The 71,038-nt window shown below is 47.1% G+C and overlaps 1 protein-coding gene and 2 long non-coding RNA genes across 9 annotated transcripts in view; all 3 read left to right on the forward strand.

Moving 5' to 3' along the window:
• Window positions 1-2,355: 2,355 nt before the first annotated feature.
• Window positions 2,356-8,521, forward strand: LOC143434407 (uncharacterized). The gene is made up of 3 exons (XR_013103879.1): window positions 2,356-2,568; window positions 6,670-6,774; window positions 8,327-8,521. It is a non-coding gene; the product is annotated as an uncharacterized LOC143434407 (long non-coding RNA).
• A 22,941-nt stretch (window positions 8,522-31,462) lies between these two features.
• Window positions 31,463-46,333, forward strand: Spry4 (sprouty RTK signaling antagonist 4). Of its 2 annotated transcripts, none has more exons than XM_034518663.2 (2): window positions 31,463-31,664; window positions 41,908-46,333. In XM_034518663.2, exon 2 carries the CDS (start codon window positions 41,955-41,957, stop codon window positions 42,855-42,857), a length of 903 nt encoding a protein of 300 aa, XP_034374554.1. In that variant the 5' UTR covers window positions 31,463-31,664; window positions 41,908-41,954; the 3' UTR covers window positions 42,858-46,333. The 2 variants fall into 2 exon arrangements, with proteins under 2 accessions (XP_034374554.1, XP_076768855.1); XM_076912740.1 differs by lacking the exon at window positions 31,463-31,664 and adding an exon at window positions 31,728-32,602.
• Window positions 46,334-65,043: 18,710 nt separating this feature from the next.
• Window positions 65,044-71,038, forward strand: part of LOC143434336 (uncharacterized) — a 16,585-nt gene continuing 10,590 nt past the window's right edge. For 3 of the 6 annotated variants that reach the window (XR_013103768.1, XR_013103770.1, XR_013103773.1), the window contains exons 1-3: window positions 65,044-65,214; window positions 68,325-68,499; window positions 69,305-71,038. The exon at window positions 69,305-71,038 is cut by the window's right edge. This is a non-coding gene — a long non-coding RNA (uncharacterized LOC143434336). The remainder of the gene's footprint in view (window positions 65,215-68,324; window positions 68,500-69,304) is intronic. The other 3 variants (XR_013103771.1, XR_013103769.1, XR_013103772.1) reach the window with 3 other exon arrangements.

Consider the following 71,038-nt stretch of genomic DNA (forward strand, 5'->3'; position numbering starts at 1 on the left):
TAAACCTCAGTCCACTAATCTGAGTGTTTTAATTACCGCTGTATAATACTGCATGCTGTGGTGAGCCTATCTTAGGGAAATTAAAATGAAGGGGGGTGGCTGAGGGATTCAGGCAACCCCAATACTCCCATTTCTTTTATTTATGGCAATCTAAAGGTATTCTCCCCTTCTGCCATAACACAACACGGGGCTTTCCTGAATCAAAGCTACCACTTCCATCCCATTCACAAAAAGGAAGTGAGTCTTAAGCTGGTATCAAACAGCTTAACTTTGCTCTGGTTTGGGCCTATCTACCCAGTACCCTGAGAGTACCGGTGGCACAGAACCCTCTCAGGCTACGTCTGGAAATGCCACACTCTGATGACTGTCCGTGAGCACTCAGAACTCCCTCCATGACTGGCATTCTATAAAAGGACAGGTGCAAACACTGAGATCCACTCTGGAGGTCCAGCAACAAATGTGCTCGAAGCTGAAGAATGACAGACAGCTGCAGCACACAGAAGCCAAGGTAGCTGCAAAAGTTTCTGCAACTCTACCAGCACCCACGTGTCAGCAGGACCCGCGAGTCTTTCTGCAATGATTGAAGGCAAACAACTGCAGTCTGAGATCCAGAAAGTCTGGGTGACCTCCTTATGCACAGACCCAGGGGATCTCGGGAGTACAAGTCTCACCCCAGCTTCAGCACTGTTACACAGATAACCTCACCCAGTATCGAGCCAACTGTTCATCTCTTAGGATCAAATGAGAAAAATTAAACAGTGTTCCGCACAAAGCAAGACACGTGGCAAATACCTAACAATAATTCATTTATGTGATGCCAGTGCTACCCAAAGTCACATCCCCACCCACCTCAGCAACTCTGGTCGTTGCCCCTAGAGCTGGGAATCTGAACAGTCTGCTGAGTTCAAGGCCTATTTAACCGTAGAAGTCTAGCACCAGGTAACTTCATTTTTCCATTCAAGTAGAGGGGAAGGCTAGGTGCAGAGTTTCAGAACGAACACACACACACACACACACACACACACAGGGTGGGGCGTGCTGGGGGGGAGAGAATTGCCCAGGTTCCACACCATGTCCCAAGCCACTCAAAACGGCTCTATGGCCTTTCAGGAAACCATGAAACTAGTAGTTCCAGCCTGAGGACTTCAACCAGTCACATCAACTCTGAGAAAGAGAGAGAGGCACAAGGACTTGCCCGGATCCCCCTGGAAGTTGAGGAGACAAAAGACCCAACAAAGACTTCCCCTGTAAAGAGTTCAGCAGCGATCTTAACAAATTCAAATGTATTAAAGAGAGGACCCACCAGTTATCAGAATGTAATGCCAAAAATGACTAGGCTGGAAGGGCTGCTTCAACTTTGAACCTTCCTCACCAGCTCATATAAATAGCATCATCTACCTCTTGGTTTTAATGCAAAGATTAAGAGCAACGATTCGGCTTAGCACAGTGCACTTAACTTGATCAGGGAATTCCACATAAACTCAAGGCAACAAGGGCCATGGGACTAGCGGAGGTGAAGTGGCAGAGAGGAACAACTACACTGAAACCCAAGTGTATCCTAAAGAGGTTACCAACTGCAGGGACAGGTGTGATCCCCACGAAATAACTCGGATTATGTATCCCTACTTTGGTTTGACAACTGAGATTGCTATCATGGCTTGGAGCCATATTCTAAAATGTTCCCCCACCCCTGCGTACATAAGGTCTGGGTGACCTAAACCAGTTGAGGGGAGAAAGGAACTGGTGACTGAAGTCGTCTACGCGTGCCTCAGTTTCCCTAGATAATAAAGCCCCTGGTTAGGCTTCGGCGGGGTGGTGCTTCCTGGGCAGGGAACCCAGCAACAGAAGTAACGATGCATGATCGACCAGATCAACCAGCCGCGAACACCCACGCGGGCTGCAGACCATCCTTGGCTGCAGCTGCTGCGGTGAGGGGGAAAAATGCTTCTCAACAAGCAGCTGGACCCAGGGCTGGGATGCTCCCACAAGCACAACAGGGTTGCTCCCTCCTGGGCTCGCCGGAGCCTGAGCCCGGAGCCCCGGACAGAGAGTCGAAGCGGCCGCAGGAGCGCAGAGGCCCCGCTGTGCTGGGCCCGGCGGGGGCGGCGGAGGCGGAAGCGGGGGCGGCCGGAGCGCGGTGGGGATGTTTAAAGGAAATTTACAATCATTTCCTCTCTGTGGTTTGGTGACAAATCAACTACATCCTGTTCTTTTGTGAGACTCCGGGCGCCTGCAAGGCGGGGGCAGCACTCGGCTCTTAAAGAGACAGGCACAGGCCCCTCCCTCTCCAGCCCTTCCCCGTGGGTTCCCCCAGTTCACCCCAAATCTCTACATCCAGCCTCCCCTAGGCGCTGCCTCAGAACAAGAATGGCCAAGCGCTTGCTCCTGGAGCTCCTGACCACGACCTGGATTGTACCTCTTTTTGGAGCGTGACCCCCCTCCAAGGTCCGAGGCAGGGGGCTGGGGGGGCAGTGGCCAACCCCACTAATGGTTGTTGCATCCGGGGACATCTTCCACAGAGGAGCGTCCGGGGTCGCCCCTCCCCAATCGGACAGCTGTGCCTGACAGGTCTGAACCTCTGCGTACTTCTTTTATACCCTTCTACCAATCCCCTTTACTCAAAATTTCCAGCCCCCAACCTGTAGATTTATGTTTAAAATGTTGATGTGCACACACAAGGTTTATAAAACGCCAAGACAGAGAAACTAACCGAGCTGAAGAAGTAATGAGAATCAGATGCTTAGGACTAGGGGGAAAATATACAAAAACACAAAACACTCAACTGCCCTCCTGGGATTTCGTTCATTCAGTCACTTAATGATTATTATTATTATTATTTTTTTTTTTACTAAAGTGCTGGTCATCACTCTGCTCCACTGTACCACAGTAATGTTTCTGACAGGGTCCTTGACCCCAGAATGCCTACATCTTTATGGCTTTTAAGGATGGATGATGGGTGGGTGGGTAGACTTTTACACCTATAGACTAAGATCAAAACAGCTGTTCTGTGTAAGAACTCCGAGGGGTGGACAGCTCACCGAAGACTCAGGCCCTAGCCCTAAAGGACTGTGTTGAAGGTTCCAAACAGTACCAGCAGGAAAGAGCCAGAAGCAGAGACAGTTTGTCAGCCCATCACCACCTGAAGGACATTCCCAGGGGCTCCTGGGCCTCTTGGTATCCTCTCTGGATGCAAATTAAACTCTCAAAAGAATAATGCCCAAAACCTTGGTCTCCTTGACTGAGGCTGTACCCAGGACTTAAGAGAACTTGCTTCAACAGCACTGATGTGATTCTTGGGATGTGAACATGGGGGTCACTGGATCCTTTTGCCTCTTCCACAATGTGGCCACAATGAATAAGTCTTTTTTTTTTTTTAATTAATTTGACAGTTTAAAGGACAACTAGCCTAACTTAACTTCTTGAGGGTATAGACTTGTGACCGCAAGTTAGTTCAACAGTATCTCAAAAAACAAAACCACTAACCCACCTGAGATTTAAGGAATCAGAGTTCCTGGTAAGGAAGCCTAGGCACTACCGGAAGGCTCGGGGCATGTGACTAGGCAAGATCCAGAACAGTGATGTCATATGTCTTCAATCCAGCACCCAGGAGGCAGAGGCAGGTGGATCTCAGAGTTCAAGGCTAGTTTGCCCTACATAGCAAATTCCTGCTTTACTAGGGCTATGCAAAGACACTATATCTCAAAAAGGGCTAGGGAGGCAGAGGGGGGTGGGTGGCGAGCTCAGAACCAGGGACCTAGAAAATCTGATGTTTGGGTTTCAAGGCAGCCAGGCCATATACAGTTCATCTAATTTAACTTACAAGAAAATTTGCCCCAAAAGATACGTAAAACGATTATTCCTACTTTTCAGATAAGGAAACAGGTACAAGGAGAAAGTAGAACTTGGTCAGGGACAGGTAGCCAGTAAGACCTAGAAGAGGAGGGTTTCAGATGAAGGGTGGGCTCAAAGGACTGAGGTACATATTTTACATATCAAAGCAGATCTGGCCTCTAGGTTCTCCCAGGATCCCTTAGTCTCTACTTGGCCTACTCTGACCCCAACCCTGAACTATCCTCCACACACACTCTCTCCCTCCTTCTCTCCCTTCCTTCCTTCCTCTCTCCCTCCCTCCGTCTCCATCTCTCTGTCTCTTTCCCCTTCTCTCTCTACAAGCCGGCCCTTTCTCTTTTTCTCTTCCTCTTTAACCCCCTATTCCCATGATGACTTCCCTGGCCTTAGACCTTGGGGCCAGTAAATAGCTTCCCAATAAACCTTCCTTTAATATAATCTAACCTGTCTGGAATTGGTTTATTTCACTAGCAGAGAAATAACCTATCAGGGTTGAGTCTTGGCCCTTCCTACATAATGGAGTCCAGGGTCTGTGGCCTGGATGTCCAGAGTGGTAGTCCAAAGTGACAGAGTATAGCCCTAAGCTAACAGTCTTTTTTGTCCCCTGCTGATTCTCTGGGTTCTTCAGAGATGATTCCCACAGACCCTGAGGTTCTGCCTGAGTCAGAGAAACCATTTGGCAGAACACAGAAAAGAAACTGCCTGGACACTCCTACAATAGAACACTTCCTGGCCCTTCACATTCCCCCAGGCCACTGAAGCCCTGGTCACCCGGTCACCACCTTCCCATTTGTTCAGTTGCCTGAGGCAGGATCCACAGGAGGGTGTGGTGTAAGCGTGAGCTACGGGAAGTTCCCTAGGGAAGGAAATATCCCATTAAGGCAGAGATTGGAAGAAAAGGAAGCCATCTGAATTTACGGTAGAATAGGGTGATGATGGTAAAAGCTGAGGAGAGGCTGGGGTGGTGCTGTACACTTTTCATCCCAGCACTTTGAAGTCTGGGTCCAGCCTGGTCACTTAGGTGAGCTCCAGACAAACCAGATTTAAGATGCGAGATCCTGTCTAAAACCAAAAATATCCTGAAAGAGTCCTACTAACCAGAAGGAACCTAGGAAGGCTGAGACAGGAGGATCACAAGTTTGCAACCAGCCTGAGCTACCTATGGGAGGAGAGGAACGAAACCCAAGATGTACAAGTATGGAACAGGCTCTTCTTCCAGTGTTTAGGAAACACTGCGGTGCACACGGCAGGAGAGCATAAACCTTGAACATCACAATCTCCTGGAAGAACAAACTCCAAGCAGGGTTGGCTTCAAACACAGAGTGCCACGCCCGGACCACTGCATATATTTATTCTGCTTTAATATCCGTATTATTTAAACTATAGTAATAGTTGTATAGTAGTTATTTAAGGACAATGCTTGGCCGGAATGATGTTTTTTTGACAAAAGGGCTTGCTTGCCAGCTTGATTACCTGAGTTCCATTCCAGGAACCCATAACAAACTGGATGTGGTGGTGTTCCTCTGTAAACCCAGCACTCCTTTAGGGCAACGGGAACCAGGAGGCCGAGGCCTGAGAAGCTGGAAGGCCTGCAGACCTGGAGTAGGCAGAGCAGCAGAAGCAGGAGACCCTGCCTCACCCAGGCAAGAGGAGAGAATGAATGGCCTTCTGAATGTTGTCCTTTGACCTCCACACAAGGCACACAGTATGCATGCAGGCACACACATAAATAAATACACAGTAATTTTTTTAAATGCTTGTTCTTGTTTAGTTTTGTTTGAAACTCATCTCACGTAGCTGTTTGAACACCTGTGTAAGAGTCCTCCTGCCTCTACAGAGTGCTGAGATTAAGGTGCACCACCACACATGGGTGCATGTGGAAACAGTGCCACTTCTATCCCTACCTCTAAGACATCCTCAGGACCTCTCCAGGCCTCAGTGCCCTAGCTAGAAAATGTGAACAAAATCTACTTATTCTCAAATCTGGATGCAAATTACACTCGCAAGGAATAGTATTCAAAAAAACACTGGGGATCAAACCCAGCGCTTTCTGTGTGCTAAACAAGCACTCTACTGTGATGAAATAAATCTTAAAAATCTTTTTAAAATTTTAATTTTATGTGTAAGAGTTTTGCCTGCTCAACATCTGGTGCTTTTGGAAACCAGAAGAGGGCATCAGATCTGGTGATCTGAAGTTACAGAGAGACTACTGTGCCATATGGGCTGGGAATTGAACCCAGGTCCTGTGGGAAAGCTGCCAGTCCTTTTAACCACTAAGGCATCTCTCCATGCCTTTCAACTATGATGAAATAAATCTTAAAAGGGGAAGTATCAAAACTAAGGCTGGGCCCTGGAACAATCATGTGGAGTTGACCCTTTGAGACCATTTCTCAAAATCTCTAGCTCAGCATAATGGCTCCACCAACCAACCATGTCTGCCACAGGTCATCGTTCCTATAGACAATATCTTACCATAGGCTAACCTTCATGTCCCAAGAAGAATTCTGGATTCCAGAAGGCAGATTTAAGAGCTGTAGGCTCCAACAGATGAAAGATGGCAATGTTCATGGGAGAGGAAAAAAAAAATGGCCCAGATGGTCAAAACCTAAGTCTAGAGAGAGAGAGAGACAGAAAGAAAGAAATATTGGTGGGGTGTTGGGTGGGAACTGCTTATAACATCACATGGAGAACAGTCCCCTTCAATACGGAGCAAGTGCATGATCTGGGCCAACAGCAAAAGCTGCCATGTTGGGTTCTAAGAGGACTGTCAGGCAACTCTATGATTTCTCCCGTTTATGTTTTCTTATCTCTTTGATTTAGAAACAGCAAATACCCTGCTTCCAAGCAGAAGCCAAGGAGACAGAAAACTCAGTGCTTTCGAAGGCTAGTTCTCCCACCATCTCCGAGCCTTCCTTCCTGCTTCTGGTGAGAATTAAATGCACAAATAAAGCCAAGTCCTCAGCCATGTACCTGGCACACACAGGATTCGGTAATTGCCAGCTTCAGAACTGCTAGTACAAGACCCCAGGCAGTTATTAACCTCAGTCTTAGCTGAGGAAGGAAAGTGAACTGAGCTAACCAGCTCATCAGGGCTCACACACTGACTTGGTCATCCAGGGGTTTGTGCTTCCTCAAATCCAATAGTGACTGGGCTATTAGTTATTCAAAAATTATCACCTTTGGCCTGGGAGTAGAGTTCATTGTTAGAGCACTTGCCAGCCTCCAGGAGGCTTGCTAATACTACAGACACACACACACACACACACACACACACACACACACCACAGAGGGCTTGATGTTGGTGCACACCTTTAATCCAGTACCTAGAGACAGAGGCAGATGGATCTCTGAGTTTGAGGCCAGTCTCGTCTATGTAGTAGACAGCCAGGGCTACAAAGTTTATTCCTACTACATGGTAGCGTATATGCTAACGGCTAGCTGGTACAGACTAACATAGACAGATAAAATCCCTTCCTTGCTCCCACAGAGGCCTGACCAGCTTTGAATCCTCTCACCCCAAATCCATCAAATAGTAATTGCTTTGCTCTCTTTTCTCTTCTTTCTCCCATCCTCTTCCTCTCTTTCTTTCTTAAAAGCAAATGAACAAACAAACAAACAGAAAACCCTGTTACCTCCTTTTCAATTTAGTTTGGAGAAAGTTTCTGAGGATGGAAGGTTTAAACCGATGGGCCATTCACAGCATAACAAAACAAAAGCAACTTTCCAGGTCACCAGCCAACTCTAGAGCACCACTATTTAAAACTCTGCTTTGGGGGAAGGACTAGAAGAGTTTGCTCCTGGCTGGTGGGGAATTGGAGAGAACGCCCATTTTTTTATGGCCAGCAAAACCAGTAAACATCATCACACCACAGCCTGGCTTGTGTACAGACATTTTAAATAGTTTTGTGTGAAATACAGGAAGAAAGTTCCTGTTGGCCAAGATCATAGCTGAATGGTTCCCTTTGGCTTCAGATTTAGGGAACCTGAGTCCCTGCTCAGGCTTCCTTGGAAGATCTACTGAAATATAACTCTTAAATAGTGTCTAAAGCCATTGAGCATGCACACACACATACATGGAGGCAGAGAGACAGAGGCACATGTAAATATAGGAGGTGGGGTTGGGTGGGGGAGATGGAGGGATGAAGAGTGCTCCTTTTCTCAGCCCTGGTGTACAGCTTTACTGATTGCCATCCTTCCTGGTGATCAGAGTGCAGAGTGCCTGGACAAAGGCACCTTGAAGGAGGCCTTTCTAGTATAAATGCTCTCTGGGATCACCTTCGCTGTGGGGGAGTGGGGGACAAGGAAGTGTTGCTGAACTCTTATAGGTAGAGAGGTTTTCTCATCTCTCTACCTTGCTGCTACCCTATCATCATCATCAACCAACAACATCATCATCAATCATTGTTATTATTATTGTTGTTATTATTATTATTATTATTATTATTATTATTATTATTATTATTGTTATTATTGACAGGGTGTCTCTACATAGCCCTGGATGTCCTGGATCACTATCAGACCACTGGTATCAGAGATCTGCCTGTCTATTACTGGTATACTGGTATACCAGCAGGCCAGGCTCCACCTCATTCTCCAGTACACTGCTCCCGGGCTCCCACATCCCACTGTAATTGGGCACAGCCTCAGAATCCCAATAAAGCCTTTGCTTTTATTTGGGCTTTCTTCCTTTCTTTCTGTTTTGTTTTATAAACAGAGTCTTACCAATGAAGCTCTGACACTCACTCACTCTGTAGCTGGCGGGTGGGTCCTGCCTCTGCTTCTCCAGTGCTGGGATTCAGACACAGCGGCAGGGCCAGCATATTCCTGGTTTGCTTATTTGATTTATTTGCTACTATGCCCAGACTGATCTTGAGATCTGAATAATCTTCCTGCCTCTGCTTCTTAAATACTGAGATTTCAGGCACGAGCTACCCCAAGTCCAGTAAATTTCCTTTAACCTCCTGACTCGGCATCTCCCAGGGCCCTGCCAAACTACACAAACCTGCTCAAGAACACAGATGGCTTGGCTTATGATAGTTCTACTGTTACTCTAAACTGCAAGATGGTCTGAAGCAATATAATATTTCTACCAAACAAAGCAGACAACATATTCCCTCTTTTCCGATTTAAATCTTCCCTGGGCTATCTATCAATATGCAGACAGATCCTCTCGTGATACTGGGAAGCTGCCGGCAAGCCAGGAAGATGGTGCTGCTTCGATGTTCAATGAGGTGTATTAATGTGCTTTCACTATCCAATAGGTTTATGGGATGGAAACCTCACCATAAACTGAGAGTCTACATATGTTTCAGTTTTTCCAAGTAACACTGATTTCCAGAATTAAAAAAAAAAAAAAAAAGCAATAAAATGTTTTTCAAAATAATAATACATAAAAAAAAAATTAAAACTATAGTTTCTGGGTTTTTTTTTTTTTTCCCAAGACAGGGTTTCTCTGTGTGGTCCTAGCTGTCCTGGAATTCCCTCTGTAGACCAGGCTGGCCTTGAACTCGGAGATCTGCCTGCCTGTGTCTCTATAGTGCTGGGATCAAACAGGTGCACCACCACCTCCAGGCAAAAGAAATTAAAAACATAAATTAGCCAGGTGGTGGTGGCTCATACCTTTAATCCCAGCATGATGGAAACTGAGGCATGATCTCTGTGAGTTCAAGCCTATCCTGGTCTACACAGTGAGTTCCAAGACAGCTAAAACTACACAGAAAACCCGTCTTACCTCAGAAAAATAAACGAGAGAGAGAGAGAGAGAGAGAGAGAGAGAGAATGCAAAAGGCTCATGAATTCAATATTGAGGAAAAAAATTCTAGTTTAGAACACCAATATATTATTTTTGTAAGAAATAATTCTGACTTGCCAGGTGGGAATATAGCTCAATAGAACCTGCCTTGTATGTCAAGGCCCTGGTCTGATCCTCAGCATCCTAAGAACTGAGAGAAGACACCCCAGTGAAGTCCCAACCAGACCCCTTACCATGCTGGTTTCTGCTAGGTCCTGCCTGGTTCTTGCTGTGAGTCCCTTGGTATCCAATTATTTCCTAATTTCCTTGAAGGTTTCCTTGGGCTAAATCTTCCAGTAGGCTCCTACAAAGAAATGCAGGTGGAAAATTTCTCGGGCCTTCACATTTTTGCTTTCATTTAACTTTCTTTCTTTCTTTCTTTATTTATTTATTTATTTATTTATTTATTTATTTATTTATTTTGAGGCAGACTCAAACAATCTGCCCACCTCTGCCCACAGTAGAAAGGACACTAAGCTCGCACTCCTTATATTTTTGGTTGTGAGCCTAGCCTTTTAACGGCTGAGCCATCTCTCCAGCCCTAGGCTTGCACTCCTACATCTGTAATTCTTCATATTTTGATTGATTCACAAGGTACAGAATTCTAAATCTTATTTTCCTGTCTTGACCACCTCTGTTCCCGAGAAGTATGAGGGGCTCCAGTGTCCAAGTCTTTGAATCACAGGTTTCTTTTGTGAGCCACCATGTGAGGGACGGGAATGGAACTAGAGTTCTCTGCAAGAGCAACAAGCACTCTTAGCCGCTGAGCTATCTCTTGAATCCCTCTTTTTGTACAAAACAAATACTCCCCCCCCCCCCACCATTTATGCTATGCCTTAAATATCTGTAAAAACAACTGGGTTGTTATTCTAGGTCATCAGGGAGACTTCCCTGCCAGCCACACTGAGGGTGAGTGGCTTTGTCTCTTAGGAGCTCCCACAACACCTGGTGGGTAGCACATGCATTTACCCTGTATTATCACTATTTGTTTATACTGTTGGGCTCTTCCGATAGATTCTGAAGCAATTCATAGCCATAGTGAGTTCCACTCCACAAATATGTGTAGAAAAACAAGGGTGAATGAATGAATGGTCATTGAGAATTTTTTTAATTTATTTTTTTTAATGTATATATACCTTAATTAGGGTAACTACTGCTGTGATGCAACACCATGACCAGAAGCACCTTGGGGAGGAAAGGGTTTACTTCACTCACGTTTCCATTTAACAGCTTAACATTGAAAGTAGTCAGGGCAGGAACTCAAGCAGGGCAGGAACCTGGAGACAGGAGCCGATGCAGAGGTCATGGAGGGGTGCTGCTTACTAGCTTGCTCTTCATGGCTTGCTCAGCCTGCTTCCTTAGAGAACCTAGAACCACCAGCCCAGGGATGGTACTGCCCACACTGGACTAGACTCTCTCCCATCAATCACTAATTAAGAAATTTTCTACAGACTTGCCTACAGCCTACAGTCTTATGGAGACATTTATCTCAGTTGAGGCTCTCTCTCAGATGACTATGGCTTGTGCCAAGTTGACATACAGTATGTAATGTGCATCCATGTGTGCATGAGTGTTTGCATGTGTGGCTACGTGTATGTGTAAGCCTGAGACGATCATCTGGATTCTTGCTAATAGTGATCCATCTTATTGAGGAAGGTATCTGAGGTGACCCCAGAGCTCTCTGATACAGCTTGTCTGGCTAGCCAGTTTGCTCTGGGGGATCCTGTTTTCACTTTTCAGGAGCTGGAATTACAGGCAGGCCACCGTGCCCACCCAGTATCGATGTAGGTTCTGCAGAGGAGATCCCTGGTCCTCACCCATGGCACCTCAAATGCTGTAACCAAAGGGTTACTTCTCTAGCATGCACATGTGAGCATGAATTTTGTGCATATGAATGTTTTGCCTGCATGTATGTCTATGCCCCAAACATGTACCTAGTACCCTCAGAGCCCAGAGATGGTGTTGAAGTCCCCTGGAACTGGAGTTACAATCAGTTGTGAGCTGCCATGTGGCTGCTGGACGCAGACCCACGTCCTTAATAAAACAACCAGTGCTGTAAACCTCTGAGTCACCGCCCCACCCTGGTTATTTTTTATTGGCATATATTCATCATATATTGATGGTTTCATAAAAATGTTTTCATAAAGTATATCATATACTATGAAGTGGTTTTTTTTTTTCCAATTAGGTGATATAATTGAGTGCCAGGCATGACAGCCATGCTGGAAAATTGATGCAAAAACACCGAGTTTAAAGACAGCCTGGGCTACACCTCTCATCGAAAAAACCATCTGAAGATATTAATCTATGGTAAAGTGTTTGATAAATGCCCTTACCAGCTGCAACATGGTCATTCCAAATTCAGTGTGAGGAAAAAGAACTGCTCTGGGAGACAGAAATGCCACCTCAAGAGCCAAAGTGCACAAGAACCCTTTGCTGTTTCTTCTTCAGTATGTCTTCTGTAAGGACAGGGACCGACTCTGCTCTCCTCACTGCTGTCCCCACCAGACAGTAAAAGAGGTAAAGGAAGGCCTGCCTGGTCTATGTAGAGGATTCCAGACCAGTGCTACATAGTGAGACCCAGTATCAGGAAAGGAAAAGAGGGAGGGAAGGAGGGAAGGAGGGAGGGCAGGAGAGAGGGAGGCAGGCAGGTAGATAGGTTGGTTAATAAGTTAGTGAAGAAGCATTTATCTCAATGGTGGAGCACTGCATAGCTTGCCTTCCAGGTACTGGATTAGAGTCATAGAGCCACCCTCTTGCCCCCAACCAAGAAAGCTGAACAAATACCTAATGCAAACAAATCTTATGCATCACAGCACCAGGAAAACTTACAGCAGGGTTGAGGAGATAGCTTAATATGAAAGCATAGGACCTAAGTTATGTTCTCCAGCCACCATGGAAGAGTCAGGTGTGGCAATGCACCTTTAATCCCAGCCTTGGGGACGCAGAAAGGGCCAAGATCTGGAGACAACCAGCCCACCTGAGTCAAGAAGCTTAGGTTCAGAGAGACCCTGTCTCAAAAAACACAGTGAGGAGTGATCAAGGAAGATACCTCATGTCAAACTCTAGCCTCCACACATGAGCACAAACGCATGTACATGCACTGGCATGTGCAGCAAACTGTGCCCTCAGTGGCAGCCTGCCCAGTGTTTCTCCACCACACACACACACACACACACACACACACACAGAGAGAGAGAGAGAGAGAGAGAGAGAGAGAGAGAGAGAGAGAGGGAGAAAATCTAGAAGACAAAAACATCTCTACAATGTTTGGCCATCCTGAGGAGAGGGGTTCAAAATGAAAACTCAGCTCACCATCTCTTCCCTCCCCACCCCTACCTCCAACAATGCCTACCTCAATGCCCCTGCCCAACTCCAGGCTCAGGCAGTGTCCTTTGGATCCCTGCACCTCTCATCTCCTTCAGGGTCTCTCTGTTTTTGGAGGTGACTGCTAAGGATGAAACCAGGGTCTACCGCATGTTGAGCTAGTGCTTGGCTACCCCACTGAGTTGACAGCCCCCAGTCTGAGCCTCTGCTCCAGTCTGTCTCTCAGTCACTTGGTCCTCCTGCCTCTGCAGATGTCACACTGGCTGACCTTCTACCTCCTGCTGGTCCTCCACTGGACCTTTGTGACCCCCTACTTTGCTTTATGCAATGCTCTCTCCTTTGCTCCAAGTCACCTTGCTGTCTGATTGGTCTTTGAAGTATCACTTTTATAACTCCCTTCGTTACCCCAAAAAAACACCTTCTAAGGCTCCTAATTTTTATTCACCTTAAATTATAGCTCCTCTGTCTGCTTTTAATTCTAGAATTATTGTTATAAACCATTTTGCAGTGCCGTGGATTGAACCCATGGCCTTTTGCTATTTCCCGGGATTGTTTTGAGACAGGATATTGCTACATAAGCCTAGGCTGACCTAAAAGTTGCCATGTAGTCCAGGCTGCTGCCACCTTTCAAATGCTGAGATTCTAGGTACAGCCTACTACTCCCCATAAAAATTACCAACAGTGCTTTCTAGGTTCTCTTTCGGACAGATCAGCTCACTTAGAGCTCTAGTTTTGCTGAGGCAAGCTAATTTAGTGTCTCAATACATGATTTTTGTTTGTTTGTTTGTTTGTTTGTTTTTTTGTTGTTGTTTTTTGGTTTTTGGTTTTTTGTTTTTCGAGACAGGGTTTCTCTGTGTAGCCCTGGCTGTCCTGGAACTCACTCTGTAGACCAGGCTGGCCTCGAACTCAGAAATCCGCCTGCCTCTGCCTCCCAAGTGCTGGGATTAAAGGCGTGCGCCACCACTGCCTGGCTAGTGTCTCAATACAATGGAGCTAGTTAGCTAGCTAGTTAGTATACCAAATGCCAAATAATCCTGCTTAACCAGTCCACCACTTCAGAACTAGTTTATCTACATTTACTTATTTACTTACTTTGGTTTGTTTTATGAGATGAGGTCTTCTTGCCTCTGACTCCCTAGTGCTAGAATTACAGGGGTGTACCACCATGCTGGGCCCAGATGTTGTTTAAATCTCTCCTCCTCTGGACTGCCTTCATTAGCAACATCAGGATTTGCTGATCTTCTGAGCTTTAAAGTCTAAGTAGTACCTGTTTCAGCCAATTCAACCGTGATGGGTGCCTTATTCAGGTCCCCAAGCTGACTTATCTGGACGTGATCTTCCTCCAAATGACCTTACTATTTGTCAATGTGAAGGGGCCCGAGAGGTCCTCTTATTGTATGCATTTGTTTATTGATGGGATAAGGTCTTGATAGGTGGACCCTGATAACTCATATCCTTAACTCACATTTGGCCCTGGCTATCCTTAAACACATGATCTTTCTAACTAGGCCGAAAGTTAAGTTCTTGGACAACAAGTATGTGTTACTACCAGGCCTGACTGTAATTTACTGATTGACTGACACTTACTGCATAGCTCGGGTTAGCCTTGAACTAGTAGCCATTCTCCTGCCTCAGTTTTCTAAGTACTGGAATTATAGGCATGAAGAGTAAAGATGTCCTATTCTGGGCATGATAAATTCAAACATGATAGCTTGAGGAGCGCTGCCTCGAGGAACAGACAGTTGAGAGAGACGCTCCAATCCCTGGTCTTTGATCTGAACTCTGGCCTTGACCCTGTTTTACTCTCTCAGTTACCGAGTCAATTTTATGAATGGAGACTTCCCACCAGGCCCTGCCCCTGTATCCACTCTTGGCTACTCAGAGCACACTTCTGCAGGCAAGAGCTGGAGACCAGCTCTACCATTCTGGTGCATCTCAAGTCCCACTGTGTGGAGCTCCTTCCTCAGCACTTTTGGATTCAATCCCCTGAGGTCTGATGTGTTTGTTCTGCGAGCCTCCCCAGCCTTTATTGATTGTCGCTACGATAGTGCAGATGCAGCACACGGTCACTGTTCTGCAGAGGCACTGAAGTACAGGAAGGAGTGTGGAACACAGAATGAACATCTTACTACCTGCTTGAACAAATATCACTGCTCCTATGCTTTAGAAGCAGCTAGTTAGCAGTTTCTCCTGGACATTTCCAGATCATGGAAATGGCTTTATCTATGGTTTTAGAAGCACACACACGCACATGCACACACATACACACACACACATACATGCACAAAAATATTCCCAACCCTCTTTATGTACCAATCAATGCCTTCTTCTAAATTTCCTAAACAATTAGTCCCCTGCTCCACCCCAACCCCGTGTATGTGTGTGTGTGTGTGTGAGAGAGAGAGAGAGAGAGAGAGTGTGTGTGTGTGTGATGTAGTCCATGCTGGCTTTGAACTCCCAATGCTCCTAGATTACAAATGTGTACCATCAAAGCCTTGCCCTACACAGTTACCCTTGAGCACTTTCCAATGCCAGAATCTCACAGGTCCTCCACTGCTTAACGGCCACAGACTTCATCAGCCCCCTCCACATGGGGATCTATTAGTAGGTTGCTAATACTAGAACATTCTAATGAACATCCTTATATACATAGCTCTGTGGATTCTTTAAGTCTTCGTTGTTCCTGAATGCTACATCAGACCAGACAGAAAGAGGATCTTCTCTTTTGGTTCTATTTCAGGTTCTGCCACCTGGATACGGAGTTCCATAATGCATCCTCACCTCAAAATAGAAGAAGAGGGTCCCTGGGCTGCCTCTTCCTGAACCTGTTCTGTATGCTGTCCCAGAGGCAGGCATCTCCCTTTCTCTGGAAGCACAGAGGAAATCCTGGACATGTGGGAAGAATACTCCAGAAACCAGCTGTGTTCTCAGGTGACCCTGAGAAGGCCCTGAGAAGGAAGGAAACACGTTTTTGGTTCATGAGACACAATCCCAGCTGCTTTGTTTTCAATGGGGCTAGAGGGATAAAAATGTGACAAGGGGACGGGAGCTGTGACAAGCTTCAGACAGGGACTGATGTCAACACACAGTCAGTGGTGATGTGGCACTATTGTCCCAGCCACATTTGTCCACTACAACGTGTCCTTTCACAGGCCAAGGACAGGATGGACTACAGGAAGCAGGACTATGATACTCAGCTCGGGCTGACTCCCCATGCCCACCACAATCCGGCCCAGCAGTTCTGACCATATCCAGAGAAGCTACGTATGATCCTGGGCGCAGCTATAGTAGGAACAAGGGCTGGGTCTTAGGAGCTCACTGCCCACCCTGGGACTGTCAGCGAGTCATCAAACGATCCTGTCAATAAAGAGCCACGGCAGCAGTCCTTGAGAGCAGGATGTACACTAAGTGCCCAGCACAGGACATGGCATTGCACAAGCAGTCAATAAATCCTTGATATTTGCTTCGGTGCCGCTTCCTTCTGACCTCTCACTGTACTCACTCAGAGGAAGGGCTCCGCAAGACACTCGTCTTGTCGTTCATTTACTCATTCACTGTTAGTCCTAGAGCTTGAACCAGGGCTTTGTGCATGCTACCCATGTGCTATGGACCTACGTCCCCAGCCCTTTTCTTCCTTTCATTTTGAGTCAGGGTCTTGCTAACTTTCTTCAGCTGGACTTAAACGCCTGCTCTCAAGGGATCCTCTCTCCTCAGCTTCCTGTGGTTGTTACAACTTCAGGGTCCTACTACCATGGTTGGCTTAGCCTTTGTTTTGTTTATTTGTTTGAGACAGGGTCTCACTGTGTATCCCTTGCTAGACTGGAAAACTATGTAAACCAGGCTGGTTTCAAACCCACTGAAATCCTCCTCCTCTGCCTCCCAAGTGCTGGGATTAAAGACGTGTACTATAATACCCAGAAGCCTGAAAGTTTCTTTTCGGAGTAGGGGTGCACATATGTGAGAAACAGTCACACACAGACAAAATGGACCTTGAACTTGGTACATAGTTGAGGATGGCCTCGAACTTCCTGCTTCCATTTACCAAGTGCTAGGATTACAGGTGCCACCATATCTAGTTTATACAGTGCTGGAGATCAAACCCGAAGCTTCATCTATGACAAACACACTACCGAGTGAGCTACATCCCTAGCTCAGCTCATATTCCTTGTCCCTTCTCCTGTTTCCTTCTTCCTCTCCCCTTTCCCCCAGAAGAATATCTAGAAGAGAGAGAGAGAGAGAGAGAGAGAGAGAGAGAGAGAGAGAGAGAGAGAGATTCTACATATTCTTTTCCTGGCTTATTCCCAGCACTGAATCACATAGATAAGTTTAGAGTCAAGGTTCTAGAATACAGACCTTTCCTCAGAATTTCTAAAAAGAAACCCAAGGCCTTGGAATATCAGAGGGATGGGTAAAAAGAAATCTATTCTCTCAATGACTATACAGAAAGAATCCACTGTGTCAAGGGGAAAAAGCAGAAGCTGGGTCACATTGTTCCCTCAGCTCCTCACTCCCTGGCTTATGCTCAATCCCCCAGCATGCCTGGCAGCTCTGCCGAAGCGGCCTCCACATCCAGTGTTCAGGATGCCATTGAACAGCCAGTGTCCACCTGCACTCAACACTCTGCACTGAACACTTCCGTCCACTCTCTAGGTACCTGTCTCCTTTGGCTGTCCTGGATTTTGGTACTCTTCTGTTACTGTCTTCTCTCCCATTGTCCTTACAACTTTAATTTCATCTTCAAAACCCACATGCTGGAGGGCTGGAGAGGTAGGTGTCTCAGGGGTTAAGAGTACTGCTCTTCCAGAGAACCCAGGTTCAATTTTCAGTGCCCTCACGGCAGCTCACAACCATCTATAACTCTAGTTCTAGGGCATCTGACACTCTCTTCTGGCCTCTATGGGCACCAGGCACACATACATGACACAGAGACATCTGTGTAAAGACTCATGCACACAACATAAAATAAGAATATAATTTTAACAATCCTTACATTTCATAGGTAGAAGTCCTAGTCATTTGTAACTCAGACTGTGGCCCTATATATAGGGACTTTCAAGATCTAACTATGTTAAAATGAGGACACCAGGGTGGAGCCCTCAACCAATATGATTAGTGCCTTTACGTCAAGGATTAATCAGGACACAGAGAAGGCCATGTGAAAATATAAGAGAAGATATCCTCTAAAACTCAAGAAGAGTCTCAGAAGAAAGCAATCTGGCCAATACCCTGACCTTGGACTTGCAGTCTCCAGAAATGTGAGTTGGTAAGTTTCTGGGTTTTGGCCTCTCAGTCTACAATGTTTTGTTACGGCAATCCTGGCAAAGTCACTCATGCCTAGAATACATCCAGTGTTCCCAAAAGTCACCCATGTCCACCAACCCCCAAAGCTTTAGCTACACTCCTCTCTCCAACACCTGCCTCAGGTCAACATGCCCACACAGAGACCTGGGCACACCATTTCAACTCCAGTTCCAGATGAACTGGCAATCAGATAATGTCTCCTCCCATTCTCCAATGCAGATTGCTTTGCTAATTCTTAAACCCGAAGAGGTCAAGAACCACAGAGCCACGGAAAGTTGGCCCAGTCCCCTTGTTTTGCACACACAGCACCGTCACCAAAAAGCAAACCAAGGAAAAACTCAGCTTCCTCCTGAATTCTTGCCCCTTAGCAGTCCATGTGTGGTGGCCACTGTCAAGACTGCAGCCATTGTCTGTGGCTGCTTTGAGACAGGGGTCTCCCTGTGCAGCCTAGGCTGGCCTCAAACTTGCAAGCCTTCTGCCTCAGTTTACCAAGTGCTACAGATTATACATTAGCACACACGATATGACCTCCATCTTCAGCCCTCTTTCCTCCCTCAGAATCAATACAGGGATGTCAGCACCTTCCAAAATCACACTCTCTGTTGCCCAGTGATTTACTTATATTTTATTTTTTTCTTTTTCTTTTTTCCCACTTTGACAGATATTGACAAATATTTTGACACATTTAACTTCTTTTTCTTTCTTTCTTCCTTCCTTTCTTTTTTCTTTGAGATAGGTTCTCAATATTTTATCTCTGGCTGTGCTGGAGCTCACTTCTTTCTCTTTTTTTTCTTTCTTCCTTCCTTTCTTTCTTTTTCTTTGAGATAGGTTCTCACTGTTTTACTTCTGGCTGTCCTGGAGCTCACTATGTAGATCAGGCTGGCCTCAAACTCACAGAGACCCACCTGCCTCTGCCTCCTGAGTGCTGGGATTGTGAAGAAGAAATAAATAAGCCTTGAATGAATCTAAGTAGGGTGATGCAGCTGTAGCTCTATTAGATCACCTGCCCATCATTTATGAAGCCCTGGGTTTGATCCCAGAGACCACATAAACCTGGCATGGTGGTACATGCCTGTCATCCCACCACTGGGGAAACAGAGGCAGAAACAGAAGCTCAAGGCTATCCTCAACTACATACATGGAGTTCAAGGCCAGCCTGGGTCACATGAGATCCTGTGTAATAAAAAGAAGTAAAATAAGCGAGAACTCTAACTATAAGCCTGTCTTACTTACCATAAGCTTAACCCTGAGTCATATCAGCTGCTGTAACACACATAGGTAAAAAATCCTCAGCAGAAATAAATGGTTTTTTTGTTTTGTTTTGTTCTGTGTTTGAGAAGTTTTTACTATGTATTCTAGACTGGCTTTAGGCTCAAGACTTGTCTGCCTCAGCTGTCAGAATGCTGGGCTTACAGATGTAGACAACACCATGCCAGAAATTGAAATTGTAATGAGGCCCTCCAAGGGGAAAACTTCACTAACTTGTAAAAGTTAATATACACCTCTGAAGGCTACAATTCCAATCCAAGCACCAGAGAACACCCAGAAACATGCTACACATTACAAACCATTGATCTGGGCTTGGTGGTACAGGTTTGTAATCTCAGCTATATAGGAGTGGGCAGAAGCGGGAAGATTGAAAGTTCAAGACCTGCCTAGGCTACAAAACAAGCTCAAAGCCAGCTGGAAAAATAAACTGAGTCTGTCTCATGACTGAAAAAGTAAAAAGGACTTGGGGCTGGAGAGACGGCTCAGAGGTTAAGAGCACTTGTTGCTTTTCCAGAGAACAGGAGTTCAATTTCCAGCAGCCAGGTCAGGCAGCTAACTACCTTCTGTGACTTCAGCTCCAGGGGATCCAACCTCCGCGGGCACCTCTGCTCACAGTATTTATAATAATATAAGCAAACTGAAGTGTACTGCTGTGAACTGAAATAATAAGGTTTAGCAGACTTTCAGGAGGCAAATCCAGTATCATACAAGTGTAATAAAGAGATTGAACTTCCCTCTCACTATGTCCACCCTGTGGTCTCTGCTATTTACAGAGAAGTGGGCAGAAGATATAGAAAGGACAGTGGCTGGGCTGGCACAGTGCTTGCCTAGAGAGCAACTGGAAGCAGAAGTGCTTGCCTATAATCCCAGAGGTGAAGAAGGCAGGAAGATCAGATGGTCAACATCTTTGGCCACACAGTGGGTTTGGAGCTAGCCTGGGCTACATGAGATCCTATTTAGAAACAGAAAAAAGGAAGGATGGAAGAAGCAGAGAAGACAATGAAAGGAGAGGGGATGGGAGGACAGAGAAGAGGTGAACACAGCCAGCCTGAACTAGGAAATCAGATCCCTTATTACTTCAGGAACCCAAGGGGAGGGGGAGGGGTGTCCCCAAGTTACCAGACCCTCTTGGCCCCTTCCACTCTATGCCTTACACTGGTCCAGGTAAACTTTTATTTTCCAAGATAGGGTTTCACCACGTAACCTTGGCTGTTCTAGAACTCACTATGTAGACCAAGTTGGTCTAGAACTCACAGTGAGCAAAGGTGTGCGCCAACACAATGGTTCTAATTGGAGATAGTATGGCTCTTAGCCTCTCCTCCTCTTCCTCCTCCTCCTCCTCTTCCTCCTCCTCCAGAAGAGTGAAAATCTTTAGGCTCTTCAAGTACATCAGGAGTAATAATCCTCATGATATTTAGGATGCTTTATGCTCCCCCCCCCCAAAAAAAAAAAACCTTTTCCACAGATCTTAAAAGGAACTGCAAACTATCACAGCCTGCAAGGCCCTGTGTGACCAGGCCTCTGCCTTTCCTTTGCTTTCTCTAAGAAGTCAGCTTCCAAAGTCCCTTGTCACTTCTTACACAGGCTAAACTCAGCCTCCCTCTGCCTCAAGTGCTCCTCCTTCAGCACCACCCACTGCTATCATTTGGGTGTCAGCTGAATCATCACCCTCCACCCCCTACCCCTGCTCAGTCTCCGTGCCTTGTTTTACTGCCTGAACAGCATGTGTCATGCTGAACAAACCTTGTTTGCGGCCAACAATTGCATCCCTGGTCTGGAGTGTACACTGCACCAGAACAAAGCTGAGGCTGTCCCACTGTTGACCCTTCCACCTCCACCTCCCAACTGCTAGGATGACAGGCATCTGTCCCCTCACTGAGTCTTCTCATATTTGTTCTTTGTTCGGGACCTCACTCAGAATTCTCAGTCCTAGAAGGGAGTCCATAGGCTTCAGGACCCTGCTCTAACTACCTGTGTGGGTAGCAGAAGCCTCGAGGTAAGAGCTGTTACACCCAGCTGTGGCACTATTGGCTAACTTGTCAACACGGAGTAGGGTATGAAGGGCAGTCAAGTCCAAACCCTGCCCTAGCCAGCTCCCAGAAGTCAGCTTTCCCTCTTTTTGTTTATTTTCTATGCTGGGGATTAAATCGAGCCTCACACATGCAAAGCTAGCCCTGTGTGGGAGCTACACCACCATGTCTCAGTTTTTGAGGCAGGGTCTCATGATAGGTTGCACAGGCTAGGCCTCCCCATTCTGCCTGTCAGCCTAGATTCAGGTTCCTAATACCAATGCACACCACTCCCTAACTGTCAGGGACTTCCTCATACTCCCTCCACATTCCTTGTTTATTTGCTGATTTGTTTATCTTTTTACTAGGTAGGCAAGTTGTCCTCCCCATCCCACCCAAGGGAAAAGAGAGGGGGGAGGGGGAGGGAGAGGAAGAGAAGGAAGCAGGGGGGGGGGGCAGAGAGGGCACACACTCTGGAGTTACCCATTGGAGCAACACTTAGCTTTTTTTATATTGATGTCAGGATTCAAACTCAGGTTTTCATGATTTCTTAGCAAATGTTCTTAACCTGAGCTAGCTCTCCAGATCCTTGGTTTTAATTGTTGTTTGAGATGCATTCTCATGTAGCCCAAGCTGGCCCAAACTTGGTATCTAGATAAGGCTGGCTTTGAACACCTGGTCTTCCTACTTCCACCTCCCAATTGCTAGGACGCCAAACTGAATCTTCTCATAGCCTTTCTTCGAATGGGACCTCACTAAAGCATCAGACAGTGACACAACACTGAAAGCACAGTGCAACTGCTTTGGAAGGCTGACACTGCCTTCGGCATACACAAGCCGATAGGCAAACATGTTCACGGTAGATTTTTGTGGGTGCTGAGGGTCAAACCCAGGGCTTTATATGTGACAGACAAGTGCTTTGCCACTGAGCCATTTCCTGGTCCAGATGCAGTGGGTTTTTTGTTTTGTTGTTGTTGTTGTTTTTGGGTTTTTTTGTTTGTTTGTTTGTTTTTAGAGATTTATTTATCATATGTGTATGAGTGATTTGCCTGCATGCATGCATGGCTGGTACCCACAAGGTCAGAAGATGGCACTGGATCCCCTGAACTGGAGTTGCAGATGGTTGTGAGTCTCCATGTGGGTGTCGAGAATTGAACCTAGGTCTTCTGGATACTCTTAGCCACTGAGCCATCTCTCCAGTCCTTCTCTTTCTTTTTTTAACCAATGGCTGGATGCCTTGAGAATTGAAGGGGTTTTGCTCATTTTTTGGTCTGAAAACAGGAAATCATGTTACCCAGGCTGGCCTCGAACTGGCTGTGTAGCTGCACATACCACCGTATCTGTTTTTCTGTGATTCTGGATGGAACCCAGGGTTTGCTGCATGCTGGCCAAGCACTGTACTCACTGAGCCGCGCCCCCAGCCAGGGGAAAGCTGTTTCTTAATTGGAACTGGTTATGCAGCTTGCTCATTTAGTGAACATTCTCAGGGCTGTACACTTCCTAGCGTGCCCCATTCTGAATGTGCTTATGTTAAATCACACGAAATTGGCATTTTTATACATGAAAAGTGGGTGGATACTGGCAGTCACATATGGTCCAACTTACACTTTATACGTCAATAAAAAGATTACTTATGAAAAGAAAAAATCCTGCCCAGTTGAACTGCCTTCAATAAGGTTCTGTAAAAACTGATTTTGAGTACATCAGGTTTGGTCTCCCTGGGTCTCCTTGGCAGGTGGCCAACAGGGTGAGGGTCAGTGTAAAATCTTCCCTGGGGCCCAAGGTTTCTGACATTATTAAAGCCCCACAACAAGGTCCGAGTCCACTGTCTCCTAAATGTATAACCAGCATCTCAAATCGGGGTGTTCAGGGGTCCAAAACATGACCCTTGGGGGTCATTAGACTTAACAAACGCCTTGTTTGGCATTGGGAGGCTCCTGGTCTCCAGAATAATGTCCCTGGGCCTTAAGAAAAGATCATCTCCTTCCTGTGACTTCTTTTTTTTTCCTCCAGGGTTTTATCCCTTCTGGCAGTCATCACCAGGATGGTCACAAAGCTTTTCTCACTAGACTAAGCCAGGTGAAAGTGGGATATTCCTCTATGGCACTGACTGCAGCATTCTCAGGACCCGGCATGGTGGCTGGCTAACTGATATGGCATGGGTGGGATCCAGGTAGAAAAGGGGGTCCCAAAGTACCACTGACCTGTCAAACCGAAGCTGGTCCCCTTTCTCCCATGGAAAGAGAACGTCTAGTCTACACCTGCTGAGAGTTGCTGAATCTTGTGTTCAAACAGACAAGTCCTTTCCTGAAACTTGGGCTTCACCTAAGAGTTCCATTCCACTATGAGAGGAGCTGTTAGGAAGGGAGATACTGACACTAGCCTGTGGGGTAGGGATCATCAAGTATCCACATGCATTACAATGGAGTCATTGTAAACAATTTTCTTAAGACCTTGGAACAATCCTGGGAGGCAGGTGCAGTTTACAATTTTAACCCCAAAACTCAGGAGGCAGAGGCAGGCCAATCTCTGAGTTCAAGGTTAGCCTGGTCTACAGAGTGAGTTCCAGGACTACCAGGGCTACACAGAGAAACCATGTTTTGAAAAAAACAAACAAACATACCCACTCAAACTACCAAGTATACCCCAAGCTAGCTCACTCAGCCATTACATTATCTTAGAGTCTGAAGTTACTGAACCTGTGATTTGCAAGCAAGGACCAAGGCATTATTCTTAGCTGGGTTTTGTTTCTTAATTTTATTTATTATTGTTGTGCATGTGTTTATAGTGTATGTTGAGGGACAGGGTGCATGTTCTACAACACACATGTAGTGGACAATTTGAGGGAGCTCTTTCTCTTCTTCTACCCAATAGAACCCTAGCACCCAGGAAGTTGAGGTGAGACAATTGAAAGCTAGGTAGTCTAGATTTGCTTGAATTTACTCTGTAGCCCAGGCAAGCCTTGGACTGGGAAATCCTCCTGCCTCAGCCACCCTCCCCCTCCCCCCACCACCACTTCCCATAGGTATGAGTCCAGGTCTGTATCACAAGCAGCAGCTAAAAAGAATGCTTCTTTTACACAGTAGGCTATCGTCCAGTTTGGCAGAGTAAAAATAAAAGTTCTTATCAGATTCTGGGGGAAAAAAACTAAAATGAAAACTGTACTTTAAAAAAAAAAGAGTTCAGGGCTGGAGAGATGACTCAGCAGTTAAGAGCATTGACTGCTCTTCCAGAGGTCTGGAGTTCAATTCCCAGCAACCATATGGTGGCTCACAATCATCTGTAATGAGATCTGATGCCTTCTTTTGTCATGCAGGCACACATGCAAATAAATAAATCTTTTTTAAAAAAAGTTTTTGGGACTGCTCAGCATTTAAGAGTGGATATTGCAAGCAGCTCACAACCACCTGTAACTCCAATTAGAGGGTATTCAATGTCATCTGGCCTCCCCAGGTACACACACACACACACACAAAGAAAAATAAAAACAATCTTTTGTTTGTTTGTTTAAGTTCTTAGAGAAAGGGCAAGAAAAGGGAATAAACTATGCTGTCATAACCAGGTTCAACACCTCCAACCTTTCCCTGTTACACAGAACAATTAGAATAACACACAGAAGCCGGGCAGCTGGCACCAAGCATCAGGCCATTAGCCATTAGCACTCCCATAGCACCAAACAGATGGTGAGAGCCACAGAACAACTTGGGGGCATGGGGACATACAGTAGAACACCCATGCTGAGGAGACTGAGGCAGGAAAGTCTCTAGTTTGAGACTAGCCACGGCTACATAACAAGATCTTTTTCAAGCATACCGCCCCTGCACCAAACAAAGAACAAAAAAAGAATGCATGGTAAGACTGCAAAGAACTGGCCTACTGTGTGCAGCACTAGGTTCCATTGGGGAGTGGGTATTTAAAGTCACTCACACTGGTCTTGAACTCCAATCTGTTCTACCACTATCCAACCAGGCTATTTACTCTCAATCCACCTGTCTTGGCATCAAGATTTGGGAATACGGAAAATGTGCCAACAAGCCTAATATCATACTACTATAGTAGGCCTGCAATGCATCCCAGCCTAGCATACAGCACTGTGGAGTCTGGGCAACAGAGACACTTTCCCAGAGCTCCAGGCTGTGCCCCTTCATCTGCATTCTGTCCTGAAATGTCTCCCTCCACTACTTAACTACTCTGGAACTTCTATGTAGATGTAGCCACAGTTGCCAGGCTGGAGAAGTGTTCATCTAACACACACATGTGAATCATGGAGATTACTCTGTATTACTTCCCCTTGGTCCTCTCTGTAGTTTCACCACTAGTGTCTGTCTCTTCTATTCTGTGACCTTAGTACCTGGTAATGTGTTTGACCTAAGAAAAACATCTGATAATTTTAATGGAATTAATACATTCGTAAGATAATATCTTGGCTTTTTTTTTTTTTTTTTTTTTTTTTTTTTTGACAAGGTTTCTCTCTGTAGCCCTAGAACTTGCTCCATAGACCAGGCTGGTCTCTAACTCAAAGATCCTCCCCACCCTCTCTGCCTCCCCAGTGATGGAATTAAAGGTGTGTGCCACCACCCAGCTAATACCTTGGGCTTCTTAGCTATAAAAAAGAAAATTAAAAAAAAAAAATAGAGACTGTAAGACTAAGTGTGGTTTATATATGTTTGGCCCAGGGAGTGGCACTATTAGAAGGTGTGGCCCTGTTGGAGTAGGTGTGTCACTGTTGGTGTGGGCTATAAGACCCTCATCCTAGCTGCCTGGAAGTCTGTATTCTGCTAGCAGCCTCCAGATGAAGATGTAGAACTCTCAGTTCCTCCTGTACCATGCCTGCCTGGATGCTGCCATGTTCCTGTCTTGATGATAATGGACTGAACCTCTGAACCTGTAAGGTAGCCCCAATTAAATGTTGTCCTTAAAAGAGTTACCTTGGTCATGGTGTCTGTTGACAGCAATAAAACCCTAACTAAGACACCAAGATAAGACTTTTCCTTCATTCTTTCTCCTTTTTGAGATAAGGCTCTTATTGTAGCTCAGGGTACCTTCTACCTCACAACATAGCTATTTTGCTCAGCCTAGCTTTGAATTTACAGTCATTCTCTTGCCTCATCCTACTCAGGGCTACGATTTACAGATGACCTGTAAACCACAAGATTCTCTCTGTGTGTGTCTCTGTCTTCTCTCAGAAGAATCTCACTGTAGTTGGCCTGGAAATTGTTATGTAGACCAGGCAGGCTTTGAACTCAGAGCTCTGCGGGTCTCTGCTTCCTGAGTGCCAGAACAAAAGGGCTGAGTCACAATGGCAGGCATTTCTCATCCCACCCCCTTTTCTTTTCCAGCACTAGGAATTGAGCCCAGGGCTGTATGCTTGCTAAGCAATTTTCTACCTTTAAACTCTATCTCAGTCCTGTTTCAATTTTTATCTGGAGACAATATTCTCTAAGTTGCCCAAGGTGGCTTTGAATTCATCCCATAGCTCAAGCAGGACTTGACTTTGCAATCTTTCTACTTTTAGTCTCCTTCCTAGTTGTAACTGTGGCCAGGATAGTTTTCCAAAGAAACACTACAGCACTGGGGATGTAGATCAGTGGTAGAGATCTTGCTGATTATATATACCAACCCAGAATTGGATCCTCAGCAACACACACACACACACACACACACACACACACACACACACACACATCTTAAAGAAATATAGCTGAAGCCAGGCAGTGATGGAACATGTTTTTCATCCCAGCACTTGGGAGGCTGAGGCAGGTAGATCTCTATTTCGTTCAAGTCCGGCCTGGTCTACAGAAGTATTTTCCAGGACAGCTAGTGTAGAGAAACCAAGTCTCAAAAATGAATAAATGAATGGATGAATGAATGAATGAACAAATGAATATAGCTGAGCATGGTAATGCATGGAGATCACGTGGGTTGAGGCAGGAGGGTCCAGAGTAGGAGACTAACATAGGCTACATAATAAAAGACTCCCTGAACAAAAGCCAAACTAACAAAAAAATAAATTAATTAATAAAAATAAAGCTCAGGGGTGAAAAAATACACTAAGCACGGGATCAGCAAACAGAAGGTGCTCCATAAATGTCTGACATTGAATTGGAACTTCAGCCTCTCTTCTGTCTTCAAACATGTCTCCTGGATCCTTGGTAAAAGGGCAAAAGCCTAGAACTGAAGCCATTCCACCTAGAGGGGATGAACTATATTTATATTGGTGCTTAGTAAAAAAAAACTGACATCAGCACAGGCGGGCTGAATGATTGTTAGAATCTGCTGCTAGAAAAACAAAACAAAACGAAACTCAAAAAAAAAAAAAAAAAAAAAGTTATTCCAGGGGCAACCACTGGGCAGTTTGGCATGCATGCACATAGTCTAGCAGCTGCCCAGATTACAATAGTTAATGTGAGGTCCTCCACCTGCTGAGAAACAAATGTTTTGATCCCCCACTATCTTCTATTCTGTTTTTCTTACTCCCTGGAACCCCAACCTCGGGGTTAATTTTGAGTTGAATTTGGGTGTTACACCTGCTTACAACTCCTCCTCCTTGCTCATCAAGTTGTGGACAAAGACTTTCTGTTCAAGTTGCCCACATGCCAGGCTTTTGCCCATTTGTGATGGCACTTCCACCCTGACACCTCTGCTTAACACATGCCTTAATGGTCCTTGGACTCACATCTCAGCCCTCAATTGCAAATTCAAAACCACAGGCTCCTTTCTGAGATGATTCCTGGCACCTACATTGAAATCTGTCACCGGGTGGCTAGGAAGATGGCTCAGTTGGGAGAGCTCTTGCTTTGCGTGCTAGCGAGTTTTATGTCAGCTTGACATGGGCTAGAGTCCTTTGATAGGCAGGAACCTCAATTGGGAAAAAGCCTCCAGAAGATCAGGCCTGGAGGTTATTTTCTTAACTAGTTAAAAAAAACTTGATAGGGGAGGGCCCAGCTCTCGTTGTGAGTGGTGCCACACCTGGGCTGGTGGTTTTGGGCTCTACAAGAAAGTAGGATGAGCAAGTCATGAAGAGCAAGCCAGTAAGCAGTACCCCTCCACGGCCTCTGCATCAGCTCCAACCTCCAGGTTCCTGCTCTATTTGAGTTCCTGACTTGGCTTCTCTCAATAGACTGTGACTCACAACTTGAAAGCCAAACAAACTCTTTCCTCCCCAAGTTGCTTCTGTCATGATGTTTCATCACGATATTAACCCTAACTAAGACTCTGCAGGCATGAGGACCTAGTCTAGATACCCAGAATCCACATAAAAAAGACAAACACACACCCACACACCTGTAATACAGGTGCCAAGGAAGCAGAAACAGGAGGATCCCTGGGGCTTGCTATCCACCCATTTTAGCTAAGCAGTGAGGTTCATTTCAGTGAGAGAGCCTGAGGCTGGAGAAGTGGCTCAGGGGTTAAGAGCATGCCTTGCTCTTGCCGAGGACCAAGGTTTGATTACTATCACCCACCTGACAACTCACAACTGCCCATGTAACTCCACTCCCAGGAACCCAGCATCCTACACCCTCCGAAGGCACCAGGCACTTCTGTGATTTACATACACACATACATACATGCAGGCAAAACACTCACGCACATAAAATAAAATGTAATTCTTTAAGGATCGACTTCTGTTCTCCACATACAAGTGTACACCCTCCCACACACACACACAGGCAAGCATACTCTCCTTTCACTTGGCTCATTTCTATGACCTCAGGGAGAGCTACTTCAATGCTCAAATCGCACTTGCTCTGTGTCCTAAAAGACTAAGCTTCACAAGGGCAAGGAGGGTTATCTGTCCCCTACCATGAGCCCCCAATCACCGCAGAGAGCAGCATATGACAAGCAAATGGATTCCTCAGAAGCTGTTGCCAGCCAGTGTCTCTCAGGCACTCTGATCACACCGACACTGCAGGGGTGGTGGGACTTGAAGCTTCTCCTGCTCCTCCCTTGGGCTGGGCATTTTCCTCCCTCAGGACAGAGTCACAAAGTGGAACCCTGTCTTTTGGCTACTTTTTAAATGAAGGGATCAGGAAGAATCCCTTCTCCCTCCACGGTTTACAAAAGGAGTTATTCATTCTCATCCTTGAAACTGAACAAGGGCTTCGGGTGAAACCAGCTGGAAAAAATTTCATTGTTTAACTGCTTAAATGACAAGAAATAGGTTTCTCCTCGACCCCTGATGGTGCAGAGGAGTTAGACTCAATGTAGGGAGAATTGGGTTGCAAGCCCTGATATTCAGCACATTTATTTGTCCTTCTGGTCACCTGAAGTGGGACTTTTGGCCTCAATTTCCAGATCTGACAAATGGGAATAGTGATAAGTACAGAGGGGAAAGTATCCCCACCCCCAGCTCCCCATCCCCGGATCTGGATGGAGGTTCTGTCCCAGGAAGGAAGCTGAGGCTCCGTGGGAGAGTCTGTTCTGGTCCCAGGAACTGAGTAAGTAATCACTGAGACATGAGTCTGAGTGTTGCGAAGGCATTTTACACTAGGACACAGTGACCTTGAGTTCCGGTCTGAACAGCTTGTGATGGAGCCCAAGCCCCAAACCCAGGCCAGACCTCACCAGTGGGCTAAGTCTTTCAATTGGTTCCTCTGACAACAGCCAAGCGCAATCTTATGATGGCGTAGGAGGAAAAGCCCTACAACCCATGAAGGCCAAACACCAGCAAGATAGATCTTGCCGGAGATTCAGACTGAGAACCAGCTCTTACACTGCATCAAAGCCACTTCTACCCAGGGCTTCCCGGTTACTGGACGAGCTGGGCCTGATGCTGGAGGCCTAATGGATGGGGCTTTTCTTTTCACTGGCTTGGGCTGCCACCCCCTGTTCCCCGGCCATTCCCTCTGTGGCTCTAGAGCCCTGTTATTTAATACTGTAGCCACCTCGGCAGCATCCTGCCACGGCCTGCTCCACCCATCCACCTGGCCAATTCTCCCTATTTCTTTAGGGGGCCGATGTGGGGGGAGCATTAGGGAAAACAGCCTTCTATAACAAAGGGGAGAGGGCCACAAGAATACAAAGGCCTGGAAGGACTGGAAGACAAGGACGCGACTAGTGAAGGGGGCACCTAGCCAGGGCAGCAAAGGGCGGGCGGAAGCTCCGGGCATTGCGGACATTACACTGGGGCGGGGGAGAGGCGGGGCGCTGAGAGGTGAGGGCAAGGCCTCTGGCTGAGTGGACAGAATCACCCCGGGGGGTACTAGAGCCGGAAGAGGCCTCAGCCCAGATACTGTCCACACCCAAGAAATGGGAGGAGGAGTGGTCTGCACTTAGAAAGGGAGCCAGATTCACTCGGCAGCCCCCACCCTGCCCTTCTTTGAAATAGACAAAGGACATTTTCTTAATTTTTGGCAAACACGGCTGGAAGGTCCCTGCCCCCGACGTCCCCAGGCGCCACAGATCTTGAAAATGAGAAGGTCCCCAGCAGGGGTCCTCAGGCTCCCCCTCCCCATAGCCTGCGGTGACAAGAGATACGCAAATCGAGGTGTGTCCTCCCCCACCCTGCGCTGAGCCCGGGATCGGGAGGCCGCAGCGCCCCCCACCCTCTAGTCACAAAGACGGTTCCTGCCCAAGCCCGCAGTGGCGTGAAGGTGGCCTTTACCTCCTCTCGCAGGCTGGGAGGAGGGTACAACCCACGCAGCTAAGCCAGCTGCTGCAGTCGCCGCCGCCCTCCATTCATTACAAAGAAAAAAAAAAGGAACAACAACCTCCACCCCTCTTTGTAAAAGAAAGACAGCCCCAGAAGGAGCAACAGCCGGCCCCAGCAATCACGGGTTAAGCTCTTTTCCGGCCCCCCATTCATAAAAAAAGGAGCCTAGCGCATGCGCGCACGGGGTCGCTTGTGCCCACCCATTCATAGAATCGCGAGCGACGCGCGTGCGCACTGGAGCTCTCTGCCCTCCCATTCATAAAAAAGCCATTTTCCCAGGCAAGGGTTGCAACATCGCCGCCGAGGCAGCAAGCTGAGCTGACAGCGCGGAGCTGGCGCTGCAGGACTCAGGGAGCCTTACCGGCTTCTCTGACTGGCGTCTGCGAGTACAACGGCAACTGACCCACTCGGGTTTGGGGATTTACACAGACGTGAAGCGATGCTTGTGACTCTGCAGCTCCTCAAAGTAAGTCCACAGCCGGTTTGGGGAACCAAAAGTACCCCCTCGATGCCGTGACGCGGCTTCCCGCGGGCTGGGGCCAGTGGTACACTATTTCGATCCGCTTTGGTGTCCCTTCCCTCGGTTTGAGCCTCCTCAGGTCCCTTGCGGTACTCCGCAGGTACTAGGCGCGCCCGGCAGGCACGGCACCGCACGGCACGGGGCTGGGGGTGTTCACAGCCTGGCACTACCGTTTTCGACCCCGGGCATTGCCAAGCCGGGCTTCCGCGCCCTGTGTGACTCTGGAAGCCCTGTGCGTGTCAGGGGAGTTTGCCTCTGGCCTGGCTTCTTCTCCTGCCACCACTCTCCTTGAGCGCTGGAACCCGCAGCCCCGGGCTCGCTCTGGAGCGACCGCTTGGGACTGGGGGGCGCCCTAGGTTTAGGCAGCTCGCCCACCTCCGGGCTTCGTGCCCACGGTGCCAGCTCTGCCGTGGGTCTTCCCAGCCCGCCTCAGCGGCCTATGCTCGACGTAGCTTTTTCTTTCTTGGTTCCGAGCCGTGGCGGACAAGGTTTCCTTTCCTTATGCTTCCCTACTGGATGGTCAGCGTGGGGCCAGCCAAGGACTGAGCTTTTCTGCTCCCTCTCCTTGGCGAGAAGGTTCCAGGCCGTCTGACCTTTGCTCGGCTGCCTCATTTTATGCTGTACAACTGCCTTGCTTTGCTTCTTCTGGGCCTGAGGCTCCTTAACCACCCGGTGCCCCCCTATCCTCAGACATCGATCTTTGCCAAGCCCCAGGGCCCCTGGGCCTCTCGCTAAGGCTGTGGTGGGGGCTGAAGGTGCGTTTACATAACGCCGGGCGTGTGGGAGCTGGAGGAAGAGGTTGCGTGCGTAGGAGAGATAAGGTGCCCACTTTCCCTCCTTGTTGGTACCAGACTTGACAACACCGAGAATAGAGGATAAAGACGGTATGTTCTGAAAAATTCGGAGTCGCCAGGGCCACGGGGGCATTGAGGAGGGTAAGGGGGAGGACAGGCTTGGCCAACCCGGGCAGCTGGAGCTTGGCTCCATCACTGGGGCCACGGCTGTGCCCAATTCCCTCTCCAAGCAGACGATTAAAAAGCATTTACAGTAGCTGCTCTTGGGCAAGAAGACAGTTTCTCAATTCTTTTGATTGGGGGCTGGGGGTTGTGAGCAAAGGAGGCGAGAGGCAGAAAGAAGGTTGTATGACTTGAAAGGTTGAGGGAGGGAGTTCTAGGCGACATGGGCTGGAGGGGATTGCATGCTGGGTAGAGGGGAGAGCTGCTGGCTGGGCATCCATATTGTCAGGCCTGGCTCGGGGCAGAAGGCCTCCTGCTGCGCAGGGCGGCTTCCCAGAACCCTGCGATGTTTCAAGGAAAAGATAGGTTTGGGGGGGTCTTCAGACTTAGTGGCAGTCTTCCCTTCAGTGTCTCCAAACCAGTGGCGCGATTCCCCCATTTTCAGGAGAGGCAAGGGAATCTGGGGAGGGCAGGAGTCCTGCACATCTCTGTAGCTGACCAGTGCTGCAACCTTCCTGACAGGCCTCTACGCGGTACAGAGCTGGAAGGTGAGACCTAGAGCGGTTGGGAAATAGGGGTTTATCAATCTTTTAATAAGTTCCGTCTGGCCTAAGGCCCTACCCAATATTGCACTGCTGGATTTCACAATGTTTAGAGTTCTCCGGATCTTCACACAAATGGAGCATAAACATCTGAGGTTCTGCTTCTAACCCTGTTTTAGTGCCTGTGGATGTGAGCGGGTCTGGAAGGAAAGGACTGCAGTTGCTCGGGCTCTTTGGGGGGCGGGGGGGGGGGAGACAAGTTGTAGGGTTGACATGCCTGAGTTTAAATTTCCTCTATTGCTACTTCTTTGAGAAGAGAGTCCTTGGTTCCAGGAAAATCCTCACCAGGCTAGAGCAATTGAACTGTGTCAGTGGGTAGTTAGATTGCTGAACTCTAGATGGACAACTAGGTCCAGGGAGCTTTAATGGCATCCCTTGGTTATATTCCATCTGGAATTTTTAGACCGAAGTTCAAGAGTCACTTTCCTTCTGCTGGGATATCCCAGCTCTCTCCCTGGGTCCCAGGACCTTTCCCACATTTCCCTCTGAAATGGTAGCCTCAAGCACAGGTTTGGATCACTCTGGTGGGAGGAAACAGACCGAACATAGACAAGATCCATTCAGGGAAGTTAGGAGGCTGGGCATCTGGGGTCCTTTTTGCCTGTATCTCATTCCAGAATTGGCAATTTGGAAATCACCCTTTGCCCAGTTCATACCTCCTTTTCACTATCTTGCAAACTTAGCACTATATGCGCCCAGGGGTTTGGCTGACTTTCTAAAATAACAGAAAACAAATGAAGGCAAATCAGCGATCCAAACGTAAGGGAGACCCAAAACCCATTAACATGTTCTTCAGTGGTTTTTGGAATGTGTTACTCTGGGGTTTTAACATCTTTAGATCATACATGAGGGCTTTAAATTCCACTTACTGTCAAGTGGAATTTACTTGCTGTCAAGTGTCCCTTAATGTGGTGTCTTTCTACCCTGGTTTTGGATTCATACAACGTTTTTAAATTAATTTATTTCTGAGACATGGACTCGTTATCTAGTCCTGGTTGGCTTCAAATTCCCACAGAGACCCTCCTGCCTTTGCCTCCCAAGTGCTGGGATTAAAGATTTGTGTAGCTGGACCCAGCTCACATTTTTCTTCAATTCATGCCTGTTAGATATGACCTGGGTGTTCAAGGTGGCCTAAGGAAAAAGAGCCCTCTTTTGGGTTTAATTTGTTCTGAATCTAGAGTGTCTGTCCTCCAGTGGGCCCAAGGAGGGAGTTCCATGTCCCGCCGAGGGAGAATTCCTGCCTGTTGACTTAGTCCACTAAAATGTTTGCAGCTGGGGAGGACTGACTGGACAGGGTTTCTCGTTTGCTAGCTGGCTTGATTGTTTTGAAACAGGGTCTTGTCCTGTAGGTACAGGTTAATCCTGAACTCTTGAAAAAGTTTTTCTTGTTATTATTAATTACCTATGTGGGTACTCCCATGTGAATGCAGTTGCCCACAGACGCCAAAGGTGTTGGATCCCCTGGAGCTGGAGTTACTGGCAGGTGTAAACTTCGAGATGTTGGTGCTGCAAACTGAACTCTGGTCCTCCTGAAGACCAGTATGTGCTCTTACCCACTAAGGCGTCTCTCCAGCCAAGTAGCCTTGGGTTTCTAATTTCCCTGCCGCCTCCTTAATCCTGGGTGCTGGTTTTACAGATGTGCTATCTCGAGTTATGAGTTGTTATGATTTGTTTTGTTCTTGTTTGTTTGTTAGTTCATTTGTTTTTGAAACAAGGTCTTGGCTGGCCTGGAACTTCACACTTAGACAAGTTGACCTCCAACTAGGAGAAGTCCTCCTGCCTCTGCCTCCTGAGTGTTGGTGTTATAAGCAGGCTCCACAGTTCCCATTTTATGACAGTGTTTTGTTTTTTAATAAGAAAGATGGTAAGAGAGAAGAATACAGTGACTAGGTTTTTGCAAAGAGACAATGACTTAACACAGGGAAATTTTGTGTATTATTGGTCCTTCCAGACCAGGCTAGGGGCTGCTAAGCGCATGACTTAATGGAGAACAAACTCTTCAAGAGCCTGAGGGACCCGGGCCAGCCAGTAGAGGTGCTGATGAATGGCTAGGACTGGGGTTCCCTGTAAATCCTGTACTTCTAGGAGGAGGGTCTAGTTTTAAAGACATTTTTGAATAAAAGGCACAAGAAGTGCCTATGATGTAAAGGGTGGGGTATTATTGGCTCTTGAGGCTACCCTGCAGATCCGGGACAGCTGACTAGGTTGGAGAATGTATCCACGACATGTGGCCAGGCTTAAGAGGCCCTGCTGTTCAGCTGTGGTGGGGTTATCCTTACTGAGGAAAGGCCTCCAGTCTGTGAAGGAAGGGAGGAGGAAGCAAGGCGTTGTAGAGAGAGCACAGATGTTCTAGGTCTAGTGGAGGAGGGGAAGGGGCCCTGGGGCAGGTGGCCACTTGTAGAAGAGTGGTTTCCCTTGTCAGTTTCTAGCTGGGAAAAGGGGAAGTCATTTCCTGTTCAGTCCCAAGAGAGAGCTAAAAATCCATTGTCAGTTCTGTTTCTTGGTGGAGCTTAGGAAGACAATAAGACCATCTTGATGACTTCAAAAAGGAAGCCTTCCAGGTGCAGGGGTCTGCAGGCTTTGGGTCAAACTGCTACACTTTGGCTTGGACCAGTAGCTCGTGAATGGCGCTGCTGGTTAGCAGGCTCCATTTATTCCCCTTCCTTTGTGACATGACTTCTGATCCCTCTAAATGGGGTGCTGGGCAGACAACAAGTATGGGGGTGTACATACAGCAACGCAGAAACGTGAAACTGGTGAAAACTGCTCAAAATACAACAAGGGGGAAAGGATGGGACAAAGGACGGAGGACCACTGTTTTCTTTTGTGATCCTAACATGGCCAAGCTGTGAGCTCTGAAGTGCTGGTAAGTACGGAGCGGGTGAGGGTGTGTCCTCAGACAAATTCAGCTGCCTTCCTTCTACTGGGCCATTCTTCACAAACTGGCTTTCCCCCATAAGGCCCAGGGAGGGAAGTCCCTGGCTTTCCCTACCCCCTCTCTTAAGGGTCTTTCTAAAAGCAGTAAGTCATCATCTGGCTGTAGCTTAATTAACTAAACTGGGACAGTGTCACAAAGGACCAGGCATTGGTGTGGCAGAGGGGTGGGCGGGCTCTCGAAGCCTAAAGACTTTTATTCTGAGTTGTTTAAAGGGTTAAACAACCCTCAGTGGAAGAACCCGCTAAGACTGAATGGGCAGCAGAGAAACTGCGCATTCATTCAGAGCTTCTTGCCAGTTTGTCATTCGCTGACTTGTGGATTTTTAATGTACAGCCAGCAGTGTTCCCCAGTTTTCCCAGCTCCCTTTCTTAGGGTAGGATGACTGGCTTGTGAGAACAGTTAACCTGCCTCTTGATTCTTGCAGCCCGTGTCCAGTTCCCTCCCCACAGGTACCATTGGCAGGGATGGTCAAGACAGGCAGCTCTGAGCTGCCAGACCAAGCCGCAGATCAAGGGACTGATGGGAAAGGGGGTGGGAGCAGGAGCTTGCTGATTCTTCAGCCCTGGCCTCTTCTAGTTTCCTTGAGTGGCTCTGCCCCCCCCACCCCCCCCCACCCCCGCACTGGAAACTCATCAGAGTTGCCTCAGGAACCTCCCATCTCCCAAAGCTTAGCTTGATGGTTGAGGAGGGAGGGAGTCCCCTTTCACCCCATTATTTCCTTTTCCTTTAAGGGCTGTTTTACAGTGAAACCCTGTAAAGTCATCTGCATAAAGACACAGACACTTGGCAAAGAAAAGGTGAAGTGACAGCAAGAATAGTCAAAAAGACTTAAGTTGAAATTTTTTAGCTATAGATCGGGACAAATGCTCCATCTGGAGTTGATCTGCTGATTGGGTTACTGAACCCTCTCTTTCCACCTCCACTCACACCCTAGAACTGGTGGCTTAATGGGAGCGGGGGTTGTATGGTAACTGGAGGGTCTATGGCTAGATTGGTGCTTGTACACTTTTCCATGAATCACCTCAGGTAAGGAAAGCTTCCACAAGTCATTGTCAGCTAGAGCTCCGAGACTTCAGCCACGGCGTCACAGGACTGTATGGCAGTGAATCCCTACCCTGATCACTTGCTCTACCCTGTGACCCTTTGTGCTTTAAAGTGCCTTCTCCCTCTCTCATGCCTGTGTACATATGTGTTGTCTTCCCCGATAGATGTCTACCTTATTTACATGTATGCGTGTTAGTATGCAGGTATGTAGACCACACGCATACCTGATGTTCTTGGAGGCCAGAAGAGGGTGTCAGATTTCCCTAGAATGAGAAACATACATGATTGAGAGCCACCATTTGGGTGCTGGAGACTAAACCCAGGTCCTCTCCTAGAACAAGAAGTGCTCTTAATTAGCTAACTGTTCCTCCAGTCTCTCTGCCTTATCATTGCAGATAGGGATGGGGTCTTTCATTGAACTCAGTGATAATCTAGCAGGGTGACTGGCCAGGGAACTCTGGGTCGTCTCTTGTCTTCACTACACTAGGGTTACAGGTCTGACAAAACTGTGCTTTAGGGACCCGATCTTAGGTCCTCCCCTTGCTTGACCAGCCCTCTGCTGACCAGCCATGCCATCTCCCTAGCCCTTGGTTTTTCATTTTTAATTCCAGAATGGGAGCCATCCCCTAAGGTAACAACAGTGAAGAGTAAATGAGAGAATACATGACCAGGTGCAGCAGAAAGCCTGGCACCAGGAAGTGTTCCATAAATATCAGCCCCTTATTATTAGCAATTATTATTAATATTATTTGGTTGAGGGGAGGTGATGTGAAAGTTCCTTCTTATGCTAATTAGATAGCTGTGAGGCACTTCCTTGGCTAAGTGCAGGCAGGGTTGGCGTCACTTCCATCCGGAATCTTCCAAATTGACCATCAAACTCTTCCCAGCAGCTTACTGAGGCAAAGCCTCCGGTTCCATTGATATTATATAATTCTCTTTCTTGGAGAAGCAGAGGAGCCTGTGGAAGTGCACTTAAGACCCACAGGATGCAGAAACTGAGGGGTGGAAGTGTCCCAGGGTGGAGACTGGTCTTGGAAATAGAACACAGACCTGGGGCGCGGGGGTTGCCAGGCAGGGAGTAGACCTAGGGTTGTGCTGAGGGGTTGTCAGACAGGCAGTTTAGGACGTTGTTTGTCTTTCTCAGTCAGCCACATCAATTCAGCAGAGGCTCTAAGAGGCTGGCTGGGGCAGGCCTAAGCAAGTGTGAGCTGCAGCTCTCTGAGCCAGCCACCGGGGCTTGCTGAGATGCTGGCAGGAAGAGTTGAGGGTTATGGTAGGGAGATGCCTTTTTGAACATGCCTTCTGGAACCAAATGTCAGATGCTGCGTGTCCTGAGAGAGCTGAGTCATTGGGGGCCAAGATCTCATACTCTCTAGAGGCTGGCCTAGACTATTGGCCCAGATGTTGACAGCTGCCTCTGGAGCGCGGTGGGAGCCTGTGGATGGCAGCATCCTCACTGCTTCCAGTGGCTGCTCCAAACTGGTTTCCTGGCTTTCGCCTGGCTTGGAGAGTCTGTCTGCTCACTGATTCCAGGGCCTGTTAAAACATCCTTCAAAGTTGCCTGTGTTTTGTTTTGGTTTGTTTTGGTTTTGGTTTTGTTTGTTTGTTTGTTTGTTTGTTTTTTGCTTCATCTGCAAGAAATGCAGCTGTTTTTTAAAAGTCTTGCTATCCTGCTTGGGAAAGCAGAGTGGGGAAATCAGTCTGCCTCTGTGGCTTAGGAGAGTAGCTTTTCTTTTTCCTGCAACTTGGTCAGCGCTGTTGTGCTTGGTCCTGAGATAAAAACCCTAGCTACAAGGGCTAGGATGGAGCCACTTAAAGCGTCCACAAGCATTTTGTTGGCAGGTGTTCCCAACCTGGGCTTTCTGGTCATGTTGTCCTTGCCCAAGGAGGAAGGTTCTGGCTGAGACATTATTAGACTGACACCTAGGAGTCTTATCTGTGACACTTTATATCATGCAAAAGTTTTTTTTTTTTTTTCTTCCTTTAACCAAAGACCCTGGAACTAGAACCTAAGGCTTCTAACTAACTGATCATCTGACCACAAACATTTTCTAGAGCAAAGGCCTTGGGAACCTCAGTAGAACAAGTATACTGTCTGAAAGGTAGCATTCCTTAGAAATGCCCTCCGTGGATGGATGCTTTTTCCCAACCCTGATCACAACAGTTCACTTGAAGCTGCCTTGACAAGAGAATGTTCTTCAGTGAGAGGCTTACCAGGTGGTTAAAGCAAACTGACTCAAAGGTGATGCTCTGTACTGTGTACGATGGCTCACACCTGTAATCATAGCAGTTGGGAAGCTGAGGGAAGACAACGTTTAAGAGTTCAAGACCAGCCTGAGCTATTTCATAGTCATCTGAGCTATTTCAGACCATCCTAACGTGTGATGTGAGACTTTGTCTCAATTAACAGACAGTTAAAACAAAGTTCTGATTTCATTGAGAACTTTGGGGGCCCTGCACTAGGTACACTTTATCCAGGACAGACAGTTTATAAAGAAATACCTGCAGAGTCAGTAGTCAGTGAGTGTCCTGTGCAAATTGGAGCTGTCTGGTGACTGAGCATTGAACCTTGTAGAGAAGACTGGGTATTTTTGTTTAGGGACATGGAGGATACATAGACTTAACGCTGCAGAGAGCCCTTATTTCATGCGGACTAGCGCTTCAGCTATTTGTGACCAAACTCTTGTCTCCCAGGGGCAAGCATAGTAGGCTCCTCTCTCCATGGCCATGAAGAATTTACCATAGTTTGAGCCCCAGGGAGCCAGGTGTCACTCTCCTGTGATACCAAGTTGGTCTCAGCAAATGGGGTAAACTAGAAACCTACCTCACATCCCCTTGGCAACGCCTTTGATGCAAGATAAACTTAGATGAGAGACAGGAACTGTCATTAACATCTTGAAAAGGCATTTACAGAAACACCACCCTTGACACGGCCCAGTGTGTGTTGTCTTTCTGAAGATCCTTCTTCCTCTTCTCCATCTTCCCTTCCCCCAGTCCCTTGAAGTTCTTTGTGGAATCTTCCCACAGAGTAATCTTTCCTTTGGGTTCCAAATTGTGTCTCCTTTGCGCTGAGGTCTCGGCCTTCTGCTGCTATTTCTTTAAATTGATCTCCATCCGAATTCCAAATGCAAAGGTCAGCAGGCAAGGAAACGGCACTTCTCATAGAAAACAATACGCACTTTCTAAATTTGAACCAAGCCGTTTCCGCTCTTTGATTTAAGTGACTTCCTGGGGTTCCGTGTCAGGCACTGCAGTTGAATCTCTGGCCGGATGCCAACTTAAAATTGCACTCTCTCAGTGAAATTAGAAACTGATCCAGGGCTGGCTTAGCTATTCTAGTAAATAGCATTTAGTCTGAATGTTCAGCTCAGCACTTGAAAATGGGTGATGTGAGCACCCCTTGAGAGGATTTCCCATGCAAGTTGCTGGGAGCTCACCTGCCCGGGGGTTATTGGCTGCTGGCGGTGGCTGCTCTGGGAAGTGGGAGTAACAGGCTAATGTCCTGGATGATCAGCCATCAGATGCATCCCTTCCTTCTCAGTATCCAAAGGCTTTGTTTATCCCGCTCATGAGCTCTGAGGAGCACACAGCAGCTGTTGTATTGACCACATATGTGGTCCTCAGTGCCCAGGGCAGCCCCTGCCTACTTAGGAAATCAAAATGGTTTTATTTTGAAGCAGTGATGAATTGTTTAGGACTTTCTATGTACCCAGCTGGGTGCTAGGTACCAGGTGTGTATTTTCTCATTTAATCCTTGCAAGAACTCCTTTAAAGACAGGAAACTTGGGGTTCCCAGCACGCACCACTACAGAGGCAGGTGGATCCCTGTGAATTCAAGGCCAGCCTGTTAAAACATCGAGTTCAGGGATACACAGTGAGACCTTCCCCCTCATGTCCCCCCTCCCCAAAAGGTACTCAGATGGGGGGAGGGTGACTCAGTTGGTACAGGTGCTTGCTCACAAGCCTGAGGACCTGAGTTCAGTCATTATCATCATACATAAAGGTGGAAGGAGAGAGAGGGATTGTCCCCTAAGAGAAGTTTTGTCCCCTGACCCACATACACATTTAAAAATAATTTAGGCCAGGCATTGGTGGCACATGACATTAATACCAGAAGCATGTGGATCTCTGAGTTCAAGGCCAGCCTGGTCTACAGAGTGAGTGCCAGGTTAGCCAGGGCTACACAGCTGACAGAGAAAACCTGTCTCAATCCCCCAACCCCCCAAAACAAAACTTAACAGGGAAGTTGTGACTTGCTCACTGCAATGCTTATTGGGATTAAAGCTGGTTTTGAGACAGCTTAGTCTGTAGCCCAGGCTAGATCCTACTATTGTAGTCCCCTTTGCTTATACTTCCCAAGTTCTTTGATTATGAGCATGTACCACTATGCCTGGCTCTGCCACCCATACCCCACCCTGTGGTGCTGATGACCAAAGCCAGAACCTGTGAGGCACCATAGGAAAGCCCCGTACCACCAAGCCGCACTTCAGCCCAGTAGATGTTATCTCTTCCAGTATTGACCATTTTTGACCAGTATTCCATTTTTGACCATTTAAGCCTAGGCTCCCAAGGCCTCATCTTAAGGTTGAGGGGAGTGTCATGTATTGATGCTTGGAATCCATTTTCTTTTTTTCCTTCCTCTCCTCCAGGACCCCTAGAAGCCTGTCTTTTGGTGCAGTTCAGGACCTCCACCCTCATGGAGCCCCCGATTCCACAGAGCGGTGTCCCTTTGAATCCCAGCTCAGTCATGGTGCAGCCCCTCCTTGACGGCAGAGTGCCCCACAGCCGGCTCCAGCACCCTCTCACCATCTTACCCATTGACCAGATGAAGACCAGCCACGTGGAGAACGACTACATAGACAACCCTAGCCTGGCCCCTGCCACGGGTCCCAAGCGGTCCCGGGGTGGGGCCCCAGAGTTGGCTCCTACACCTGCCCGCTGTGACCAGGATGTTACTCACCACTGGATCTCTTTCAGCGGTCGGCCCAGCTCTGTAAGCAGCAGCAGCAGTACTTCCTCCGATCAGAGGCTTCTAGATCACATGGCTCCACCGCCCGTGGCTGAGCAGGCCTCGCCAAGGGCCGTGCGCCTCCAGCCCAAGGTGGTCCACTGTAAGCCACTGGACCTCAAGGGCCCAGCAGCTCCGCCAGAGCTAGACAAGCACTTCTTACTGTGTGAGGCCTGTGGGAAGTGTAAGTGCAAGGAGTGTGCGTCCCCTCGGACGTTACCCTCCTGCTGGGTCTGCAACCAGGAGTGCCTGTGCTCTGCCCAGACCCTGGTCAACTATGGCACATGCATGTGCCTGGTGCAAGGTATCTTCTACCACTGTACTAATGAGGATGATGAGGGCTCTTGCGCTGACCATCCCTGCTCCTGCTCCGGCTCCAACTGCTGCGCCCGCTGGTCCTTCATGGGTGCCCTCTCTGTGGTGCTGCCTTGTCTGCTGTGCTACCTGCCAGCCACAGGCTGCGTCAAGCTGGCCCAGCGCGGCTATGACCGCCTGAGACGCCCCGGTTGCCGTTGCAAGCACACGAACAGCGTCATCTGCAAGGCAGCCAGCGGGGACACGAAGGCCAGCAGGTCCGACAAGCCTTTCTGACACTTTGGATGAAAAACATGGTCTCTCCTGCCAGTCTCCTGAGGCTGACCTTACTCATCTGTCCTCTCCTAAACCCTAGATTGGGAAGAAACCGGCAGAGAACACTACTGCCTAGCCTCGAGTCCCCAAAAGGATTAAGATGTACTTTGGGGATTTTCATGGTCTTGAAACTTTGTTAAACAGCAGTGACAGTGTCAGGGTGTGGTGGTAGGGGGCCAGTTTTCCTATTTCAGAAGATGGAAGACAGATGTGGACACAAACTCTGCAAGTTTAGCCACTCAGTGGCCTTCCCAGTCCCTCTCTCCCACTTTGCCATTCTCTCTGGCTCCTGCTGGAGCCTCCTACCTGGGAGGAACAGCTAATGGGAGGCGAGATACCTCGAGGAAGACTCTCAGAGCCTTGATTTCTATCTTTTCCGCCTCTGTCCGTGCCTGTTGGCCTTGGCCTCTTGGGAAGGTACACCGTAGCAATTCCTGCTGTATGTACTTGATGGCTGAGAACAAAATCGACAGTAAGCTGCCGTCTCCCTGGAGCCGCAGGATGGAGAAAGAACCATCTGGCAGTGTGTTCCTCCTAGTGTCAATCACTAACTTGGGGGTGACTGCTCATCACGCCATCCTCCGGTTCTTAACCGAGTCACAGACTGGCCTGCCTGCTGTGTGTCCTGAGCTCTTTCTACTCAGATTCTTTATAGAAACTTGCTGGGTTAAGGCGGCCAGGATGACACTAGCAAGACCAAATATCATTTTGCCAATGAGTCTGAGGCTGTGGTCTCTGGATCCAGCCATGATGTTTTTATATGTTTAATTAAACTAGATGCTATTGGTGTTTAAACAATAATAATACAACAACTTGCTTCCTTTTGGGCCACCCCCAGGAAGGGCTGATTTCAAAATCTGGGGGCAAGCAACCTCAAGGAGCGGTTCCCCTGCACATCAAGAATGGCAAAGAAGAGGCCGTACCTCCCATTGGCAGAATGACAGTTGAGCCGAACTGGGGTTGGGTTTTCTTCTGATTCTGCTGCTTGCTGTCATAGCCTTTTGTGTATAGTGATATGTCTGTCTTTATGTAAATAGAGAGATGACAGAATCTATTTTAGTGTTAGGAGGCCCCGGTGGGGAAGTCAGAAGATGCCAGAGAGGGTGGGGAACGATTCTCCAGGGGCTGCTGGATTTGAGCCCCACTTTTTGTGTGCAACACACACACACACACACACACACACCCCTCCCAACAGCCCCCAAAGACGTAGCAACTCTTTCTCTCACGGTGCTAAAGGACTCAGAAAGTGCAGCACGTCCAATGGGTAGGTACTTGTTGCATGCAAAAAGCTATCATGTCTCTGGTCCTTGCCCCCAGATGTTGTGTGGGGTTGTTTTTTTTCTTTTTCTTTTTTCTTTTTTGTGTGGTATTTTGTCCCCATCCCTGCCTCTGATTCGAGAAATAGCCTGGATCAGAAGAGGTACCCCAGGTAAAAATGGGAGAACATTAGGCAAAAGTCATGTGAGACATTTCTGGTTCTTTTGTGTGAGCTGCCTCCAGGAAGGAGGCAAGGAGGCAGGTAGCTGTGAGTGGAGTGCACTTGTTGCTTTTTCTCAAGGATTCACCCCACCCCCACCTTGGAAGCTACTAGTAGTAGTAGTAACACCTTATGATTTAGAATAAGTTAATTGTAACCATAGATATTTATTGATTGGAGGAAGGGAGGGTTTTATTCTCAGCTTTATTTATGTAACATTTACTGGCTTGTAAAAGGCAAGTATAAAATCCTGCATCTTCATTGTCTATAGCTAATCCATACATACACCTGCCCTTGTCACAATTGCAATGGTCTTGCACAGATTGGAAGGAAAGATGGAAGACAAACCCCCGTGATCAGCGAACCACTTACACTAATTGAATGTATTAGAAGCTTTCTGAAGGGGCTGGAGATGTTTTCCTCAGATGAGGTGTGTGGAGGGAAACCCCCCAACATGATAGCGCACACGTGCACTCTTAAGAGGCCTGGGAGCTTTGCCCAAGGTCCCTCCCTCAATTTGTTTCCACAGGACAGTTGACCCAGTGGCAAGTTGCACTTTGGTGATCTTGGTCTATACACTTCTGTGGATGGTTGAGTTACATATGCCGTGTATGCGCACATGCACACGTGACACTTACATACACAGACCCTCTACCACACAGACCTTGTTTCTTGGCAACCCCTCCCAAACCCTGACTTTGTGTACATAGCTGTAAACACGGATTTTTATGAGTTTTGGTTTGTTTCCCCGCCCCCCACCCCCAACACCCTGTTTTGGCTTGGGAATGATGTCTACAGAACTCTCCCCCCCACCCCCCTCCGGAGTTTACCTTGTGACCTACTTGCTCAGTGGTAAGGGAAGGGGTGAAGGGAGCATCCTTTTTCCTCTGTTGTTTTTTTCTCTGGCTTCTTGGCAAACACCTACACATGGGGGATGCAAACACATTTAAAAGAAAAATGGGTAGTTTGTTTATGGGGCCCCCATCCCCTTCCCAGGTTAGCAGGCACTGAGAGCATAGGGTCTCACAAACAGAACATTTCTGTAGCTGTTTCTGACTTGTTCACTAGCATTTGCAGCTTGCTTGCCTGAGTTACATCACTTCAAAAATGCCAGTTGGTTCCCACTTCTAGACCCGGGGTGGGTGTCGGAGCCAGGGATGGCTACATGGTTTCCCCGTTGTAGGGAAAGGCTAGTACTCCTGTAAGCACACTGGGGGCTGAGTCTGGGTTAGCAACACCTTCCAAGGGACAATCAAAGCTCCTCAAGCCAACTGGAAGGGAGCAAAGAGCAGCCCTTACTGTTGGACCCGCCCTTCTGAGCTGATGGGAGGCCTCCTGGTGATTGTGATGGGCTCTTTGAGCTAGTGCAGTTGACATGATGGGGCCCAGCTGAATCACAACCCCAAGGGGGCAATGCATACTAAGTCGGTCAGGGCCAGAACCCAGGTTACCCATCACTGAAGCCAGCTTGGTCTCCAGTGCTGCTCTTAAGAAATAGTTGAGGTGTGTGGGCAGCACAAATTTGCACTGTACTAGAACATCTGGGGCTTCCCAGGCCTCCCGGTTTATGCATTTGGTGAGTAGCTCTGTGCCCTCTCCTCTGTAATGGTGGATGTCGATCCTGTGTTTCCATTTTGATTGTGGGTGACTGTGCTGTTTCTTAGCTTGCTTTTCTCTTGTGTCCTGTGGTTGATTTCCTGTTAGCAGCACTAGAGCTGTGCCCCAGCGCCCACTCCACCACATTCCTGTGTCTCTGTAACCCCCGTTCATCCCACCACAAAAGTTACCACAGAAGGTTTCCTTTGTAAAAAATATTTATTTTGAAGCTCTATTTTAATAGTATTTATTTTAGAAAGTCTACTATTGTAAGAGTTCTTCTGTTTGTGAAGAAAAAAAAAACAAGTTAAAAACTGAATGTACTGATCTAGAAGATATCTATAAATATATATTGTTAAATATACACATGGCTGCCATTCTCTTCTGTGTTGTGTTCAGTTGCCTGACGTCCTCACCCAGCAAAAAGTCCACATTCTAAGCCACACGGGCATGTGCATACAATGGGCTAGGCGTCTAGACTGGGGAGACCCTTGTCCTACCTCTAGAATAATAGGAAACCTACTGAAGAACTTTGTACTTCATAGCGAAACCAACTGCTGCCATGTGATTAAAAAAAAAAAAAAAAATGAATCCCCTGTCCCCTTACATAGGGTATCTCTGGGCTTTGGAGTTTCCTCCTTGTTCTTTGAGAGTCTTGCTATCCCAAGATAAAGCTAGCCCAGGATAGCACTAAAAGTGTGTGTTGTCATGCCTGGCCATTGGGTGTTCTAGTCATTTAGATGGACAAAAGAATTTCTCAAGAAAAAAAAAAAATTCTACAGGTTGGGAAAGGGAGGGGCCAACTTTTGGTCCTGATGCTGCAAGAGCTATAGGCTTCGAAAGGCCAAACAATAGAGTTCTTTAAGAGCTGCAGCAGGTTTTTACTGGACTAATGAGACCTCAAACCAAGGTCTTAATCTCTTAAGGCCTCCTGTCCACTGAATGGCTTCTCAGACTCAGGAGATCTACCTACCTCTGCGTCATGAGTGCTGGTGAAAGGCAGGCACTGCCATGGCTGGCTCTGTTCCCTCTCTTAGCCACTAGTGTCATCATTAGGCTCTTTAGGACATAATCTTGTTTCTCTCTGAGGTTTTGGAACACAAGCTAAGGATCCCCTGGTCCCACTCTTTGATTTTTCAAGACAGTTTCTCTGTAGTTTTGCCTGTCCTGAAACTCTAGACCAGGCTGACCTTGAAATCACAGAGATCTGCCTGCGTCTGCTTCTGAGTGTTGGGATTAAAAGCATGTGCCACCACCACATGACTCCTAGTCCCGTTTTTACAATGAATTTGAAGAGAGTCTTGAGCCCTGCTGTCTTCTGGCCATGTGACCTTTACCAGCCCTCAAGAAGTAACACTTTGGTTCCAAAGAGTGTCTTAGCATGTGTTGACTCATCAGATTCATTGGGTTTATATTTTGATCCTGGGAGTTTTAGAGGTTAATAACAAAAACCCCTCTTGAGTTGCATTCGAGAACAACCACCCAAATGACCTTGGGAATAGGAGGAAGCCAAGAATATCCATAATGGAAATCCGAAACTGCTATCCTTGTCTTTCTTGTATGGCCTTGTACCTCTTAGTTCCCAGTTACAGATGGCTTTAGAGTGATCCCAAAGGTCAGCATTTGATGCTGTTTGCTTTAGAGATGCAGAAATGGAAGTTAGGGGGAATTACTGCACATACAGAATGTAAAAATGTAAATTGAAGTCCCAGTAGCTGGACTTGGGGAAATGCAGCATGAAGCTTGAAAGTGTCCCGTAACCAAGTGTAAAAGGGAAGCTGTATCAACCCTCTCCCTGCCCATAGCCACATGGTGCTCTTCAGAGAAGGAATGGGCTGGGCCTCAGGCTGGAGCTCAGTGCTGATTACTCAGCCAGCATGGCAAGGACCTGGGTTCGATCTCCAGCACTGTCTCCCACCCCAAAGGGCTTGGCTTGGTGGGAGCAACTCTGATTAAGTAGAATCTATCCCTGCACCTCTGCAGCCTTGTCCCCTGGTTCAGAGTCCCCAGTGCACTCAGCTCAACCCAGCCTAGGTAACTGATAGCTTGAAATGAATCTAGCTTTTCCAAGCATGAACCCCAAGAAAGACCCAGGCAGCCTGCCCCACACTGGAGGTGCTGCCAGATGAAAGCTAAGAGGACATTTTTAAGAGACCTGAAGTTTATTCATCGGAACTTTAATAAAACAATATGTCCATGGCCCGAGGCAGGTATAATTTTCATAATTTATGGGTCTCTGAGACAGGAAGAGAGCTCAGGGTTTTATTGTGTTTCGCACGATAAATGGCATTCCAATTGTCTGCCCGGTGTTCTTTAAGGCCTCTCGTCTGGCGGCAGTGTGGGCCTTCTGGAGCCCACCTGGGCCCGGAGGCCAGAGGCAAGGGCTAATTATGGATGCATCTGGATGCATTAAGCAGGAGATGACTGAAAAACTCCCTGGGCTCTACTTCCTATGCCCACACGTGTGCTAACAGTAACTGCCGGGAGCCGCACTCCTCTCCCCTCCCACCCCAGCTCTCCCTCTCTGCTGGACCTGGAGAATCTCAGGAGGTAACTCAGGGCTCTTCCTTTAAGAGCCAGCTAGCCGCACAGCAAAGAGCTCCAGGTGAGGTTCAGATTGGAATGACGTGTAGACTGCTACGGAGCATCAGGGTAACAGGCTCAGTGGCCTTATGAAACACTGCAGAGAGCGTCACTTGGGAGCACGGATGGGACATTACTGTTTACAATCTTGAACATGCCTTTTAGTCCCAGCACTCCAGAGGCAGAAGCAGGCAGATCTCTGTGAGTTTGAGGTCAGCCTGGTCCTCAGAGTTAGTTCCAGGACAGTCATAGCTACACAAAGAAACCCTGTCTCAACCAAAAAAGAAAAAAGAAAAAGAGTGTCACACATGTGTAAGTGGCTAGGTAGCTGGTATTTGAGTATTCAGGTCACGTCCTTCGTATTCTGTGGCAGCCAGGTAACCCTTAATTTCAGCTAGAGGGAGTCCCCTAAAGCCAGCTTCACTGCAGATGTCAACTTCTCTGTCACCTTCTGCCATCGGCCCTGCAAAGCTTTCCTCCAGAGAATGTCAGTGCCGAGTTCCTGATTTCATATTTTTCCTCAAGGAAAAAAATTCTCACTGCCTCAGCCTCCCAGTCAAAGTAAACTAGTTAAAATAAAAGCAGCCATCCCTCATTCCAAACGACAGATAAGTAAAGAGACTTGCAGAGGGCAACTGCCACCTGACTGGATGTCATCTTATCTCACAGCAGCTGAGCTGTGGGAAAGGGTCTTTGTGAACATGATGATACTGCTGAAAACATTTCCGAGCTTATGTAAGCTCTTAGTGGTGGGGGCGTGGGACACACTGCACCAAACCCGTATTCGAGGTTGTTGGTCCTGCTTTTCCTTCACTTCCTTCACACTGAATGCCTGTCTGTTTCACCTGAGTTGCTAACAGCACACTGTCTGCAGCTTCTGTTCCCACTGAAGGGACTCCTCTAATTATTCTAGAACTGTTAGAGCAACCAGGGCACGTTTGCTCTGAGCAAGCTTACCAGATGGACTAAATCTAGTTGGATAAAGCCTGTAACCATGCTTGGTGCATAGTTGTTTGTATGTTTTTGTTTTCTAACATTACTGAGAATCAAATGATCTTTGTTTGGGTTTTGAGAAAGGGCCTCTCTTATAGCCCAGGCTGGACTCAAAGTCCTAATCCTCCTGACTCTTCCTCTCAAGTGCTTAAATGACAGGAGTGTAGCTCCATGCCCAGCTTCAGATAGTCTCTTTAAAATAAAAAAAAAAGTAACTGTTGCAAAACGGAAAACCACCAGCGAAATGAAGCTGCCAGGGCCTGAGGAGGCTCAGTAGGTAAAGGTTGTGTGCAAGTCTGACAACCTGAGTTCAAATCCCAGGACCCATGTAAAGATGGTAGAGAGAACTGACCCCACAAAATTGTCCTCTGACCTCTACATGGCTTGGACATCTCCCAAGGGACACATTAATAATAAAAGCTCAGATGAGTACAGTGTCTCATGCCATTAATTTCAGCATCCAGGAGGCAGAGACAGGTGGATCTATGAGTTGAAAGTCAGCCTGGTCTACAAAGTGAGAAGCCAGGGCTACAAAAAGAAACTCTGTCCTCTGCCCCCACCCCCAAAAAAACCCTAACTAACTACTTAAGAATTTCAAAATGACGTTGCCCACCATACTTTATACATTTAAGAAATATCTAAGTGTCAAGTGTGTCAGCACACACCTTTAATTTCTTCTTTAACCTTGGGAGGCAGAGAGGCAGGGAGATCTCTGTGAGTGTGAGGCTAGCCTGGTCTAGTGAGTTTCAGGACAGCCAGAGCTATATAAAAAGACCCTTTGTCAAACCAAACCCAACCAAACCAAACACAGCTGCTGAACAGATGGTTCGGTGGCTAGGAGCAGTGGCTGCTCTTCAGGAGAACCCGGGTTCAATCCCCAGCACCCACACAATGAGTCACAGCCATCTGTACCTCCAGCTCTGATAGCTCTAACGGCCTCTTCTGGCCTCCACAGGGACCAAGCATGCATGTGGTGCACAGACATGCATGTAGGCAAAACACCTGAATATTTTATTAGACTATTAGAATATTCTAATATTAGAACGCAGCAAAGAAACCTAAATGGGGACATATTCCTACAAAACACCAGCCCGCTGCTATTCAAGTGTTACAGTTCTGAAAACCAAGGAAAGACAGAAGTCAGAGAGTGGGGGAGACATGACAGTAAAGTGGTGTCCTGACCAACCCCTGGAACTGAGAGGAGAGCCATTGATGGGAAAATGAGCTAAAGTGGAGTGAGGTGGGTAACGGTAAACGAAGCCTGTGCCCTCTATAGTTTCCAGCTTCGATAACTGCAGTGGTTAGGTACAGAGACTGGAGAAGAGGGTAAAGAAAATAGGGGATTTCCTGCAGTTTCTGCAAAATTTTTTTGTTTATTTTTCAAGACAGGGTTTCTCTGTGTAGCCCTGGCTGTCCTGGAACTCACTCTGTAGACCAGGCTGGTCTACAGAAATCCATCTGCCTCTGCCTCCCATGTGCTGGGATTAAAGGCAGGCGCCTCCACCGCCCGGCTTCTGCAAATTTTTTTAATCTAAAATTATTTCAAAATAATGGCTGTGGAGATGGCTCATCTATGAAGAGCACTGGCTGCTCTTCCAAAGAACTTGAGTTTGAGTTTCAGCACCCACACATCAGCTCACAACAGGGTGTTGACTCCAGTTCCAGGGGATCCGGCGCCATCTTTGGGCCTCTGCAGAAACTGCACCCACAGTACATAGACATGTATGCAGGCAAAACACTCATCACATAAGATAAAAATTTAAAAAAAAAATCTTAAGCCTTAATTTTTTTCAAAACAAAAAGGGGTTTTAGAATAAAACAAATCTTTTGAGCTTCACTGAACTTAATGTGGGAGACAGGCTCCTTGTCGATGTCTGTAAGCCACTACTGCACTGTGCTTTCGTGTACCTTTTACAGCCTGTGCCCTTCCAACCTGCTGGGGTGCTCCCTGCCTTTGCCTGACACCAGCTCTTGCTCCTGGGAGCAGCATTTCCTCTCTTCTCCCAACTTCCCACACAGCTCTGGCCTGGCTCAGTTCATCCGCATCTCAGCTTTCACCGGAAGGCGTCCTCACCAAAGCCCGGGCCTTTCCTTCATGGTGCTTATCCAATTCACACACAAGTTCACTCTTTACTGACTTCCTCTCTCCAAGGGAGGTTTCACCCACTACGGTCTCTACACTTCTATATGTTTTCTGGCTCCTTGGTTACCGATTAAGCCAGACAGCTTCTTAGGTCTATGCAATGAACTTCAATCAGTTCAACACCCTCCCATTCCCGTTTCTCACCCTCCCTCTCTGGCTAGATCCCTGCTTTTCAACAAGTTCGTCTCCAATTTCCGTGTCTTCCTTTTCTGTGTGACCCAGAGTTTAATTAGATTTTCTTGCTGGACCATGGGTAGTTATCACTGGCTATACCACTGAGGAAGATGAACTACCCCCACCCCACCAACCATTAATCAGCAACAACTCCTCAGGCAGAAGTGGGGCTTCCACATTCTCTCTCATAACTCTCCTGGCAAACAACTTAGCTGTAATCCATCCCCAGTTTTTGTTCACTACCCAAGGTTGTTCCATTCACAGGTCACCAGCCTGGGGGACGGGGAAGTTATCCACAATTTGCAGGTCCAGAGCAGAGAATGGAAGAGTCTAACCAAATCCTATTAGACCTGTGATTGGCTCACGAATGAACACGTGACATCGTACTGGCAAATAGGGTATGAGAGGAAGTCTACTAGCTAACTTGGAGCAAGAGTTCTACCACTGGGCTTTATATTCCCGAGTCCAGAGAGTCTTCATCTTGAGACACAGGAGAAGCAAGTACATGCTGTGTTCTTGTAACAGTAAGACTGTTGCCTTCTTGGTGCTGTGAACAAGCTGGCGTGAAGATAGAGGCTGACCTGGATAGCAAAAAGAAAGGAAAACGAAAAGAAAGGAAAAGAACTGGGGGCTGGAGAGATGGCTCAGCAGTTAAGAGCACTAACCGCCCTTCCAGAGGTCCTGAGTTCAATTCCCAGCAGCCACATGATGGCTCACAACCATCTGTAGTGGGATCTGATGCCTTCTTCTGGTGTGTGTGAAGACAGCAACAGTGTACTCATATACATAAAATAAATAAATCTTTAAAAAAGAAAAAGAACCTTGGCCTTTAAACAAAACAAATCAAAAAGTAATGTTAGCTAGTTCATTAGTCATTAAACCTAGAGATATCTAGGTATACGAGGGAATAAATCTTTTGTGTACATTAAGCCATTTTGAGCTGGATTTTGTCACTCGGAACCAAAGTCATTCTCACTGATAAAACCGGTACGTTCTCTATTTTCAAATTTTGGGGGCCAGATATGGTGGTACACACCCTCATCCCAGCACTTGAGATGTAGTGGTAGGCGAATCTCTGTGAGTTTGAAGCCAACCTGGTCTATGTAGTAAGTGTGAGTATGTGAGCATGCATGTTAGGGTGCATGTATGCTCAGAGAACAACTGTAGGAGTCTGTTCTCTTTCCACCACGAGGGTCCCGGAGGATCGGCAGGCTTGGCCACAAGCCCCTCTCTCTACAGAGCCATCTCACCCACGATCTCTATTTCCTTACAAAGCCAATGTTTAGCATTAGCCTGGGGATGGAAAGAGCCTTTAAAAAGTTACCTATAGTCCCAGCAGTTTGAAGGTTAAGATAGGAGTTCAAGGTCAGCCTCTACCACATATCGAGTTCAAGGCCAGGCAGAGTAAAATAATGCCTTGTCTCAAAAAACAAATAAAAAAGCAATTACTGTATTTCATCCAGCACAATCTATCAAATGTGTACAGCGTGTTATTTATGTCAACCATACTAGAATACAGTTATGGGAAAAGTCACCCAACTATCTTCTCAACTGAATAAGGAATCAGTTGTCATTTCCAGCTCTTTCTGAGTGTCTCCCTGCAAGTGTGTCGTAAGTGGGTCAGTGATTGTGCACAGAGCCATGTCCGCCTCTAGACAGCTGTCACAAAGTATTCAGAACTTGGCTACTAGGCTGTTCCCATTGGTAGTGGTTATTTCCGCCTTCGAGTCTAAAGAATTAAAGAGGAATGTTTGGGCTTTTCAAACTATATACTATTCTTTCTTTCTTTAAAATAACCCATTTTCCCTCAAAAAATGGAGTGGGAAGGACAAAGAGCTACCCTTCCCAAATCTTCTAAAGTTGATCACAGGAAATGTTGTCTCTAAAATAAAATTTTTATTTTCTTTGTAATTCCAGGAAGAAGGGGGAGGGGAGTCAGATCTTAAATAGATCCCAAATTAGAAACAGTCCCCGCCCCCCAAAGCTACACAGCCCAACGAGTCTTTCTCCTGTGGACTTTCAGACTGGAGCTCTGCCAAAAAATGTGAACAAGAATTCAACCCATTGTTACTTTAAATATCCTGTGTCACAGGCCATCTAGGAATGGCTAAGTACGGGAATTTTCCCTCTGAGGTCTGGGATATAGATATAAATAACTCATTTGTTAGATCCAGTCTCCATCCTGCCTCCCCTGACTTCAGTGGCTTGAATAAGATTGTCTTGTAAATAATGGCCACTTCAATGTGGCAGTGAAGCCGGCAGCGTCCTTCATCAGGGACATCTCCTGCTCTCTAAGACACCTTCCTACAAGGCCAACTGACAGTTGCCACTCCTCCCAAGCTCACCCAAACTGCTCTTGCAAGTTTAGTATCTGACTCGGATGACATCCTAGGGGCCTGCATATTGTAGGACAAGTTGACTTTCTTTCGTTCCTTCCTTCCTTTCTCCTTTCCTTTAAATTTTTCTCTTGTTTATTTATTTTTAAAATAAGGTCTCATCTAGCAATGGCCAGCCTTGAACTCCTGATCTTTCTGCCTCTAGCCTGTGGGCATTGGGATTCCAGGCACCCATTAGCTTTGTGAGCTGGTATATCTGTCGGTTGGCTAAGAAGAGAGAACTGACTGTCAATCCTAAGAAGGGTTAACTGGAGCCGCCTACTGAGACAGTTTGCAGTGGTTCCCCTGGTGTCTCCGAGAGGTTCCCTGGCCAGAGCACACAGCCTGGACAGATACCTAGGAAGTCTATAGCCATATGGGAAACTCCTTAGGGGAAAGGAAGGACCATATGGCTTATTCTCCTGGCCCAAGATTGCCAAAGATCTATCACCTCCATCTTGTACTAGAGTTGGGCTGAAGGATCAACAACCTTACTACCTGCTGATAAAAGATGACAGGAATCCCACAATCTACAAAAGGACACAGGAAGCACAGGAAGCACCAGCTCAGATCAAAGATAGAACAAAGGACTTGGGTAGGGACCGAGTATCTCCCAGACTCTGCAGCTCACAGCTGGTCACTCAGTGTTAACTAAGGACCTAGAAATTACTAGTCACAGCCCAGGCTTTGGAAGCAATTCGGTGGGAGAGACCATTTCAGATAGGCTGTATGGTACAGAGGGGAGAAAGCAGATGAGAACTAAATAAGGAATGCATAGAGGCTGGAGAGATGGCTCCAAAGTTAACAATTGTTTCTGCAAAGGACCCAAGTTCTGTTCCCGCCTCCATGTCAGGCGGTTCTCAGTTCCCTGTATCTACAGCTCTAAAGGATATCGTCTTCTGGCCTTCAAGGGTACCTGCACAAATGTGCACGCACATCTATACACATGATTATGAATTTTAAAATATAATCTTTAAAAAAGAAAATAAGAAATAGATGTTCAGGACAATTTTTGGAGTGGAAGTTGGTACAAAAAAATTAACTTAAGCTACTAGCTTAAGTTAATTTTTAATTAGAGTAGAGGTTAGACAGGGCTCTCTGAGAAAGTGATGTATGAACTGAAATCCTGAAGGAAATGTGAAGCCTGGGTGCTTTGCATAGCGTGTGGGGATCCCTGGCTGGTTCCCCAGTGCTGTGAGAGGAAGGATGGAAAATTGGAAAGGAGGGAGGGAGGGAGGAAAGAAAGGGAGAGAGAGAAAAGGAAACAAAGTTTGAGATCTGAACCTTCTAAGGAAGAAATGATCTTCTCCAACAAGTCTCCTGTGTCTCAGTTCTACCATACAGGAACACAGACACACATGCATGTGCGCGCGCACACACACACACACACCATAAAAGGTGTTCAATAACAAATCTGTATGGATGGCCTACCTAACACACATGGCTGGGTGAACTGAAGCCCAGGGTTTCTCAGAACTGGAAAAAACAAAACAAACAAACAAACAAACAAACAAAATACCTTCCCTCCAGGGCAGAAGCCAGAGCAGGAAGGGACTGCAGACCTCAGGGAAGCACCAGACAAATGGCCCAGATAGAGATCTTTAGGTGGTGTTGTAATGACTGCTTCAGCTCCCTGCTTCAGCTGAACTTCCTTTGACAGGAGGGGAGGCTTCACACTCCCAGTCCCATTTTCCCCCCAGGGACCACCAGGATGGTGATCTATAGACAAAGAAATGCCTGAGGTGGGGAGGGGTCAAGGAGAGCTGGACTGAAAGGTCAAGGCAGGAAGCTTCCCCTTGACCCCAGAGCCCTGGGGGAATTGAAACTGCTGTCTTTAGGTCAAAGCTGCCAAAACAAGGTTTAAAGTGTAAACACAACGTGAGAAGGTCACAAAGGGCCTCTCTCTGGAGCCTAGGGTTAGGTAGAGAACCAGGAAGAGATTCAAGGCTAGCCAGGGCTTCGAAGTGAGAGACCCTGGCCTAAGAATGTGGGATGGACAGCTACTTAGCATTCTCCAGCCTGTTCATTTATTCTTGAAATGTGTTTTTGTTGTTGTTGTTTTTTGTTAGTTTGTTGTTTTTTTAAACAATTCAGTCTGGGGCTGGAGAGATGACTCCAGTCAAGAGCACGAGCTCCTCTACCAAAGGACCTGGGTTTGATTCCCAGTATCTACAAGATGGCTCATAACTGCCTATAACATCAGGCCCCAGAGATCTGACGCCCCCTCTGGCCTCTGTAGATACTGCATGCATGTAGTATGCCGACATAAATGCAGGCAAACACCCATACACACTGTTCACTTTCAGACCCTGGGACAAGGGACTGAGGTACACATTTTACATATCAAAGTAGACCTGGGCTCCAGGTTCTTCCAGCATTCCTCAGTTGGTCCCTACCTGGCATAACCTGTCCCCAACCCTGAATTTACCAGCCCTGGTCTAGGCTGCCCTTCTCCCAGAGGCTTCTCCCTGCATAATCCTGACATTATCCAGACATTCTCTCTCTCTCTGTCTGTCTTTCTCCCTCCCTCCTTCCCTCCTTCCCTCCTTCCCTCCCTTCCTCCCCTCCCCTCTTTCTCTGTAGCTCTGGCTGGTCTGGAACTCACAGAGATCCACCTGCCTTGGCCTTTCTTATGCTGGAATTAAAGGTGTGGACCACCATGCTTGGCTTAAGTTTTTTTTTTTTTTTTTTTTTTTTTTTTTTTTTTTTTTTTTTTTTTTTTTTTCGTAAAGCCAGTCCTTGTGGAAAATGTCCTTAATCCCAGCACTTGGGAAGCAGATGGGGCCAGAGCGACATAGTGAGACTGTCTCAAAATATAAATGAGAACCTCCTCCTGCTTACTCATTCTCTATTTCCCAACATATGCCTGACTTTGCAGCAAAATTATACCAAAGAATTATATGGTATATATTCAAATATGTCCAGTGTATGACCTGCTCAAACCACCTCTGTTAAAACAGATCAGGGTCTCACATGTTGATGAACCAGGATCCATCCTTTCTTGCCTACACCATTGCTGATGGTCTCCCTGCCTCTTTCACCCCCACAGGCATCCTCTAATCAATCGAAAGGGAACAAGGGACATCTGCAGCCAGGTAGCCACGTGATGGCCATGTCCCTCTGTGCTAGGGTCTATGCATCTGAGAAAGCATGAGCTCGTTCTTTATGAAACATAGAAAGTGAATGGAGCACACCTGGCTTCCCCAGGGCCCCATGCAGAGTCTCAGCGATAGGAATTGCCTGTGTCAGTCACCCGTGCTTGTGACTGATGATTTAATGTTCTGTCTTACCCAGAATTCACGCTCAAACTTAATCTCCAGTACAGTAGATGGGGCCATTAGGAGATGGCTGGGTGGTGAGGGCTCCTTCCTCAAGAGTGGGATTAAACCTTTTCTAAAAGAGGCTTCAAACAACATTTGTCTTTTTGCCCTCTGGTTCCTTCTACCCGTGAGGTCATAGATTCTGCCCCCCCCCCCGCCCCCCCAGCCCTGAGAGCAGATCGCTCCTGGAAGCTGAGCCTGTTTGGGTTTGAATTTTGAGCCTCTTCTCCAGAGCCATGAGTACATTTCTTTCGCTTACAAGTCACTTTTTGTCTCAAACAGCACACGTGGACGAAGTTCTCCTGCCTGGCCACTGGTACTAGAAGCTAGATCATATCTGACACCCGGCACAGTGGTGCTCTACCGAGCCAGCAGTGCTAACAGCGATGGCTTACATCTAAGGTGTGACAGGCCAGGTACCAAACACTTGCAAAGGCAGACACGTGAAGTGTTGGGGATTTTGCTCGTTTGTAGATAAACAGAGGCTTTTGAAGTATGGACAAACTGCCACCCAATAGTAAGGGCTGAGGCTATAGTTCAAGCTAACCTAACCGGAAGGAAGGAATCAAACAATCAGTTTGACCTCACTATTGGCTTAGCCAACCCCAGGCCCAAGGGGATTAGTGTACATTTGTGTGGAAAAGAGCAGGAGGGGGCTAATAAACTTGCAAATCGCCCACCCAATCCTCACCTCCCCCTGGCTCCAGCCTAAATAATACAATGGCAGTTAATTGTTTCCTGCTGGGACACTATCTCTTTGGCAATCAGGCACCCGGCCTGGGGTGGGGGAGCAAATCTCATTTTCCTCCTGAGATTGCCATTGTTCGATTCTGGGTGAAGTTGGGGGGTGGGAGATAAGAGCCCATGGGTTTCCTTGAGTCTCCACTTCCGACTACAACAAATTCCTGCAGTGCATGTTCGGCAGCAAAAAGCCACCTGTTGAATAAATCATGAAGCCCCGAGGAGCTCTGCCTCGGCCGCCACCCTGCTGCTATTTCAAAATTAGAAGGGAAAGAGAGAAAAAAAAAATTCCATCTCTGAACGCCACGCTGGGGGAAGTTTCCACTTGCCCTGAGTTTCAACCTCCTTCAGGGACAGGACCTGGTGCTGGCAGCACCCAGCCCAAAGTGGTTTGGAAACAAACCCTGAGCCTGCCTGGCCCTTCCACCGGGGTCCTGCTGGCCAAAAACGGGTGCTGAAAATAAGTTTAACAGATCCTTGGAAAGGCATGGGGGACAACCCAGCCAATGCAGAAAGTGTGGGTGGTCCAAAGAAGATATGCTTGCAAGACAGCCTTGGGTTCAAATCCCACTTAACACTTAAACCCATCACTTGGCATTGTTTGCTCATCTGCAAAAGAAGCCCTCATTGACTGGTGCTGACATGGAGAGGATGGTGGCCACAGGATCAAAGCTAAGGTCCTGGTAGACAACCTGTAATATGTTCCATTTCTGGAGGGGGAGCTGCCATAGTGAGGCACCCCCTCCTCTGATATGAACCTGCTCTTGAGTGCCCTGGGCCGTAGGACTGTGGCTTCTCTACCCATCACAATTTGTCATACACTCTGGGGAGCAAGAGTTACTTTCAAGTCCTTTTGGATTCATAGACTAGTATCACACTTGTCCCCACACTGAGTGCAGTGCTGGAAGCTTCTCTTTAATATTATGTCCATTCAAGATATACACACTGAGCTCAGCATCAGGCCCAAAATCTGGGAGCATGCCCTTGGGAACCTGGACTTTTAGCTTGGGGGACAAGGCAAAGTCATAGCTGTAAGGTAGATGTCTGGTTTCTTACCTCGAAATGTGGGACCTAGGTACTTATTTTACATAGCAAAGCAGACATGACCTCTGGGTTTTCCCAGCATTCCTCAGTCTCTAACTGGCACACCCTGCCCCATTGAACTTTCCTGCCCAGGGGCTTGGGCTGCCCATCCCCCAGAGGCTTTTCTCTATATAATCCAGACGTTTTGGTCTCCTTCTCTCTTTCTTCCTCCCCTATGTCCCCTTCCCCCAGAGAACAGCTTCCCAATAAACCTGCCTTTAATATAATCTAATCTGGCTTGAATTGGCTCATTTCGCTGTTGTCGGATAAATAACCTATCTGGCCAGGTTGGTTCTACTGGCAAGCCCCTTGCTAATGGTTTCCAGGACCACCACCCCAGAGAGATGGCCAAATTATTTGTGGAAGTGAGACAAGTAGAGGACTCTACCTCATGGGCAGGAATGCTGAGACTCAGTGTAGGAGGCAGGCTTCAAGCACCAGCTTTCCTGACTCCCAAGCTGGTGTTCTGACCCCTTATGTGGTGGGGGGCAAAACACAGTTAGTTAATTTCTTGCCTTTGAGAACTCCAGAACTGAAAACTGAGGTAGGGCTGAGAAATTTGGGGACCAGAACTTAGAGGGTTGTGAATGCCAAAATGGCAGTTTTTTTTTTTCTTTTTTTAATTTTCTCACATTCATTCTGTGTGCATGTATATGTGCAGATACACACATACGGGTGATGTACCACAGAGTGTGTGTTGAGGTGAGAGGACAACCTGTAGGAGCCAGTTCTCTTCTTCCATGGTGTGGGTTGCTGGGCTCAAACTCAGGTTGTCAGGCTTGGTGGCAAGTGCCTTTACCAGCTGAGCCATCTCGCCATTTAATTTCAAGCCAGGCAATGGACAGATGAGACGCTGTAATTAAGAAAGAGGGGCATGGGCTGGGGCTGCAATCTTCAGAATGTCAGCTACAGTTGCTGAAAGCCTATGTCCACCCCAGTCTACTGTTACCAGACTCCATGGCCAGCGAGGAGAGATTTGGATTCTGAGCATGCTCCTGGGCAAGAGGCAAGGAACTAGACAAAAGGCTTGGGGCAGGAGAGAGCCAATGGATGATGGGCAAAGAGCCTGGAAGTCCTTTGTCACTTGGGCCTCTCATCTTTGCTACAGGCCTTTGTCATAGGCCTATATGGCTTTCCTATTATGCTTTGCATGAGGCTAGACCATTTGACTCATTGCACACTATTGAAAACCGAGACCCAGCCTGCTCAGTTTCCCTCAAGTGCCTCTTTCAAATCCACCATCAGTATCTAGTTCTGTCTCCTTTGAGCTTGTCCCTGAACCTTTTCTCATCAGTTACAAGGAGACCCACCTCATTGGAAAATTCTAAGAGCCAAAATAGAACCGGCAGGAAAGACTGGGGCAGAGGACACAGGTTAGTAAAACGTTCTTCATCCAAGCAGGAGGACCTGAGTTTGATCCCCTAAACCACATTACAAACAACCCCACAGCAGCACAACCCTAATTCCCAAACTGTGGAAGACATAGGTCAATCCCTGCAGTCAGCCAGCTAGCCTAGCCTACTCGGGGCTGGTTCCACATCTTGTCCAGTGCCGCCTCTCCCCCACAAAATACAGACAGACTGAGGAGCGACACCCTGTCCTCTGGCTTGCACACACACAAGGTACAAGCATGGGCTCTGAAAATGAGAAGCCATTTCGATATGAAGAGAAACTAATTTGCTGCCTCCACTTTCCAGATCCACTCTGCTGGGACCTGTCACACAGAGCCACCACTCAGGATAAAAGCAGAAAGCGCCAGGTTCCCACCTGACCTGGCCTACTGCCCACCACCCCCTTCCTGAGTCTGGGGAGGCCTCCGCATGCATCCAAGGTAGCTGAATGCACAGTCTTAAATTCACTCCTTCCTGGGAAAGGAACCCATTTCAGGATTAAGCAATCAGGAGGTCATAAAATGCAAAGAGGAAGTGAAGCATCCTCCATTGTAGAAACCAGCCATCAAGGGAAGTAATGTGTCTGTAGGTCTGTCTGCCTTTGGGGGAAATGGGCCATAAATCGCTCCCTTAAGGGCTGGTGAAAGGGTACAAGTTATTTCTAAAAAGAAGGCCTTGGGCTTTTGAACTCTTTAAAGAGGCAATAGCCTTTTACTTAGGTGATCAGGAGTGCAAACAACCCCCCCCCCCAGCTGGGAGAGTGAGCCAGGCAGCTATGCCTGTCCACTGGGTGGAAGTTCCCGTGGTGTGTTCCCAGCTCCCTTAAAAGGGTGTGCACTGTCCTGCCCACTCGCCTCATGGTCACTGAGCATGCTCAGATCAATTCCATCTGTGAGGAGTGCAAGACTTTTAAAGAGTAGGGAGGATACAGAGCGTCATCCCTGGTTAGTATTCCTTGAGGCCAGCGTGAATGCTTTGCCTTTCCAGTTCTTTCCACCTTGGACAGACATTTCCTCTCTGGTTCTGTCACTTCATCCCAAGAGAGTCCCCTGACCACTCTAGGATCTCAACACACTTAGATTTACTTGCTGATTTGGGGGGCTGGAGATTGGGCCTAGGGCCTTTACTTGTTCTAAGCATTAGGGCATGTACTCAGCTCTCAATTTTATTTTCTTTAAGGGACTTCCAGCTGTGTGAGATCTGGCTTTCTATTCCCCACAGGACCCTTAGCTCCAGAACCCATGTTAGTCTGTGGAAGGTAGGAGGGCACCCACCTCAGGGAGACTGACAGGCCTAGCTAGAGCTTGACTTCCAGGATGAAAGAGACCAGCCCAGGTCTCAGGCCAACCATGTCAGCCTGGCTAGGAAAGACTCTAAGAGCAGAATACATATCATTTTGACTGGAAAACTGTATCTCACCAGGAATGGACGTGGGGGAGGAAAGGGGGTGGGGATGGACAGGTACAGCAAGACTGTTTCTCTGTGTAGCCCTGGCCATCCTGGAACTTACTCTGTAGACCAGGCTGGCCACAAACTCAGAAAGACCCCCTTGCCTCTGCTTGCTCCCCACCCCTAAGTGTTGGGAATAATGGCATTGCCACCATCACACAGCTGAGAATTTTTAAAACTTGATTTGTATTTTATATGTGCCTACATGTATGATGTATGTATGTATGTGTGTCATGTGAGTGTGTATTGCTCAGAGAAGATGGAAGAGGGAAACAGATTCCCCGAAATGAGAGTTATAAGTGGTTGTGTGCTGCCAGGCGGAAGCTGGGTATCAAAGCTGGGTATTAAAGCTGGGTATCAAAGCTGGGTATCAAAGCAAGGGCATCAAGTGCTCCTAACTATTGAGCCATCTCTCCAGTCTCTCAGAGGATTTTTAGGACAGTGAAACTTTTCTTCAGTGTGTGTGTGTGTGTGTGTGTGTGTGTGTGAGCTCTTGGTGCCCTTTAACCTGCAGAACAGCAGGTACTAGGGTAGAGACAGTGGAGCAGGACCGTCATAGTGGCTTCCAGGTTCGTTGTCTAACACCCACCACTAGGTGGGGGGGGGGGGGCGGGGGGATCTCTGTGAGTTCGAGGCCAGTCTAGTCTACAGAGCGAGTTCCAGGATCGCCAAGGCTATATACAAAGAAATCCTGTCTTGAAAAAGAAAGTAAATAAATAAAATAAAAAATAAGTATAGACAAGAGTGAATGAAATGAGAGAAATAGGTTTATTAAGGGAAGTGAGAAACGCTGCTTATTCAAAACTGCTTTAGGGCTGGGATTGCTTGGTTGATGGAGTGAGTACCTGCTTAGCACACACAAAGCCTTGGACTGATTCCCATACAGAACCAAATACATGTATGAGATGGTCCTAGCACTTGGGAAGTCAGATCAAGATCATGGGCAGGTAAGATGGCTCCATAGGCAGGGGCGCTTGCCACCAAGCCTGATGACCTGAGTTCAATCCCCAAGCCCCACGTGGTGGAGGGAGAGAGGTTATCTACTGCAGGTTGTACATAGGCTCTGGGAATTGAATTGACACTGCTGATACAGCAAGGACTTTCCCTACTGAGCCATCTCCCCAGCCCCTGAAGTTCTGTTCTTTAAAGAAAGGGCATATATATATATATATATATATATATATATATATATATTCATCAGAAATGAGCAGACAGCTTCTCTGTACAGATCTGCTATACCCCCCCCCCCCCCACGAACACTGGCAATTGCTGCAAGCAGGATTTCTCTCTCCCTACCTGGACATTCATGAAGCATTTTGCATTCTTTGTCCCATTCACCCAGCATAGGATGTGTGGAATCCTGATGCTGACCAGGGAAGGAAAGATACTCCTCTCCTCGGGTCTCAGGGATTCAAAGCTTTAGGGAGCAGGTGTTCATGTACGGCTCTGTCTCATCCTCAAACCACAGACCTCAAATTCTAGAAGAAATCCCCTACCCCTCACCCCCCCCCCACCTCCCCACCTTACCCCACTCCACACATCCACACTCCTGCCAGACAGTGGTGCTAAACCCTCAGCCTGTATTATCTCATCTGAGGTGAGGCCCTTATTTTATCTTAAGACGGGATCGATGTTGCCGGATTTTTTCTTCTGCTTCAGGCTCCAATATAGCCACATGGCTTCTTTTTATTTAAAAGTTTTGTTCATTATGAGTTGTGGGGTTTTCGATTTGTTTTGATGGTTTTCCGAGATAAGTTTTCTCTGTGTAATTGCCCTGGCTATCCTAGACTCACTTTGTAGACAAGACTGGACTTGAACTCACAGAGGTACGGCTGCTTCTGTCTCCCCAGTGCTGGGATTAAAGGCATGTGCCACCATACCCAGCTTTGTTTTTGTTGTTGTTGTTTTGTTTTTTTTTACATTGGCTCTGATTTTCTAAACATATTACATTGAAATTCTATTAATCATTTAAAAATTTTTTTTTGTAGTACTAGAGTAGAAGCTGGGCCAGTGGGTTGAGCATGCCAGGCCAGTGTTCTACCACTGAGCTACACTGCCCGCCCCAAGAATCCACTTTTATGTTTTGTTTGTTTGGAAACAGGGCCTCACTGTGTAGGCAGAATTCACTATAATAGACTAAGGTGACATCAAACTCACAGAGATCTTTCCACCTCTGCCTCCCACCCTAGTGTACCTCCCTACCCAGCTAGAACCCACTCTTAAAGACTGTAGGCAGTTCTTCGAGACTTTTTACCTTGATCCTGCCTTTCTCCTATTTATTCTAAAAGCTCTGGATCTCCAACCTATGCCCTTTGTTCTCCTTCTGCCTTCCTCCTGTCAGGGTCCTGTCACCAAACCTGTCTTTTCCGTGAAAACACCCCTCACCCATTCCCCATCCTGGGTTATCACCTAGCTGAGTCTCCCAAGCCAAATGTGGATTCTCACTCCTTCTGATGTTGTCCATGGCATGTGGCCTGTCCTCGCCTGCAGTGGTGATTTCTGGACTTGTCTTACTCAGTCTTCCGAGGTGACCCTTGCTGAGGCCAGAACTGCTGGAGAGAGTCTCCTGGTTCAAATGCCCTCCTGCCTGTCCTGTGTGCTTTCTTCCTGGTTAGTGTACAGAAAGACTGAGTTTCAGGTCCAGTTAATGATAACTATGCACTCTCAGTACCCAGGCTGGCTGTGTTAAAAATCCTGCCACTCATTAGATTTGTGACTTTGGGCAAATTCCTCAACTTGTTTCCTCGAGCACAACATAGCGGTAATACCAGAAACCTTAATGGACTCTTCTAGGGCATTTGAGTCATAGAACCTGTTCGCTGAATGCCAACCGTGATTATTAAGTCCTTAGTGAAGGTAATTGTTGTTAGGAAAATTAATGTGCTAGGCATTTATGGGATGTGTTAGAGAGGTAGGTACAGGTCACAGCCAACTAGACTCAGAGTTGAGTAGGCCTGAGAGGACAGAAGATGCAGGAGGCAGAATAACTGGAGGTGAGTAGAAATGGAGAAGCAAGGGAGTCAAGGTGAGGTGAAGGCACTGCTCTCTCTCTCTCTCTCTCTCTCTCTCTCTCTCTCTCTCTCTCTGTGTGTGTGTGTGTGTGTGTGTGTGTGTGTGTGTGTGTGTGTGTGTGTGTGTACTGGAACCTGTTGACACCATTTCTGCTGGCAAACCAGGTAAAATCAAAGGGGAAGTCAGGAACCGATAGCTGACTACCCTCAGAGAGAACACCCAAAGCCTGTTCCCAGGGCTGGCAAGTCAGGGAGGGCTTCCTGTCTCTTCAGACACTCTGCATGACAGATCCTCCAGGACTCTGATCAGGTGCTGGGTACTGAGTCTTTAGTGGGATGCATGACCAATCCTCCAGGTCTTGGACCAGGTGCTATATGCTAAGTCTCTTCCTTGGGTCCAAAGGAGTCTTGAGCAAACACTAGGTGGCTGGGCACACCTCCCTGCAAGGAATGCATTTGGTCAAAGTCTATGGAAAGGTCACCCTGGCCAAGGGCCTCTGTGATGGATAGAAGACCCAGGACCCTGTAAACAATGATCTTTCCATGGCACTAAGGCAGTGAGGAGTGTTCTCTGTGGATTGTCTTTTTTTCCTCTCTTGTCACTAGCCACCAAGCCTCAGCCTCCTCCTTCTCCACAACCTTGGAAAAAACAGACTTTCTCACTACAGAAGACCCTGGAAATAAAAAAGAGTCACCTCCTAGGGTGATGGGGTGACTGGAGGAGCCAAAAGGTGCCTCCATTTGGTCCCCACTGTTCTCACCCTGAGGGACCACCTGGGCTCCAGCCCCAGGAGTTGCCCTCATCACCTACTGGCATCTGGAGTAAGTGAATAGTTTTAATGTTTGGGAAGAGGCCGTTTGGAAGCTGGGCTGGGAAGAGGCTTTAGAACTGGTCACCTGGGGTGTGGTGAGACAGGAAGGCCTTAGACAAAGGGGACTTTCACAGATTCCTAAACCCTTCTTGTCTCCAAAAGAGTGAGGGCATGGTGTTTCCTGATTCTGTGCCTTGGCTTTGGGATCAAGAGAGGCTCAGCCAAAAGATGGCAGTCACTGTGCCCACCGTGAGCCAGCTGCCTGTCTTGGGACAGAACAAACATAGAAAGTTTTTCTAACCCTCCAGGGAAGAGGTATCATTGTAAGCTCCAAACTATCTGCAACTTTAATTGTTATTTTAAAAATAGGGTCTCCTGTAGCAGAGGGAGGGCCTTGAACTCCTGATCCTTCTTGCCTCCTTCCTCCCAAGTGTTGGCACTACAGGTGTGTACCAAACAGCCTGATCACAGTATCTGAATGCCGGATGTCTGCACCATGCCAAGCTGTTTTCCATGGAACTGGCACTGTGCTTCCAGGTAGCTAGAGCCTGACTGACTTGAGTCACCTAAAAGCAGGGAGGGGTTCTCAAGCTTCCTAATGCTGGGACCCTTTAGTACAGTTCCTCATGTTGTGGTGATCCCCCCCCACTATAAAATTATTTTGTTTTATTGTTGCTACTTCATAACTGTAATTTTGCTTCTTTTATGAATCATAATGTAAATATCAGATATGCAGGACATCTGAAATGCGACCCCCAAAGTGGGCAAGACCTACAGGTTGAGGGCTGCTAACCTAAGGTACTCTAGCTCACGACATCAGTCATTGCTTGGGGGAGGGGCATATGTCCTGCATCTGAATTACCGATGGAAATCTCAACCTGCACAGGAGCCTCAGGAAAGACCTTCTGTCTTCTAAAATGGTGCATTTGGACATGCATAACTTGGAAAAGGTGTCTAAAGCTAGGCATGGTGGCACACTCCTTTAATTTCAGTACTCTAGAGGCAAAGGCAGGCAGATCTCTGAGTTTGACAGCAGTCTGGTCTACAAAGCCAATTCAAGGCAGCCAGGGCTACACAGAGAAACCCTGTCAAGAAAGAAAGAAAGGAAGGAAGGAAGGAAGGAAGGAAGGAAGGAAGGAAGGAAGGAAGAAAGAAAGAAGGAAAGAAAGACACACAGAGAGAGAGAGAGAGAGAGAAAGAGAGAGAGAGAGAGAAAGAAGAAGTGGTCTCAGAGTGGGTAGCAGATCCCGCTTTCTAACTATGAGTTCTTGAATAAGGGTAAATTAGGAAATACTTTTTGAGACTTATTGTTAAAATTATGACAGTAAAACAAACAAACAAAATAAAACAAAACAAAAACCCATCTTTCTCAGGGTTGGTTTAAGAATTAAGGAATAGAATTATAAAATTATAAAAGGCCCCAATTGTTGAGACTGGAAAGATTTCTGCCGTTAAGAACATGTACTCTAGCTGGCCATGGTAGCACATACCTTTAATTCCAGTACCTGGGAGGTGGAAGCAGCAGATCTATCTCTGTGATCTGCTAGCAGATCTCTGTGATCTGCTGGCCTGGTCTACCTACAGAGTTCCAGGACATTCAGGGCTACATAGAAGACTGTGTCTCAAATATCTTATCACTATAATTTATAATGGAGCCATTTCCTTTTCTTTTTTTCTTTTCTTTTCTTTCTTTCTTTCTTTCTTTTTTTTTTTTTTTTTTTGTTTGTTTGTTTGTTTGATTGGTTGCTTTGGGGTTTTTTGAGACAGGATTTCTCTGTGTAGCCCTGGCCATCCTGGAACTCACTCTGTAGATCAGGCTAGTCTCTGCCTCCAGTGTGCTGGAATTAAAGGCCTGCACCTCCATACCTGGCCACTCCTTCCTTTCTTCCTTCTCTTCTCTTCTCTTCTCTTCTCTTCTCTTCTCTTCTCTTCTCTTCTCTTCTCTTCTCTTCTCTTCTCTCCTCTCCTCTCCTCTCCTCTCCTCTCCTCTCCTCTCCTCTCCTCTCCTCTCCTCTCCTCTTCTCTCTCTCTCTCTCTCTCTCTCTCTCTCTCTCTCTTTAAAGGGTTTTTAGTGCTGGAGAGATGGCTCATTGGCCTCTCTTTCAGGACTCAGGTTCAATTTTCAGCACACACACAGCAGCTCACAATTGTCTGTAACTCCAGTTACTGGGGAGCTGACACCTTCACACAGACATACATGCAGGCAAAATATCAATGCATAAAAAGTAAATAAATAAATTAATAATTTAAAAAAGTATTTTTAATTCTGTGTTTGCAAAGGGGTACCTGAAGAGTCTGGAAGAAGGCATTGGATAACCCGGAGCTGGCGTTACTGCCTAGTGTGGGTGCTGGAGTGTGACCTTGGACCTCTGCAAGAGCAGCAAGTGCTCTTAACCACTGGGTCTTCTCTCCAGACCTGGGTCTCCCTTGAAGAAAACATTATGTGTGTATACAGGTGGGTTTGTGAACATGCTAGTATTGTAGGTGGCTTCAGTCCAGAAAGGACGTTAGATGCCCTGGAGCTGGTGTTACAGATGTCTGAGTCACCTGATGTGGGTTCTGGGAAGCAAACTTCAATCCTCTGCAAGTACCTTCTCTTTTTAAATATTTGACATTATTATTATTATTATTATTATTATTATTATTATTTTGAGAGCCTCTGAGCCTCTGCAGACTGGCAGTTGGAAAAGAGAAGGGACAGAGTGGCCCCTAAAGATGATGCATTGGAATCCATGTGTTTTACAAAGGTCTTAAATTAGCTAATTATTTATTTTATGTTTATGGGGGCTTTTGTCTGTACATATGTCTATCACATGCATGCAGTGCTGAAGTAGGCTAGAAACAAAGAGGGGATCAGAAGAACCCCTGGGACAGTTGTGAGCTGCCATGTGGGTGCTGGGGATTGAATTCAGGTCCTCTGGAAGAGCAGCCAGTGCTCTTAACCTGTGAGCCATCTCTTCCAACCCTGGAATCTCTATCTTTTTCTATTTCAAGTCTGAATTTTGTAAGACCCACAGGAGAATCTGCACCTGTCTACCACAGAAACCCTACAGGTAGTTGAAAACCACGGGGTTTGTAGGAGGACAGGAAGGAACCTGGCAATGATTTACAGCACATGTCACAGGATTATCGTGGTTCTTTGATTCAAGCCAAATGTAAAACATAAAGATGAAGAAAAGAGAGGGCAAAGGGGAAAAGAAACAAAGAAAAGGACATTTTCTCATCTAGCTTCTTATTTAATGGTGGGCTCACGTGATCAGCAGGGAGGCAGAATTGTAAGGGTGAAGGCTTTGGAACAAACTTCCTGGATTCACACGCTGGCCCTGACACCCATTACCTGTGAGATCTGATCGTAAGTCAACCTGTGCCTCAGTTTCCTCATCTGAAAAGTGGGGAGAAGAATAGCACCTCTATCCAGGAAGCAACTCTCTCTTCAGAGCCTGGCAGTTTTCTTAGTACTAACAGGTAAGCTGTTGTTACCACAGCTTGATTGGTTGTTGTTTGGTGGTTTCTCAAGGGACTGTTTAACTTAAAAAACAAAACAAGGCCAGACTCGGTGGCACACACTGCTAATCCAGCACTCAGGAGAAAGAGGCAGAAGGATTTCAATGACTGTGAAGCCAGCTTGGTCTATACAGAATTTTAGGACAGCCAGGGATGTAGTAAGACTCTGTTTAAAACAAACAATCAAGCAAACAAACGGCATCTTTCCTCAGGTGGATACATAAGAAATTCATTTTTTGGAGTTCCTGAGAGAGAAGGTGACAAGAGGGAGGCTAAGTCAGCCAAGGTCTACACAGGAGACAGGAGTCATGCCTGTCCTGTCAACAGCAAGAGTTGGATCCAAAGACCTGATGTGATGTGCAGCTATTAACTGTGTAACTGAGGGGGAGGGGGTTGTAAAAAGAAAGACACCCTAATTTTCCACGCAAGCAGTGACTTCTGGAAGTAGTTAACTATCCCTCCTTCCAGGGAAACAAAGAAAAGACTTGGAATGAAATTATTAAAACTTGAGGGGCGTTGTTGGCTGGTGTCAGCCTCTTTGAAGAGATGGTAGAGCATGGGCTAGAGTGGCCACACATCAGGTTCAGTCACTATCTCAAGAATGTGCCGCTGTCTTTGGAGGAAGATGTGTGTTGGGTGCTGCCCATTTGTAGGTGGCATATGGGGGGTCCCTTGGAATAATTGGGTCCCTCACTGCTCCTTGCCTCTCTGGCTTTACTTTCTGCCCTGGCTATGGGAAGAGTCTAACAGTTTAACTGCTGTTGGGAGCAGAAAGAAAATACAGTAATAAATAGCCACTGACTGCCACCCAATGCCTACCTCACCTGTTGCATTTCACTCCATTCAAAAAATTACCTGATTTTTAAAAATACATCAAAAACAAACAAACAAACAAACAAAAAAACCTGACATCGGTTGTTGAACTTGACCTGTGACAGTTGCTTGGAACAGGTTCGGTGTTTCACCCAGCTGTTGAGTGAATGGTAAGAAGCTCTCAATGCACGGATGTGAACTAAAACCTAACAGATGACAGAGGGATCTCATGAGATCCCCAGGAAGAGTGTCTTACACAGAGGGATCAGATATTGCAAAGAGCTGAGGTGTGAGAGAGCTTGGTGTGTTTTGATGAAGCATCTGCACCTGTGGGATGTGGGCAGGGCTCCACAGGCTATGGGAAAGGTTGTGGCTTATTCTGTATGTGAAGGGGCCAATGAAGTTCTGCAGTAGAAGTGAGAGTCAGTGTGCTAACTTTTGAGATATCCTCAGGACTTCAGGGAATAAAGGTACTGACTGACCATCATGTGATGTGCCAAGTGGGAGGGAGGCAGTGAGCAATCCTTAGGGGTCTCCATGACAAACTACCACAAACATTATGGACTTGTCCCTCTCCTGGCTCTGGATGGCAGAAGTCTGGCATCTTGGTGTGTGCAGGGTCATTCTCCTAGTGGCTCTGGGTCCTCTTGGGCTTATAAGGCAGCAACATCTGGCCT

The sequence above is a fragment of the Arvicanthis niloticus genome, chromosome 14, assembly GCF_011762505.2.
Source record: "Arvicanthis niloticus isolate mArvNil1 chromosome 14, mArvNil1.pat.X, whole genome shotgun sequence".
NCBI classification, from domain to species: Eukaryota; Metazoa; Chordata; class Mammalia; order Rodentia; family Muridae; genus Arvicanthis; species Arvicanthis niloticus.

Bases quoted from the DNA above. Each gene is read 5' to 3' on its own strand.
- Spry4 (XM_034518663.2), top strand. From the start codon at position 41,955: ATGGAGCCCCCGATTCCACAGAGCGGTGTCCCTTTGAATCCCAGCTCA.